The sequence below is a fragment of the Leuciscus leuciscus genome, assembly GCF_965113295.1.
Source record: "Leuciscus leuciscus genome assembly, chromosome: 2".
NCBI lineage: Eukaryota > Metazoa > Chordata > Actinopteri > Cypriniformes > Leuciscidae > Leuciscus > Leuciscus leuciscus.
Window position 1 is genome coordinate 38,876,696 of NC_138726.1, and position 60,948 is coordinate 38,937,643.

Below are 60,948 nucleotides of genomic sequence, written 5' to 3' on the forward strand. Positions count from 1 at the left end.
TATCTCACAGAAAATAGCTTACTTCCGCATAGCAAAATAAGTTGGCTATACTTACCCCAAGATAAGTGTGTGTGTGTGTATGTGTATATATATGTGTGTGTATATGAGTGTGTATATATGTATGTGTATGTGTGTGTGTGTGTATATATATATATACATATACATATACATATACATATACATATACATGTACACACACACACACACACACACACACACACACACACACACACACACACACACACACACACACACACACACACACACACACACACACACACACATATATACACCAATTCAGTACTGTAAAAATAAGAGTATACTGCAACAGATTAACTAAATTAAGCATTCCCCAACCAGTCCCCACAGCTGGGCTCAGCCGCATGTTGCTTTTTACACATCACCTTTATGTTGCTTCCTCCTTTGTTGCTTTTTACTTCACACACACACACACACACACACACACACACACACACACACACACACACACACACACACACACACACACACACACACACACACACACACACACACACACAGAGGAGCCTTCCACACAGTTCTAATGATCCCACTTCCCTTTCTCTGTTTCTCTCTCTCTCTCTCTGCGTCTCACACACACAAACACGTCCTCCACATCACCCTGACACTGTTGTGCTTCTCTTTTTAAACCACAGATGATTTAAATTCTGAAGAGGTGTTTTCACCTCCGAGTGAAAAGCAGTGTGTTATCTGTGTGGGCTATGACACACTTTGAGACAGAGAAAAGCTTGTTATGAACACCATGATCTCTGAGATGAGTGTGAATTGTGCATACACTGCTGAGCAAGACCAACACACTCCAACTAGGCCAGTAGGAAAACTGTGTTCTTTTGAAAACATCTATTTTGTGGTATTTGTGTTTGTCACACACACACATGGACATGTTTTATGGGGACTTTCCATAGACACAATGATTGTTGTACTATACAAACTGTATATTATATCCCCTACTCCTAAACCTACCCTTCACTGAAAACTTTCTGCAAAAAAAAACATAATTCTGAATGATTTATAAGTTATTTTCCTCATGGGGGCCAGAAATGTCCCCATAATGTAGGGATTACCAGGAAAACACACAGACACAGACAGACAGACACAGACACACACAGAGACAGACAGACACACACACACACACACACACACACACACACACACGCATCCTGCAGGGAATTATTAGTTTAACCCATGTTCAGCCTTCCTTTAAATGGTTTCCTAATTATAGTGATGTATAAACGTTTCTCTCTCTCGCTTTCTCTCTCTCTCTCTCTCTCTCTCATATCACTTATTCTCTCACTAAAATAAAGGCAAGGGCAGTTTTTTGTTCAGTCACACTGACTTTTAATTTATGAGTTGGAGGCAGATTCTCCTGCAGCCTTGCTAAAAATAATGGAACAGATTCTAAGCTACTGCAACTTTAAAAAAAGAATATTATTATTGATTATAACAGTCGTGCACTCATTGTGCAGTTCTAAGTATTTTTTATTATAGGCTGTAAATAACAAAGTAGATGGGCTGGAAGTCTTCCATGTATAGCAATCAGAATTTATAAACTGCTCCATTACCTCGATTTCCATTGGTTACTCTACGAACATTAGCAATTATTTTCACACGAGCGGTACTCATAAAAGCTATAATCTGGTGATTTACTGGCTTGCGGCGCAATGCACTTGGCCTCGGTAGCAATTTCCCACTCTCTCTCTGGTCTGTTTATCTCTCTTTGTATTCGCTTATGTTGACACAGTAGCCGTTCTGGCTTCAGCTGATTCAGTGAGAAATGGGTTTAAGAGTGAACACATGTTTTGTGTGTGTTGATTTGGAAAATGTTTGGATGGAAAAGAAATTGTACAGTGCTGTTCATGTAGTTAATTGTCACTGTGGGATGAACAATGGACAATAAATTGGACAATAATTGGTTGAAAAGGCCATTTTATGCCTGGATCCATTTTTAGCCATTCTTTATTTATTAAATGTGTCTCTATTGTGCACAATGTAGAGGACATAGAAGACACGTGTATTTGCTCTTAGCCTGCTCTTTGCTCTTATCAATAAGCTGCTGAGAAGTGCCATCAGTGTCTGGTCAATCCCTGCTCACAGAGATGGATAGATAAGGCTGTTGGAGGTAAAAGCAGTGTGTGACTGAGTGTTTGTGTATGTATTTGTGTGTTGGCAGGTCACAAAGCGCTATCGCATTGCTGCCTACTCAGCCTACGCTTATCAAGCCATTAAAGCCCCTGGGGGAGAATGAAAGTGAGAGAGATGGATGAAAGATGGGGGTGTCCATTTGTAATTCAAAAAAGAAACCAATATAGAAGGAGAGAGAATAAAATGAACTCATCATCATCATCATCATGTTTTTGCAAATCCCACACAATTTGAGCTAGGGGCTAAAATACCCAGGGTTAGAGGTTTGTTAAAATCCCTAACCTAATTATTAGCAATAATAATAGTGATGTTAGCCTTAGCAACTCTTGGGTCACTTCCAGTCTGTCAGACAGACATGTCAGTTCAAGACTAGAGTCTTGCTAGAGTTCACAGAGTTAATGTATCTTGAGGTCACTAGGTAGATGTGAATTAGAATGAGGTTGGGCTCTATATGGTTTCAATATGTGGTTGGGGATTTTAGTTGATGTGCTTGGACAGTCTCTTTCTCCAACTCACTGTGAGTTGCTCTGTGACCGTTCTGAACACAGCTGTAATGGGACCATCCAGATGTATGCTCTTACGCTCACAAATTGCTACAGATTGGTAAAGAGGAAGCAAAGCCCAGGAGGTACTTCAACCTGTCACCAAGGGGTATTCGTTGAGCCATTTTCTTTACTCTTGATAAATACACACACATAAATGTGGCGAAGATTTGTTGGTACTCATAGTTTAGTGTACAGGTCTAAATTCAGCCAGCCAGATGGTAAGATAGCTCAGCTTTCTGTGAGAATTCGATGAGGTAAAAAAAAACGAATATATGGCAAGGCATGCTGACAGACATTTGTGTGCCTTCTTCACCATGGACCATGAAATCACATGACAAGCATCATTATCTGTCATGTATTGACACACAGTATTTCCCATGGAAACCAGGAGTTTGGGTGGAACACGTTGAATGGCTCATTCCTTTTTTGTTTAGCAAAACTTTACTATTAGTTCATGCAGCAGATAACATGACATAATAATGACCAATATTTTACTGCATTTACTAATCTTGGTTAATTTCTAATACATTTTTTAACATTCCAAGTTGTATAAATAAACTATAATTTGATTTATTATGAACAAACATGAATTTACAGTACACAGTAGTATATTTATAAATTTGTATTATCGTAGATTAATAAATGATGTAAAAAATATTGGCGAAATCCAGTCATTTCAATAGGAATCCACACGATTAAGAATTTCATGTGAGGGTGAAAGATTTCCTCATGCAGATTTCGCAACAGGCTCAAGCTGGTCACATGATTTTGCCGTGTTGACCAACAGAAAGCTTCTTGGTTTGAAAGTGACTTAAATGTGAGGGGTGCTTCATACAACACTACACTATTGACAATAGACGATGTACCATTTGCCTACAAAATTTCACTAGTATGACCAAACCTTTAATGTATTAATTAATGTTAAACATTTCTGAATGGTTAGTTGATGAATTTATGTTAGCTGATCTTAGTCATTGATTGACATTCTGTCATGATAATCTATAAATCGCTTGTGTGGGAACTGTTGTAAGATGCCTACAGAGTGACATGCTATTGCATTTGTGTTACGTACTGTATTGCAATAAATGTGAAAAGACGGATGTGACCGCTTGGACAGACTCCCAAATGTGCTCTACTACAACAACTCTTCCTCTTCTCATGGACTCATCCCCTGTTGCGTGTTCGTGGGCGGTGTTTATGTAAATTTAAGGGTTTGTGATGTCACTATCCCGGGAGGAAGCTTGTGTAGTCCCTACCAGCCGTTTGTTGTAGTCCTTAAAAAGAAAATATCTCCCTTTGCTTTGAACTTTAAGTGTTGTAACTTTGCAGATGTTGTTTATGCTCAAACAGCAACATTACACTCTAACTAAAGTTAGAAAAGTTCAATCATAATCCATCACCCCTTTAAGTGTTAACCTATAAAAAATAGTAGCTTTTATTATGTTTGCGTGTAGGCTGAACCTACTAGTTAATCAGTTGCAGGTGGTATCGGGGATGGACATTCTCATAATTTGATTGGACAAAAAAAAAAAAAAAAAATCAGTAATTTTACACCCCCCTTCTAACATTTAACTTCCAACATTTAACTTAAATTTTGTCTTCATGGTGTTTTTTAAAATCCTAGTCAAAAACTCTCTGAACCCAATCCTGATCCTGCGTTCCAAAAATGCAATATGACTAATTAAATGTAACAACTATGTAGCACCACACACAACCACACTGCTTGTACTGTAGTCAAGTAACCACGTCCTCTTTCTCTTTTTCTGTGTCAGTTTTTTGTCACTCCCTGTCTGTCTGTCTGTCTGTCTGTCTCTCTTTCTTTCCCTCTCTGACTAACTCTCTTGAGGTTTGGCAGCTGAGCCCCAGAGTTAAGTGGCTTTTCTAGTTTATCCTGATAGGTCAGTGGGAGAAATGAAACTTCATCTCTGAGCCATGATCGCAACCCCCCAAACACGACAACCGGCTTAAAGTTGGATCACAAATTTGCTTTCTGTCAGAAGCTACATTTTTGTACAAAACCAATTCTTGACGCTGCGTAAACAAACAAAGCAATCCTGTGTGTGTGTGTGTGTGTGTGTGTGTGTGTGTGTGTGTGTGTGTGTGTGCATGCGTATGAAAGCAGGCGCAGCTTAGCAGCATTGTCGGCGGTTTCAGTGGCGGGTGAATTACAGCCTGCTGTAGAGCTGTGGTTTAGTCTGCTCTCTCTCTCACACAGTAAAGCGCTCCACTCGTCTCTCATCAAGGGCTCTCTCGTTTCATAGGCCCCGATGCGCAACAGTGCTGTAGGCCTTGAACCCACACGCAAATGCACATACACAGGCACTTGGGTGGGCCACGAGTGCCAGTCCTGGGAGCTCAGGCTTGCCACAGGTGCTCCTCTGTTCTGCGTGTGTGGCTAATGAAGCTCATAAAGATGGTGGATCATTACTGAAGTGTCTTCATTGCAGCCCTGTAGATTTGCTTATGCAGATTTGCAGGTTTCTGCCAGCTCCTCTGACACATGTCTGAGTGGTAGCGAGTATAAAATTAGCACTATAAAGATGGAGATTGGAATCTGTGGGCACACTTGCACTTACAATCTGTGTAAGTTTGTTTACAGGCACTTTAAAAGTTTCAGACTAAAACAGTAATTTATCTTTTTGAAATGTCATGTCAATGTTTTAGTTCAACTGAAATCCGTGTTACAGACCGTCGGACTAACAGACCTAGATAATGCGATTGTAGCTGGGCTTTATCCTACATGCTAATCGAACTACAATTTGCCTCACTGTTGGTTGCTTGCTCCGAAAGACATGATAATATTTATTTAATCCTTCAAAGATTGGATTACGCGTCATGACATGTACTTGGACAGACAGATGAAGACTTTAGAAGCATTTATCCTATAGATTTCAGCTATGTTGATCTGAGACCTTTGCAGTACACACATTGTGATTGTGTGTGATTTACACTACACTAAGCTTTTTGCTAAAGCCTGCAAAACACTGAGTTAGGGAATATAAAAACATAAAAATTAAATACAGTAGTATAGATAAATAACTTTGAAAGTAAATCTGCACTAATGCTTGTTAACAGACTCTATGGGATGTGTGTGTGTGGGTGTGTAAAAATGTGTTTCCAAGAGTCAATACTCTAACTTATGTCTGGTTCTCAGCTTGCTTAGCGTGCTAACGAGTGTAACAAATTATAGCTTACACTGCTTTTCTATGTGTTTATGTTTCTCTCTTTCTCTTCCTCTTTCTTTATCCAGAATTAGTGTGAGTTTCCATCCGCTGTCATCACGACTCAGACACTTGTTAATGAGGCTTCAGAATCGACCCTAACTGGTAGATTTTATCATGTACCGCTCCCAAACACCCAATTTATGTTGAAAAGACTTAAAGCATTTTACATTTACATTTATTCATTTAGCTGACGCTTTTATCCAAAGCGACTTACAATTGCTATATATGTCAGAGGTCGCACGCCTCTGGAGCAACTAGGGGTTAAGTGTCTTGCTCAGGGACACATTGTTGTCTCACAGTGGATTCGAACCCGGGTCTCTCACACCAAAGGCATGTGTCTTATCCATTGCGCCACCACGAACCCGGGTCTCTCACACCAAAGGCATGTGTCTTATTCATTGCGCCACCCCCACCACCACCCCCACCACCACCACCACCACCACCACCACCACCACCCCTACCCCTATTTTAAACTATCCCTCAATGTCTTTTTAAATTTCTAATGTAATACGTCAGTGTGACCTATGTATATGTACTGTATATACACTACTGTTCAAATGTTTGGGGTCAGGAATATTTCTTTAATGTCTCTTATGCTCACTAAGGCTGCATTTATTTGAACAAATATATTTAAAAATTAAATGTATTCCTGTGATGGCGAAGCCTAATTTTTTCGGCAATTACTCGAGTCTTCAGTGTTGCATGATCCTTCAGAAATCATTCTAATATGATGATTTGGTGCTCAAGAAACAGTTCTTCTGCTTAATAGTTTTTTTTTAAAGTAAAGACACATTTCTTTAGGATACTTTGATTAATATATATTTTTTGTAACAATATTAAAGTCTTTATTGCCAGTGTAATGCATCCTTGCCCAATAAAAGTAGAATTTTTTTTAAAAAGAGAACTTTTGGACTGTAGTGTATATATGTATACGTTTACTCTGATGCTGATTCTTCTCTTTCTTAACAGCATTTTGATCATGTGATAATTGCAGGGTTTCGGAGCGCTGGGTGCAAGGATGTGTGACCTGTTTACATTCCTGTGTGAAGTACAGATGTGCTCAAACAGATAGACGTTCTAGAATGTGGTCAGTCTGCGGTGTTCCAAGACACAGTTCGGTCTGATCTGTGACGCACTTCCTTTGCTCTGCCATCTACTGCCACTGAAAAGCCTTGGCCTCAGCAGCCACATCCTGCCTGAGATGAGTGTCTTCGCTGTGGTTTTGATGGTGAGTGGAACATGTGGCTACTGAAGCATCCTTATATGAGAAAAACAAAAGCAAGAAGAATAGCAGATAGAACTGCTTTAAATATTAGAGCCTATTAACTTAGAAAACACAGTGTAGTTATTGGTCTGCTTTGACGGGATGAAAAAAAAAATTGAGGTAATTGCAACTTTACATCTTACAACTGTGAATTTTGTTTCTTGTATGTCGTAATGCAACTTTAAATTTAGCAATTTTACCTTTATATCTCACACTGTGACACTATATCTAACAATATAACTTTATTTTTTATTTATTCTTAATTACCTTTTTCTTTTTTTACTCTGATGTGTATATAATTGGCTTAATTCCTTCGTGCAGTATGAATAAAAATCTCAGGGCATGTTACAAGAAGCATCTCATTGTAGTTCCTATGTTCGATAAATGCAGTGCATACTTATTCTGCTCATTGCGTGTTCAGGTAGTCTGCTTCATACACGCCTCTTGGGCAAATGAAGCTGTTCTCTGCCAGAGCCCAATTAGTGAGGGTCACTGAGCGACTTTGACGTGGGTATGTGCGGTTACCCCATCAGTGGGCCAGATAGCTCATTAGTGCTAGCGCGCTGTGGACTCAGTGTCCTTTGCTGAGCATGCAATCTGTCTGTAGTAATCCACAGGAAGCTGGCATGGGAAGGAGGTGAAAAAGTCTGTACTAAAAAAGGTTGTCTAAAAAGCAGGCTTGAGGTGTAAGCGGCATGTTGCCAGAGCAATATAGATTTATTGGACTGTCCTAACAACAAGGTGGAGAGGCGGCGAGAGAGAGCAGCAAGGACAAGCATTTCTGCACCCTCACAGTCGATTGTTCAGTAGAGCCGAAAATATGTTTTCAGATCTTGGCTGGACTTGCTGTCCTAGGGGAGACAGAATAAGAGAGGGAAGCACAAGAAAGAAATTCCATGTGTCTGTATGATGGTCGGGATGTGTGTGTGTGTGTTCATATGTCAAAAGCCATGTTCTCAGGATTTGTGAGAATGATCTGAAGACCAAAGACCACTCTTATCTGAGTTTGTGTGTATGTGCTTTTCGGATTGAGCACTCAGACTGACAGGATTCATTTTGGGCTGAACTATTTTATTATAACGATGGAAGTTGCATGTCCAAAACACCATAGAATTGTACAATACAATAAAATAACAATTCAACTTACAGCACCTACATAAATTTAATACAAAACATAAAGCAAAACCACACACAAAGCGTATTATTATACCATCATTTTGTTTCCAGGTATACCTTGTTAAATCATTAAGTCTCTGTGAGTGTTTCTCAATCAAAAGGCTGCATCCTAAAGCTGCATATTTCAGCTGCCATGTCATCAAGCGCCATTAAAGGCCATCTCAATTTGAAGAACCCCTGGAAGTCAGCCTTCATTTTGTGTCATCCTTTCAGCGTATTTTGAAGGATGCATCAAGTGTATCCTTTGCATCCTCTGGTCACCCACAACATTTCAGTCCACACAAAACAATTGGTGGAAAATGAGTAAGCACTGAGCTTGTCCGGATGCATAATGAAATGCAAGACAAAATTTTTTTTTTTAGAAATGTACATTTTTATTGTGTTGGAAATGAATGACATTAAACTAAAGTTCCAATGATGGCGGTTGTCGTTCAATGTAATTGCATTAATAGAAAGTCAGAAAATACAACGATTTTTAATATAGGGTATTTTTCTAAATATATTTAGTATTAGTATTTATATGTTAGTATTTTCACTCCATGGGTGTCAGAAACCTTTATGATGTAGCCAGTTGACTTAGTAGATGATCTCATTCTAGCATTCTGTTTTGAAAAGGAGTCTAACCCAGAAGCCTCGGAAGGACTGGGACTAGGAAGGACAGAGTCTCACTAAAATGCAGCCTTCTGATTGGGAAAAACCATGTGTGTGTGTATAGTGTGTATATATCATGGGGTCAAGTTTTGGCTGTTAGCATAGGCCAGTTTGCCCACTTCGTTTTTTGTAAGTAACGAATCACTTTTCAGTTGTATTATGGGTTTGATGTTTTGCTTAAAAATATCCTTATGACTGTGTTATTATAACTGTGTATTTTATACAAGTATGTGATCATACAGTCTCTGCTTCTGCAATGATTGTTGTTGATGGTTTTCCCATAGTAAATGCTCATATTATATTCAATATGTTTACATTGGCCATTACCCTGTCCTGTATATCTTAACAGTTTACAGGAAGCAGATGGTGTCTCAACTGTCTTTAGTCATTTGTTCAGCCATCATGTGAGCGCAGCACTCTCTCTGTCTCATGTGGCACAGTCGTCAGGGCTCTAGACACCTACCTGTATGTTACCAGGACAACACCAGCTCTGAGACTATTAGGACTCCAGTCTTGGCAACGGTGTGAGTAGCTCTTTGAGGAAAGATTTCATCATGTACAACAGAACATCTACTGATTATTTCCCCCCACTCTTTCAATCTACTTTAAACTGTACACGACCTATAAAATATGTCGTATAGGACTATAAAATAACACGACCCGGACCTTTTAAAAGGAATTCCTGGGATGCAACTTTTTAAAATCCCAAACATGTTATTGGATTGCTTTAGTTTTGTTTCTGTATTAAGATAAATTTCACTCAAAGAAAACTGTTGATATGAATGATCTTGCTAGCTGTAGGTAATGTATTAATATTGGTCATATTAATATGGATTGTTACAGATTTTTTTGTATTTTTATTGATATTTTATTTTTAATATTTTTAGTAGATAAATGACAGGGGGACATCATAATGTTTTGAAACAAAAAAGTTTAATGACCATCTGCAACGAGTTCTTGCTGAGGTGTCACTCTCTGCATACAGGTATGACGAAACAGAGAGCAATAATACATTTTTAATGTGCGGCTCAAAATGCTGACAAAGATACGAGACTCCCTCTGCTGAAAATCTGTCTCTTGAATAAATAATCATCGTAGACAGCTGTATTTTTTTGTCAATTTCCAAAATTCTTTCCCTGTGAAGTGCCTGTTCATTTGGAGTGGTGTTTATTGCGCCAGAGATTTGTCACTTTGCACACAGCTGTTTGGTTCGATATCTATTTGCAGTCTGTTCCTAAGGGGTCACGATTTGGCTGGTTAGCATGGCCCCATTAACCCTTGCTTATGGTAGTTGACTACACCAGCTGGTAGAGCTGGTCACTGGTTCAAAAAAAACAAACAAAAAAACCATTTTGTTCGTTGATTGCATTTAAAAAACAGAGTATTCTTACAGAATATTGTTTTTGCAAAAGACATATGCATCACTTATGTTTCATTATAGCATTGTTTTACCAATGACTTTCTTCTGTAAAAAAAATAAATCCTGTTTGTTGCCTTTCATGCCACAGGTTGTTTGCATTACCTGTGCCATCAACCAAAAAGTGTTGTGTCTATGTCACTATGTAAATGAACACCAGAAAAATACACATTCACCACCATGGTACCAAAAATCCTGTCTGGATACAAAGGTAAATGATCACTCATTAGACAGGGAGAACAGATGGTTCAAGACAGGAGTGAAAGGGGTGGAGTAACACCACATGTTAGTCATTTAGTCCATACAGTTCTTCCTGGGAAGTTTTGCCCCAATTCACTCAGAGGTCCGGATTCACACCATCAGGAAAGAAACTCGCACGGCGACGTGCAAGCCTCATGACAATATGGTATGTGATTCACAGAGCCGCTTTGCAAAAATATCCAAAATAAATAAAAAACGCATCCAACTGTTTCCTGATTCACCATCACCACATGAGAGAAATGTGAACTGAACACAGGTGTAATAGATGCAATCTTTTTAAAGGGTAGCAATTAAACAAGACTGACCTTGAAGACTGCTGTGAAATACATTCTCTGTGATTGTTTTGAGTTTGAAGTGGATAAATATGAAGTAAGTTCACTGGCACCAAATTGTACAGTAATTAAGTCATTAGCACCAGTTAAATATGCTATTTGTTTTTAGCTTGCCATCAGCCATACTCTCAATAATTGCTTGAGAGCCGCAGCCTTGTTGGAGATACATTAACATGGAGCAGTCTGATAATTAGAGAATTAAAAGAAAGTCCATTTTTAATCTTCTTTGGAAAAGAAGACTAATGGATTTCTTACACACACACACACACACACACACACGGTTAGCGCATTAATCTCTGTTGATTTGTCTAATCGCTTTCTCTCTCTTGTGTGTCAGATCATAGAAAGATGATTACAAGGTTTTGGGTTCAGAGACGTTTTCAGTCCGGAAGAAACAGCTGAGTGTTACGATCGATGAATCCTGTATCAGGCCCCGGCAGACTTCATGATCCGTGAGGAGGTTAATCAGTGTTAATCAGAGTAACTGACTGCTCTGAGCTAGCACACACCTCTTGTGTGTATGTGTGTGTGTGTGTGTTGAGCTTTTATGATTGTTAAATCAACATAACACGTTTGTGAGGTGTGTGTTCCTGTTTATTAGGATGCGTTAGAGAGGTTGTGGATGTTAATGTATGCATGATAACAGGGAGCCTGAGGTGCGTTTGATGTGTATCGCAACCCCTGCTCAGTGCCTTTTGATAACTCCATGTTTGAAGCGTTTTTGTGCCTTCACTCTTGCTCTTTCCCTTCATCTCCCTCTTTCTCTCCATCTCACCATCTAGTCTAGTGAGTTCTGACAGGAAATAGAGCTCAACAGCAATCCATTGCTGGTGAAGGGGATATTTTTAGAGAGACTGTGTCATTCAGCGAGCATGGCAGTACTTGTGTGAAGTCAATTTCGCCTGGAGGGAGATTTAAGTTGCAGTGAGTACCAGAGGGAAAGCATTTTTTTCCCCCACTTTTTTCTCTTTTTTTCTGGGAAGGTCATGAAATTAGCATCTAGGAGGAGTGAGTCAGAAGAGGCCTGCTGTGACAGATAGCCTTTGTGTTCAACAGGGAAACACAGTGGTGTGTATTGTCAAGGCAAGCCCGCCTGCTCCCATCTCCTCTCCGCTCCTTCCAGAAAGTGTGTGAATTACATAGAGTGAACAGAACATTGAGACTCTGTGTTTGTATCAAAGGAAACAGGCATGATTTACAAGTCTAAATCCTAGAATCAATCATATTGCTGCATTGAAGATTTCATTTTATTTAGAATAAGAGATTTCTTTTGTTTTGCACACTGCAGTATTCAGCTTTTCTAGCCTCAAGCATTTGGTCCAAGGTCTTGGGAGGTGACAGTGGACACTGAACCCATTTAGCACTGAACTGATAAGTCACATCCGCGCTGCTGACACTCTTGGCCTCTTAACAAGTGCTCTTAACTTCCTTTCTCACCCTTTGCTCTGCTCATTGTCCATAGCAAAGTTACAAAGAAACTTGAGTGTTTGTTTTGCTTTCTCCACATGAAAAACCAGACTTTCAACATTTCTGGTAGAGACATGCGTATGGGAGGATGATAAAGGAAGGAAGGTAGGAAAATAAAACATACTCCAATCATTTTTTGTTTTATTGACAATGACAAAAACATAAATATCTTATTTTTTGTCCTACCGAAGACCAGGCCGAGTTAATGATGACCGAATTTTCATTTTTATCCTTTTAAATGTTTTTGTACACATAAGCAAATGGAGACGAGAAAGCTGTTACTGTATAAAACACCTCAGCTGTTACCGTATGCTGTTGATCACGTTTTGTCAGAAACTCATCTGCTCTGGATGGTTTCTGAAGAGGCCCCTGAGTGGGTCTGTCATTCACATGGAGCCTCTTGAACCTGCCCGCCCTCAGCCTCCCTACATCCCAATTAATGGGAAAAAAAGGCTGAGAGGGGGTGCTTGACTCTGACAGATGCTCTTTAATTGTTATCCTCCATCCCTGCGGATACTCTAGTTTTCACATTTGCAGACACAGGCTGTCTGATTGCTCTGCGCCTCAGCATAAGCTGAACACCCTCTGCCTTGAAGGAACATGTGCTAAGAACACAAGTGCTTGTTCAACTTTAATATTCAAATAGAATTTTATCTTGTCTTATTTTGTGAGGATCCGGGTGGTCTGTCTGTCGTTTGTTCTATCATTCTTTCGCTATATCGTTTGTTCTGTTGTTTTATCTATCTGTCATCATCTTCAAAAGAAATCGCCCAACCCTAGCTTTTTTTCATGTTACAAATGTCTTTAAAAAAAAAGAAAAAAGTTTAAATTTGACCTTGAATTTGACCTTCCTTACATTTTGATTCAAATTATAATTCTTAAAAAAAAGAATGTTTGCCACTTCAATTAAACTGGAATTTAAAAAGCATTCTCAAATCGATTTTAAATGGCACATAACCCTGGTGGGAATATTGCAGTAAATCTGTATTGTAACTGACGTAACTCAAATCTATACAAACATTTCCCTCACACGTCAGTCTGCGTCGATACTTACATCAGCAGTGATGTGTGAATGTAATGGTCTCATTTTATTCCTCTCATTTTGTTCTTTGTTCTTTTGTCCTCAGATATTTGTGGCTAACTTTAGCAAATACCTGTTGTGTGATGACACCGGCTACGCCTATAATGTGATATTAATCATCCTTCTTTGAAAGCAAGTGTGCAGTTCTAATCCATCAACTGCGGTTTACACACAATGCCTGTGATGTTTACCTTTACTTGTTTTGACTGTTTGCTGGATCTGGTTGCCTGAATTCACCTTTGAAACCATTTCCTATTCTCTCTGCTTGTGATGGCACCCAGTCACTCCACCTCATGCTGTTGAGTTATTTGTGTGTGTGTGTGTGTGTGTGTAGTCAGGTTTGTGTATGTGTGTGTTTGAGAGAGAGCAGGAGAGAGAGATTTCACACCCTGTAGGTTGTAGGCTGTCAGTGACGCACAATCCAGACTGTCCGCCCAGGCCTCTGTCACAGTGCCATTAACACTAGTGCATGCTGGGATTTCCACTCTTCTCTGTGAGTGCATTAATGGAGCCTTTAAAAAGGAAGGTTAAAAGCAGCACATCCTGCTCAGATCAATTCTTTATTGTGGTAGTGAACCGTGGCTGCTGTGACTCTTTCCCCTTGTTAACATAATGCTTTAAAAAGCAACCGAAAGGATTTTACTGTATAAATAATGCAAATGGAAGGTAATCACTAAAAGCAACAGGTTATGGCACGCTCATCACTTTTCAGTGCTAGCGGCAAACTGTACACAGACTTAAAAGCTTTCTGCCGTGAGAGAAGGAAAGAAGGAGGAAAATGCAGAACTTTACGTGAGTTGAATAAAGCAGTAGCATTGACATAAAAGTACAGAGACAGCGTTTTGTAGCATATTCCCAGAAACACCATCACCTCACAGAAGGGGACAAACCTCTTAAGACTTGAGCATTAGATACAACACGGCTGCTTTATTCCAGCAGTGTTCATTAGGTCAAGATGGCAGGTTGAGCTTTCTAAAAGCACTCAAGCAGAGTTTATGGTCATTTATGAAGCAGGTAATACAGGGTTGAAAAAAGATAGGCATGTTTTAAGGAACTGAAGATTTTGAAGATACTGCAAGAAATGCAAAAGAACATTGAGATGAATTAGTTTGTCAAGAATCCATTTTGTTTCAATCTCATTACCGTTCTAAACTTAACATAATTGTCTTTCTCACTGGTAAGAGGTCATGTTAATTCTCTGTAGCATAATTAGAATAGGATACGATAGAACTTCATTGATCCCTGAGGAAAATGTCTTGCTATAATAACAGATTCCCAGCACACAGCAGCAGGCCACAATACGTCAGACCAGTCTAACACGATGAAACCGTGTATATCAAAGTGAAATGTAATGTAAAATGAAATGTAAATGCTTTCAATGTTTTGTAAACATTGATGAATGAACATATTGTTTTTGTGTATGTACATTTAGTCATTTTTTGATTAATGGAAGTGCTAGGAACAAATAACAGAATTTTGTATTATTTTGTATTACGTATTAATAATGAGAAAAATATTCATACATTTTTTAATTTTTTTTTGTGAATTAACAAATTTTACTTAATATATAATGATCTGTATAAACATGAAGTGATAATTGAAATAATAATTTGGTAAATGAAAAGAGCATATTTGGGTTTCAGCATGCAAAGAAAGATATTCGATATATTGCTTCCAATGCAACAAAGTTGATTTAATCGGTATTGTACAGTAGGTACATTTAGTCAAATATATTGTACAGTAGGTACAATAACTTAAGGAGGAAGTAAAGACTTGTCACAAGTCCTCCGGCATCCGGAGTCCTCTGGCATCCCTCCACCAATAGTTGTATTATGTATTAAAAATTATATCAGCATTAAAATGATATAGCATTAATTATGGATTAAGAAGCTGAAGGTGAGTTTTGTGCTTAAGTCCTCCATCAAGGACAGAAAGACAAATATATTTTCTTTCATCTCCCTCAAAGATTATATGAAAATATGAACTATATGAAATATTAAAATCGTGTTTTTTTTTTTTGTTAGATATTTAGTAAATCATGATTTACATTATTTATTTTACTCTGAAAAACATATTAGAGGTCTAGCATAGTATAATCCAAGGCCAAAAAGCACCACCACCCCCCTTTGAATGTACAGTTAACAAAATAGTACCATCAACAAGAGTTATCGATCTATTTTTCACATATTCACCCATCCTCTGAGTCATGAGGTTTGAATATCATTATGAAAAATGCCTGCAGAAATATGTGCCTGATGGTGGGTTGTGGGCCGTGACAGTGAGCTCTCTCCTTCTGCATAAGTGTCAAACTCACTCAATAATACTATCAAAGAGTACTTAACCTTATCTGAGTTTCACAGTGTGATTGGCTACACACTGATGGAGTTTGTCCAAGAGTTTGGGAAATGTGTTACTATCTGAGAGGTAGATAAAGAAAGAGAGAACTTTAGTGGCAGAATAGTCAGCAGTCTCTAGTGAGTTAGGTGGACCTTGGGAAGCTCCCTAACCCTTTCTCTAAGTGGACTACAGGGAAACGCTGATAACAAGGTAGCGGCACTCTGTGAAGTCAACAGAACGAGAGAGCAAGGGATTGTAGATGTTGAAAGCATGATAGAGTTCCACAGGAGTTCCAGGTCAAGGATGTGATGATATCTTCTTCCATTTGTGTAGATTTGTGAGGAAGAGAGAGATGTTATACTGTATATGATAAGACTGCACAAGACAGATGTTTGTATGATATATTTGATAGTGTGTGTGTCTGTCTGTCTGTCTGTCTGTCTGTCTGTCTATGTATACACATAGGTCTCTGCTTTTGTGTTTATTCAGTTCTGCACAGTTCTAAACTTACTGTGCAGAACATAATTTGTTCGTATGTGCACCTTTTGCCATGTGAATTGGGGGTTTATCTTTGATCAAAATAATAACATGAGATAATGAGCAATAAGAAGGGAGAAGACAGCTGGATGCTAGAAAATTCTGAAGAAAAGAACAATCTGTGAAAGCTTCACAAATTAAAGCTTCACCTTTTAAGTGAAAAATCTGAAGCCTTTTCATTGGAATGACAGCTGGAAAAAGCAGATAAAGGTCCTTTCAACAAAATAATTATTGCTACAATTATTTTTCGAATAACCTGTGGTCTTAAATGTAAATTCCCATACAGATCTCTGGCCATTGGGCAGAACAACTAAAAAAGTGTTGCTTGTTTTGTAAAAAAAAAAAAAAAAAAGGTAAATTAATGAATATTTGTTCTTAATTGTCACTAAGAGAAAGTTATGTTTAACCAATGTGTAAATAAACAAATAAATAAATAAATATATCATTTTATTTGTCCTTTGCAATTTAAGTGGTACCACGCCTTATCACTGACCCTACAATCGAAAATGTGTCAATCCAGCTATTTAAATATATTTTTAATCAAAATATATAAAACTCATCATTAATGAGAAAAGCAGGTTCCATTTAAGACTTATTTGCAGTAATGTTGTTGTGTGGGGTGGAGGGGGATAGCATGGGCATATTGGGTGTGCTAACTTGATCACAGCTGTGTCATGCTAATGAGACCCTCAGGGCTGGGCTGGGCTGGGCTGGACTACTGCTCTTTGTTGCGTGTCTCCCTTAAGACTTGATCTGAGGTGATAACCTTTGTTTTACACTGGGCCTCCTACAAAACTGCATTTGGACAGGTGTGTGTGTGTCAAAGGATACAGGAATAGTTACATGAAATCTTCCCATAGAGAACAACCCCCCCACCCCCACCACCAGGGAAATTTTGAGTGTTTGTGATTTGTCAAATTGTTCATAAAATGTCTTAAAGGAGCTGTGAACAAAGGATAAATGTTTCCAACAAACAAAAGCCTCACATCTACCATCACCAGCTTATAGATCAAGTTGTTGTCTTTTAACATATATATAGTTTCTCATTATACAGTTACTAGTTTTTAATGAGAGGTGCCATGTGCGAGAGTGTTCAGTAGACCCACTCCACAGCTAGTGAGCATGAACAAGTATATCTGTGGGCTTTTATGTGTGTGTAGGTGTAAAGCCAGCTATATTTCCTCTCATCCTCTGTTCTCTGTCAGATGATAGCTTGGTTGGCACTACAGATACTGGCGGTGTTGAGGAGGTGCTTGACTTTTCGTCCCCCCAAGCTTTCACACTCCGCCTGCAGCACCTGGCCACTTTGTTGACCTGCTTTTAAAGCCCTATCCACTTGTCTCAATCACCAAAAATAACTGCACCCCTCTGAAGAACTCTTTGCTTCTTTCTGTTTCTCTCGCTTTTTCTCTCAAAGTGTGAAAGCACTTATGTAATGCGTTTACTATTTTACTATAAAAATAATAATATAATATATACATATTAATAACTGATCAGAGTCAAGATAATTTAATCTCAGTGTCATCGAGCAGCGATATAATAGTCCGCTGGTCATTTCTTGTCACTGATTCATTCATTCATTCATTCATTCATTCATTCAACTGATTCATTCAAACACATTGATTCATTCAGAAATGAAATGAGACATTGAATCAATCACTCAACTGAATAGTTCAAGAACATTGATTAATTCAATAATGCCACTTCTGCTGTGGCTTCGTTTGGAACATTGGAGGAGCAAAAACAATGTAGCTGGCAATTGTGTCTAAAATGTAAGGGCCTAATTACACCTGGTCACTTCATGCATTTTCTCTGATTGGATAGCTATCTGATCATGAAAAGACCAGGTGTAAATGCCTTCTGAAACGCTTTCGAGACGGATTTAAATCCGATCACTCGAACGACTTCAGGAGGTGGTCTGAGACGCATTCCAGATGAAACTGGAAAAGTCTAAATGCATCTGATTGTTGAAATCACATATGTAAATTTTACTCTATTAATAAACATGTGAGAGCGTGTTATAGGCTATATGACATGTTATAGCCAGATATGACAGCGCCACTGCAACACACATCGCCACAGATGAGTTGCTGAAAGTAAGTTGCAGATGCTCATTTATGATCTTCACACACAGATCTTCATTTGTGTGTGACGGAGGGATACTTGCTGCTGTTTTTATTCCTTTGCACATTATCCGCACATACAGCAGGCACATTTAGCCCAGCACACAGCAATGTTTTGGATGTTCGGTAAGTTCTATCGTAAAGTATTCGTATCAAGCCGACCAATCGGGTTGTGAACATATCCCTAGCTTTTTGTTTATTGACCTGTTGTATAAAAGCAATAGTCCTTCTCCCAATGAAACGTCAGACTCTTATGGATCATAAAATGTTCTCCATTACACCATTTTTATGGAGAGTCTAACATACACAAAGAGGCCCCATAAATGTTTTAAGCCTTAAAAAGTAATCCAGATTCTCTTTAAATGTGTACTTAACCTGTCTCTGAACCTAAGAGTGGACACAGCTATTGATTCCTTAGACAACATAGAGAAAAACTCAGCAAAGTATTGCTGCCAAGTTTTTTCAAGAGAGCTCTCATGCCCCTGTGGCTTACCCCCGGAGCTTTTCAAATAGCTGTGATAGGCAGCTGTGTCCCAAACAGGCTTATGAACATATAACACCCTCTCCTAACACACACACACACACACACACACACACACACTCACACTCAGCTGCGCTCAAAACAGGCTTATACACACTCACACACTGTGACAGCCAGCTGAGTTCTCAACAGGCTTATGTGCCACAGGTTCCTGTGTGGAATCTCTTTCTTCTTTATGGTGAGATTATAGTGAATCCATCAGTACAGATGCAGATTGGATTGGGAGGCGAATCCCTAAAGAGAAGCTTTTCTTTACCCATCATCTCTGGCAGCTCCCAAATCAAAGTGTTGGATTAACGGTCACAGATCCACAAGCACTAAGTCCTTTTATATGGATATATATCATTCATTACCTGCACATTAGCATCTAATATATGCTATTTCTTTGAGCAGTGTGTGAGTCAGCATGGTTATGCCAAGGCTCCTGATTGGAAGATATTACTTTTACTGGAACAGAAGCAGAATTTCTAAGTGCTTATCTCTCTCTCTCTCTCTCTCTCTCTCTCTCTCTCTCTCTCTCTCTCTCTCTCTCTCTCTCTCACTCACTCACTCACTCACTCACTCACACACACACACACACACACACACACACACACACACACACACACACACACACACACACACACACACACACACACACACACACACTCCACATACAACAGGCTAGGGCCAACTGCCAAAACCTCCATCTTTCTTACTCTTGTTTTCATTTGGCGACAGTGCTCATGTCTGCATTTGTCTCTTTTGATAAGGCCTTTCATCCTGTTTGCATTGATTACAGCCTGACAAGTCACTCTGATACACCATGGCCCATTCAGCCGAGCGCTGCACACTGAAGCTATTGTAAGCAGGAATGTCTCTTTTCAGGCCCCAATCCCACGTATGAAAGCACGTCAATAATCCAGAGACAGAGGCGCCCCACAATGCATGCACACCATCAGAGTCGAAACCTAGTTTTCTGCTCCACTACCAGGGAAATCAAGCAAAGAAGAGAGAGGTAGGTAGAGGAGGGTTGTGTGGATGAAAAAACAGGAAGGCAGAGAATGAGAAAGAAGCATTTCTCACATACTGAGGATAATCCTGCCAGCTATCATTTGGAGAAACATTAGCATGAAAATACAAAGCGTGTTTGTCAGAACAAAGGTGCGAATGAACAGACACTTGGGTATGAATCCGTTGTGCGTCTCCATATTGCGGATAAATAAGTTCGATCCTTTAGCAATGGTTATATAGCAACACATAAATACACAGTGAAATTAAACTGTTGCAGGTATACGACAAATACTTGGTTTTATAGCCAAGGCAGTAATTTGAAAAGAGGGGTGGGGTGCAGTCTGTCATCTTCAGCTGTTACTATGGTCATCAAAATAGACTTGACAGGACTTTGTTAGCCCTTGTCTGTGGGTTGAAAACTCATTGACTCTCACTTTTGTTGTATTATATAGACCCTTTTTAGGGGTCACTGAGCAAGCAGGAAATCTCCATTATCTCTGTGCACACCAATGGTACACAAGTGGCTTGAAGATAGCTTACTCTTCATAGAAGGATATCTGCCATTAACCCAGTTTAGCATTTTGAACATTTCTGTAATTCCAGGAGAGAAAAAAATCAATCTTACATTTGTGCACTGACACAAATGTTGATGTACAGTTCTCTTAAGTGTTAAAACAATAATGCATAAATGATGGCTCTTTTTGTGACTCCATGCTCCATCCCTGATTCCACTCCTGACATTTGTTCCAGCCAATAACCCTCCCAAATAGGATGGACAAAAGTTTACAGTTTAATCGAACAATGGTTGGCTTTTTCACAGATCTTTTGTATTGAAATGACCCTGAAGTCTCTGAGTACAAACATCTTAAATGTGTCCAATTAGACAGAAGCTTCAGTTTAACAAAGCATTTCATGATCAGGTATCTCAGATTTGTGTTTTATACAGCAAATGTCTAATTTTTTTTTTTTTTTTTTTTTAATGACTAAAAATAAATAACAATGGAGGACTATTAAACATATCAGATTATATCCCTATTTGGTGAAAACAAATAAAGCCAGAAACAGTTGGCTACGATGAACCAGCCTTTAAGTGGAATAAATGTTTTGTTTTGTGGTAATGCGACTTGCATACATAGGGAAAAAAATCAAACTGATATTTAGCCCCTACTAGCTTTTCCCTCTTTTGTTTTACGCAGGGCTCTTTTTACCACATGGTAGTGACAGATTGTTTGAGCTGGAAGGAAAAGCCATTCGAAGCTAATTAAGCAGCCATTCCAAGCACTATTCGCAGGCGGGAGGCTGAGAGGCACAGGCATTTGTCAGCGCTCTACCCCTCGTGGGCTTGATTGACAACTTAGGTCTCGAACTGACAACCCGTGTCGCTCTAAGCCAATCAGATGCAGGCCAGCGCTCTGATTGGTCGGCGGGCGCAGAACAACGAGCCGCGCCCCCACGTGGGTCTGAGCAACACATGATAGGTTGGGTTTTTTTTTTTTCGGTCGCAGACGTGGGCATCATGGAGGGTGTTGCTGAGCAGACAGCGTGAATCAAGTAATGAGGGCTGATTTCACAGATTATGCTGTTAATTTGAGTTACATTCAGAATCGGTAGCATAACTATACATTGGCAGTGAGGGTGCCCTCTCACATCACTGTTATAGGCGTCCTTGGAAGGGATAAAACTGGACATTTGAAGGATGTTTAGGCTCATACCAGTCGCTCGGTTTTTTTTTGTTGGTTTTTTTTTATCAGTGACGAGTTCGCGGTTTATTGAAAATATGACATTAAAACATTATCCATGAAACGTCAAAGTAATTATAACCAGAATTAATGAAACTTACAACTGCTTTTCGTTGAAACAGCAGTAGCCAGTAGCAGCCATGGTCATAAATCAGTGAATAAAAGCGCAACAGACAATTTCGCTTGTAAAATGTATTTCTTAGGCTACAATCTATCTCTTGAGATTTCAGTTTGTGGCTAGACTTCGAACAATCGTCGCTCATGTAAGTTGTTTGTCTACGGGGAAAGCAACCTATTTTAGAGCCAAAATGGCGAACATGAGGTCAGATTTTGATTGGCCAATCAGCACGCGCAGAACAGGCGTGTCCCACGTGGGACCCCAGGTTTGATTGGTCGGTCATGGTGAAGTCCTTTTCGAGATTTGATTGGTCGCGTTCGGTTGTTCTCGCGGTAGTTGAGCCCGCGTGTCAGTGGGCAGTCTGTGTGTGGTACTGCGAGTGTTGGAGAAACTAGGCAAAGCGATTGAGAGCGGCTGGCTCGTACGAGGCAAACTTTTCACAACCAGACCTTTTTAAACAAACAAACAAGCAAATAGGGATTGGGGGAATTTTCCGACAACCACGATTCTGCGAATTGTGTTCAAGCGAGACGCGAGTCTCAACAGAGGAAACCATTCTCGAAGCGGTTGTAGGCGCTGCTTTTCTAGGGTTGGGATTGATTCCCAACCAGCGCCTAATACTGATCGTATAAGGTCACGAGTGGAGGACTTCGACGTTTCCGCGGAGAAAGGAATTAATGCTGTATTTACATTCGCGGAAAAGGATTTTATGGAGACTAAAGGTAACGCGGAAGATAACTTTCAAAAGAATCCACTTGTAATCTAGACTGTTTATTTAGCAAATGAGCGCTCTTCGTGCTTTATTTTCTCTGTTCCTGTTTTCCAATTTGCAGAGCTGCTATTTCGTATTCACTTCGAGGGTCGATTGTGATAAATGGAATAAATGTATTTTTTTAATCTGTTTATCGAGGAATTGCTAGGTTGCTGTATGTCTTATCTCGCATTTTTGACATTGTTCTGTAATCTTGTCGGGTTACATTCAAGCAAACAGCAGTCAGGTAATCTTGTTATTGCGAGAAGACTTGTAAGCAGCTTGTTAGTCGCAGCTCGCAGCGCAAATGACAAGCAGCAAATGTGTGTTTGACTCACTCTACACAACTATTCTGTGTTTACAGCACACGCGCAGCTGAATGCTTGACTCTTATTGGAGATAATGAGCCAACGCGATGTGTTTTTGTTTTGCTCATCGGCTCTGTGAAGGATAAAGGGGTTAAACCGGGGGAAAGGAGTGCTAGAAGCGCGTGGATCGGGTGGACCGACTGGGCTTTGTGTGTCCGCGAGTGCAGGGAGGGCTGACGGACGGGCTCTCGCTCATCTACTCGGATTACTGAAGAACGACACATCCCCTGGATCTTCGCCTCAGAAAGGATACATTCAAGATGTATCCGCAGGGCCGGCATCCGGTGAGTAACATAAATTATATTGATGCATTGTGTCCAGCGCGTTACCTTTTCGACCGTTGAGCTCGTGATCCTCGCGCACTATTGTGTCGCGTGACGTTTCTCTCGCGCGGCGTGTCCTTTATTTCTGCTAAAACTTAACAATAATGCGCTCTTCTGGGTGTCCGTTAACTTGCTTCTGAGCAGTTGTACGTTTTCATCTCACTTTAAAGTAGAAAAAAAATGAATGGAAAAAAATGGAAGGAGGGGAATCAGTTGCTAGTTTTTCTCTGGGGCTGTTTAGACGCAGTGACCCGTCTGTGTCGCGCCGACCGCTGCTGAGTGTTGGAGGCTGTTCCCACTAGAGTGTCCAAACCACCGACAGGCCGAGCTCGAGGGAGCGCCTGGGCACTTCTGACAAACCGCAATTCAGCTCCGATGAAATATAATTTCCTTGAAAATCGGGAAGCATGAAATGTGTTATTGACACCCGTGGTTATACCCATAACTTGTTCAAAAATACAGTGAAAGTAAAACCTGAGACCTATATGGATGGACTGCTGTAAAATGGAGAAGGTCGATGTTTGTTTTGGTAATAGTGGTAGGAAGTCAAAGCTGCAGTGACACATTAAAAACACAGTTGGTATAATAGCATATTGCATCAGTGACTAGGTTAGATTATATGAATAATGTGAGTTTTATGCTTTACAGCAGTTTACATAAATGAAGGCTATTCTTTTTCAGGCACCTCACCAGCCTGGTCAGCCAGGCTTCAAATTCACTGTAGCAGAATCTTGTGACAGGATCAAAGATGAATTTCAGTTCCTTCAAGCTCAGTACCACAGGTAAATATTGCTGTTAATCACCTATGTGATGATACATTTCACACCTGTTACCTGTAGACTCAGAGATGGTTCTGATTCTGCTTTAAGTCTGAGTAAATCAAATGCAGCCTCAGTGTAACCTTAAGCCTGGCAGTTGTCATAACAGAGTTAAGTAACTATAACCATATTAAACCATGTATTATGTAATTTACCATTATATACAGTAGGCTAACTGTAATAGTGGTTTAATGTTTTATTTGTAATTTCATTTAAACAACTGTAAAAACAACAAGTATTTGTCAATAAATCCCATGTGTATGTTACCACCTAGATTTTGAAGTGACTTTGCCATTCAGGAACGATTGGAACTCATTCCTTTTCTTTCTCTCTTCTTATAGTCTTAAAGTGGAGTATGACAAACTGGCAAATGAGAAGACAGAGATGCAGCGACATTATGTCATGGTAAGAGCAAGTTTGTTTTTAATCTGAGGTCTGCTATCTTTTGTTCCATGAAAACATCAATAGGGCCACCAGCCAGCTATCTGAGCTAATGTTTAGTATCCACTACCTCTATTTATTGTGTAATAGCGTTTGCATTGATTGCACCGAAGGATCAGTGGTGAGATTATAAGAGTGTGGGTGTTTTTATTTGTTGTAAAATGCCTGGAGGGGGTTTTGGACAGGGAGTTACTACTTGTTCCATCTTCCAGATGCTGAGTGTCTCTTGACTCGAGTAAGAAAAAAGACTGGCTTGCTCAGTCTAATCAGGTTTAGATTTTTTTTTTGTTATGAACGACATTTAAGGGTCCACTCTATTGTAAGTAATTTGTCAAGATTAAATAAGAATGTTACAATAATTGCGTTCAGTGAATGTAAAGGACGACGATTGTTGGGCTGTCATTGATCTTCTCAGCTAGCCAATTGAAAATCAAACAATCTATGCATTTATACAATTCAAGTGTGTATAGTTGTTTTTGACTTAAATTACTACCCAGCTGAAACGTTATCAACCTTCAGGATGATTTCAGTCACGGCTCTTGTGTGCAATTCAAGAATCACACTAATATTAGTGTGGCAGAAGAACACCTCTTACTAGAAGTCCATTGAGTGGAAACTGAATTCCATCAGGATGTGATGTAACAGTACACAGGTTGAACAGTGTTAACTGAGCTCTACTCTCTCTTATCTTATTTGAACATGCAGTAGGTATTGACTCAACATGCTGGCACCTTTGTTAAATATTATTTTTCGGAGGAATGCCGTGTGGTAAAAAGGCCACTACCAGATAAACTAACTGAAATACACAGACATGCTCCAAGAATTTTTTTTTGCCTTAGTTGTTTGGATGAACATAGTCTGATCGACTATTTTTAGTGTCGAAAAAGGACTTTTATCTTGAGATGACACAGATGCCTGTGAGGGAAAGTAAATGTTTCTTAGAGATGAAAAGGGTGTAGAAAGAGAGAGTGAAGGATAACAGATGAGATGCTTATTTGTCAATCTTTGCTTAGTTTGTTTTTAAGAGCTGTTTAGTAACTTTTGAGAACTCTGCTTCCATGAATGGTAGTGGTGCTGACTGAGTAAATAGTAAGTGGTCGCTAAATAAGTGTTAGCAGAGAGATTCATAAACATTGCTCTCTACTCCTATAATCAGGCAATGATCTGTGTCTTAGCTTTGTGTACTTAACTTCTTTTTTTGTCTTTTTTGTTTTGTTTGTTAAACTAGGAAATAAATTGAGAGAGAGGTGCTACTGTAGGCAATATCATAATACTATTACTTGTGTGCTGAATGCCTTTCTCATTTTCTCTTGCAGTACTATGAGATGTCCTATGGGCTGAACATTGAAATGCACAAACAGGTATGTGATGTACTGTGACGCTATGTTTTCGTTGTGCATTGTGTTTGCCTCATTTGTGTTTTTTATTTTTATTTATAATTTTTTTGAACGTGTCCTCTGCCCTGACAGTCAACGAGTTTGTCTGGTCAAAGAGACGACGATAACACAGCAGGGTCTTTGCAGACATTATTGGACAGTGTAGGGGTTTTAAATGTTCTGCAGCTTAATAGCTATCTATTTTTGATCTGTCAGAGTCTGCAAAAGGCGCATGCACAAAAACATGCAAGTATATGGTTGAGTAGTGATGCATATGATTACATTGATTACAGTGGTCAGAGGCATAGTGGTTAGTGCCTAGTTTGAATCTGCCTTGTGCAAGTTTGAATTTGTTTCCTGAATCTGTTCCCCTTTCTTGTTTTTGTTTCCTATGCTGCCCCTATAAATAAAAGTAGCCAAAAGAGGTGTCTGCACATAACAGAACTAAAAAAAACGAAAATCAAGACAAAGATGGAGGCACTGACAGAGGCCGGCCCAGTTAAAGGTCATTAGGTCAGCTTCATCTAGCAGGAATTATTTAACCTTTTTTAGTAATTGATGTGAATGGTGGCCATTACAGGCTGCCCTAATTGTTGGCAGCTTGTATGTTTTTTTTTTTTTTTTCTGAAACTGATCGATTGGTTTTGTAACAAATGCATTTTATGCATTTTAAAAGAGAGAGAGAAAGAGAAATAGAGGAAATGGGGGTGTTGGTTGGTCTATGTCATTAGTAGTGGTATGATGTATAGTCATATGAGGAGGGCTCAGTTTGAAGAGGCCCTTTATGGTTCTCACCCTGAGGCCTCACAAGGTTAATGGTATCAGTGTGAGGGTGGTGAATTGGAACAGTATGCACGATCCATCAGCTACTCCGTGTTTGTGTGTGTGTGTGTGTCTGGGCCACATGTCTCTCTCTCACAGACACTGCATTTTCTGAAAGGTTTTGTCAGGCACTTATCTCCAGCTGTGAGAGAGACTGAGAGAAAATGAAAAGGGAGGGAAGGGTAGGTGCAGGGGCTTTGCGCAAACAGGTTAATCGACTGGTTTTTTTTGTTTTTTTGTAGAGCCTCTCTTTTGTTTATCAATAGAGCCCTGACTGAGTGGACTCAAATGCATGAATTATTCATTGGAGCATGTACTCCCTGTTCTTTCTGGAGTTAGTGATGACAGCAGTCTAATAACACAGTCTACCCTTCATGTAGTGCTTTTGGCTGGAAAAGAACGGAAGGAAAATGCACATAGGTGCCAGATTTGCCATGTGCTTTCAGGATCCACCAGATTCAGAATACTATTAAATAACTCTTTTATTAACGCGCTTGTGAGTTTGTATTGTTGCTGATTTTGCAGTACGTTAGAGCCCCGGGCAGGGTGGTGCATGTGCGGCCATGAGGGGAGGGCTGGCCGTGTGGGGGCAAGAACTGGACGGCTGTGCTTGTCAATGTAGCCCTTAAATGACTGAGCCTCAGAGGCCCCTGAACTGTTGTCCCTCTGTGTTTAACACAGTTCCCTCTGTCTTCATTTTCTTCCTCATTTTGTCCTGAAGTACTCACTGCTGAATGCATGCAGAACTAGTGTGTGTGTGTGTGTGTGTGTGTGTGTGTGTGTGTTATCATTGGTGTGGCTGTATTTGGTCAGTTCTTTGTGTGCGCACACACACTAAGCCAGGTTCATTAAGTGAAGCTCAGTCTGTGGCCTTAGAGGGTGAGAGAGAGCGAGGAGGGGGGTTGAGACAGGCAGCGGGGAGGAAACTTGTTCAGATGAATAATTTATTCAGGATTCCAGGAATTGTTTGCCAAGGTGATGATGGTCGATTTGATTCTGAGCCAAAGCAAACTGACTCAGAGCACACTGCAGTCTCTCTTCAGAAGTGTTTGTGTACATGTGAGTGAGATGTCTAGTGGTGACAGAGTGCACCCACATTATTATGGCAGGCCAGTGAGCGTCTAAAATCAAAAAAAGTGCAGACAGGGTTATATTATAATTGGTGGTTGACCGATATAGCTTATATATATGATGTTCTGCTTGTTTTTTTTAAATATTGGAGTTGCCCAATAAGTTTTTCTATTTGGCCAATGTCAAGTCAAGTCAAGTTTATTTGTATAGCGCTTTTCACAATACAGATTGCATCAAAGCAGCTTCACAGTATTAAATTAAAATAATACAACAAAGTTTGTTTCAAGAGGAATTTATTGATTGATAAAATTAAATTAAATATCCCCAAAATATCCCCAACTGAGCAAGCCAAAGGCAACAGTGGCAAGGAACCGAAAAACTCCATCAAGTGACCTAATGGTGTCCTAAAACTCCATCAGGTGCCTTAATGGAGAAAAAAAAAAACCTTGGGAGAACCCAGGCTCAGTCGGGGGCCAGTTCTCCTCTGGCATTTATGAGCTAGAGGCCGGATTGTAGTTTGAACTGTAGGATTATATGAATGCCTGGCTGAAGAGATGCGACTTTAATCTAGTTTTAAACTGGGAGAGCGAGTCTGAGCAACGAACAGTATCAGGAAGACTATTCCAGAGTTTTGGAGCCAAATGTGAAAATGCTCTCCCTCCTTTGGTGGTTCTGGATATCCTAGGTATGACCAAAAGCCTTGAATTTAGTGATCTCAAAGAGCGCGATGGATTATAGGGCGATAGAAGATCCGTTAAATAGACTGGAGCTAAGCCGTTTAGGGCTTTATAAGTCAGTAGCAATACCTTGTAATTAATACGGAACTTTATAGGTAACCAATGCAGTGATGATAAAATCGGTGTTATATGATCATATTTTCTTGATCTCGTAAGAACTCTAGCGGCGGCATTTTGGACTAACTGTAGCTTGTTTATTGAGGATGCAGGACAACCAGCTAATAAAGCATTACAGTAATCCAGTCTCGAGGTCATGAATGCATGAACTAACTTTTCTGCATCAGAAACTGATAGCATATTACGTAGCTTAGCAAAGTTTCTAAGGTGGAAAAAGGCTGTTTTTGTAACATATGAAATATGATTTTCAAAAGACAGGTTGCAATCGAGTATAACACCCAGGTCTTTTACTGTAGAGGATAAAGTAACAGGACATCCTATGATGTTAAAGTTGTATTGTGCGAGGTTTTGTGGGCGGTTTTTTGAACCGATAAGTATTACCTCTGTCTTGTCTGGATTTAATAAAAGAAAATTACGCGTCATCCAATCTTTTATATCTTTAACACACTCTGTCAATTTGGAAAATGTAGCGTTTTCATCCGGCCGTGATGAAATATATATTTGAGTGTCATCAGCATAACAATGGAAACTAATTCCATGTTTCCTTATAATATTTCCAAGTGGCATCATATATATTGAAAATAACAGGGGGCCTAATACAGATCCCTGCGGCACTCCATAGTTTACTGGAGTTATGATCGATTTTTCTCCATTTAAATAGACAAAATGGTAGCGGTCAGATAGGTATGATTTGAACCAGCTTAGTGCTTGTCCTTGAACACCAGTATAATTTTGTAGTCGATCTAAGAGTATTGTGTGATCTATAGTATCGAACGCAGCACTAAGATCAAGTAAAACTAGTATTGAGATACAGCCTTGGTCAGAAGCTAAAAGTAAATCATTTGTGATTTTAACGAGCGCAGTTTCAGTGCTATGATGCGGTCTGAATCCAGACTGAAACTTTTCATAGATATCATTTTGTTGCAAGAAAGAGCCCAGTTGAGCGGACACCACTTTTTCTAATATTTTAGACATAAATGGAAGATTTGAAATGGGTCTATAATTTGCTAGATTATTATGATCTAATTGTGGTTTCTTAATGAGAGGTTTTATAACTGCCAGTTTAAATGTTCTTGGAACATGACCTAAAGATAAAGACGAGTTAATAATATTGAGGAGAGGCTCTTCCACTACAGATAACACTTCTTTCAGTAGTTTAGTTGGTATAGGATCTAATAAACATGTTGTTGTTTTAGATGAAGTGATAAGTTTATATGTGTCGGAAATGAGGAATTTTATTTTGACAGAGCTGAGAACAGTGCCTAAGCACACAGTGCTCTTATTCTCTGTCTTCATTAGTTTATGGTCTCTGTTCAAGTTATTAGATAGAACTGTTAAAAAAAGAAAGTAAACTGTATACGAAAAAGTATTGTGGTGTTTGCTTTTATATTATTAATAATAGAAAGGCAAACATTATAATACTTTATCATTTACCATTAGCGTTCAGCAAATACGCATTTATATAATTTAAACATCTTTGAATATCTAATAAACATTTAATTTCACAAACCTTGCAGACTTGGTCAAATCCATCTGTGAGATCTTCTGAAGAGTGCATTTCTGCAACTTTAAACTCTTAATTTCAACTATATTCAATTGTCCACTGTCATATTTATGTCATTTTCACTGTGTGCTGTATGTAAAATGAGTGTTACCTTGTCTTTGTTTGAAAAACATGATTCCCAGTACCCAAATTATATATATTGTTTTATTTCTAATTAAATAAGTGATATAAATTATAAATAGACAGCCACCCTGTTCTCTGAGATCATGGCATTGGCCATCAAAAAATAATTGGTCAACTGCTAATTATAATTTTTTATTTTTTTGGACCAGTTTGAAACAGACACTTTTTTTTTTTAGCTTATTGGGATGAATCTGTGTGGGTAAAGCCGGTCGTACACAGTATGATTTTTGCAGTCGTACGAGTTTGCGGGTGATTTTTATTTTTATTTTTATTTTCTCGGGAGAAATCGCGTGAAAATCATTGATGCTCGCATTGTTTTAGAGGAATGGCGGGAAGAGCCGAGTAACTTACAAGCACCTCCCGATAATTTTCAAACATGTTAAATTTCACCAAATTATTTGCTCACTAGTATTTTTCTTTTCTTTCTTTTTTCTATCCGAACCTATAGCAGCAGCATTGAAAGTTAGTCTCCAACGTGTTTAGCGTGAAAGCTCATGCGAATGCCATGCAGGACAGTCGTGCCGTGTACCAGCTGCTTTGACGCGATTATCAGGTTAACTGACATGTAATGTGTGTATTGACTCACGACCTCCCGAGTGTCCAAACTCACAGTGTACGCCCACCTTTATAAGTTGGGACACAACTTATATTTGAAAAATAAATGGTATGTTTTAAATGAAAGTAAATTGCGGTCACAACAACATTATCATTTTCAGTGTGGAATTTGCATTTTTTTAAATTAAATTATAATTAATTAGGGTAATTCCTTTAAGGACTAACTTTAAATGAGCACTTTTTTGTATCACTCGCAGTGAACATTTAATTATTTTCTGACATTTTAAATGGAGACCAAAACTGATCAATTTTAAGTCCCTAATATTGAACGTTTAACCTGTTGTTTTATTTATTTACTCTCTCGAAATAGCTACACTGAATATGTTATGTTATTGGACAGTGAAATATGTAATACAAGCAGGAGATTTTTAAGCTGCTCGCCACATCGCATCCTTAGTCTTGAATATAGGATACTGTAGTGTTTGTGTGTAATTTTAGGCCACATCTGTCTCTCAGCTCTGTTCACTGAACCAGGTGGTCGTGTCTGTGTCCTTTGTGTCCGGCTTCAGCAGATGAATGCACAGAGAGACACAAACATCACTAAACAGTTCTAACAGGATTTGTGGTGCATATGCAGCAAGGGCAAGACAGAGACACCCTGTACAGACGACTGCTGCTCAATGCAGCCTTTCAGCCTGAGGGAAACCAAGGGTTAGAGGAGTCTGTGTCAGGCGGGAAGGAATGAACTCAAATCTGTAAATGCCATTGAGTGCTTTAATTTATTTGTTAGCGCCACTTATCTGTGAAGAATGTATATGTGGCTTTTTATGTTTGAGTGAGCATGTAAATGTAAGTTCAACCATCCAACTGACTCTTTACTTTCCCTGCCTGTCTCTTGTCTGTAATTGTTCTTTGAGTCACAGAGAGAGTGCAGCTGTATGTGTGTTCATTTGTCAGTGAGTGGCTCTCCTTCAGTGTGCAGTTGTTTTGCAGCATATTTAATCCTCATCAGTGTCTCCCTGCACTCAGCTCGTACCCACAGCAACAGGTAAATGGGTTCTGGCGTGCCATTGACATTGGGCTGTGTGTGAGAGCTCTTCACATACTGCTTGACAGCGCTGAGCACCTGGGATTGTGAAGCTGAGCAGAAAGCCTCTCTCTGCTGAAGGGCCTTGTTTTCACTCCCTGGCCCTACTATTTATCAGCCTGTGTGGGAGTGTTCTGGTTCTGTTCAGCAGTTCCACACTTCCTGTTCTCTTCCCATGGTGCAGTGGTTTAATCTGAGGTTAATGTTTGTAGTATAGTTTGTGTGAAGTGGTTCAGATTAAAATCTTTTTGGCTTGTTTTATGGACTCTACCAAGGGTGAATCACACAAAAACATGCCCAGGTCACATTTTGCCTCAGGAAAAAATTATAATAATTGTTTTGCATGAAGAAAATATCTAATTTTGCATGAAGTAAAAATGAAAAATCCATTAAGTTTATTTGCATTGTTGCATTTGTTACAATCATGTTTTTCCTCTTAGTTTATCATTACTGTAATATGTTTGGGTCACTTTTCTGTTTACTTTTTTGTTTGTTCTTTGGTAATTCCCTAAATTGTATCATTATTGTCTTTACTATAATAGCAGTGAAGTATTTTTGTATTATCATAATAAGATTAGAGGATAAAAGTTTTTTAAATAAGTTTATTGTGATTGTCAAAACATTTGGTAACTAAACAGAATTGTATTAAGTTTAGTGACAACACAATGTTTACATGGGACAATGACTGGTATGCTACTGTTTTTATTATTGCTTGACAAATTTCACAATTTCAATTAAATTCTTGTGATTTCTGATCTTGATTCAATATCGATTCCTTTGGATAAATATTAGGTACAGTATAGCCTATACGTTAATGTGTTATGTAAATTTTTCGCCCCCCAAAAACCCCCCCACCTAATTCTGTAAACATACAGAGCCCTGTCAGTTGGTATTATTAAAGGTTAAAAATAACATGCATCTCAAATTAAATATGCATTTTTATTTTAAAATAACGTTATAATATTTTAATGATATAGGCTAGGTAAAAACGTAATATAGTTATCATATTTGGCTAAATACTCCTCTCTATAGCAATTCTCCTCTCTATAGTAAGTCATAATAACATGCTATGGTCATTAAATGGTTTTCCTGAGGTAAATGTAACGTTATGTGACATTGTTCTCCAGCTGTCTTATGGACCTCTTTCCGCGGTTGAAAAACTTTGATCTTTCGATTTTATTACATTTCGGTAAGTTGAACTGTATCTTTCAAATGACCTATATTCGTGTTTATTAACTAGTAGTAAAGAGTAACAGATGATCGGTTCACGTGCTGCTTGAACTGAGATCTGTCACGTCACATTTACAAGTGCCAAAACGGTGTTTGTTGTTTGAATTTTGTAATTAAATTGACAGAACCTGAGAGCTGAGAATTAGTTTCATAGCAATAGTAACCTTTTCTGTCGGTGTCCTGTCAGCGTCCTCTTTGCTTCGCGAATATTTATTTTTTTATTTTTTTTATTTTTTTTCTGCATGAGAAAATGGATGTGTGGCGTGAGAGGGTGTAAAAAGTGACAATTGCGTGAGACTCACAGTGAATTCGTGAGAGTTGGCAGCCCTGCGGATTCAGTTTGTAAATGTTTTTGGTGGGTGTACTTGTGCTGCCGCGGTCTTGTTCATTTGCCATGTTGTTTGTGTATATCTATGGCAAACGCTGAGCCCGTTCGGAACTACGGGAGCCCAGAGGGGAGCGTCGGTGGATGTAAAAGAGAAAACAGATTTTCATTCAAACATGTCGACGTAAACTACACATTCGAGTTAATCGATAAAATCGATTTTATCGCCCAGCCCTACAAGATAATCAAGGTAAACCAATTATTGTGTCGCTTGAGCATTCCGTCCAGCATATCTTCCTTTCCTTCACAGCGGTACACTTTTATTCCTCCCTAGAAGCCCAAACGTAACGTCCAAATCAGCCAATAAGCGAGTAGTCTGCTGTTGCTAAACTGCGGGATGTATTTGATATTAAACAGGGTTATTTAAAGTGCATTAAACCACAAAAGAGACACTGTTCCTGTTTGCACACGCGGATAAGCGAGTAGGCTTCATATATCCGCCTAAACAAGTACACACACAAATGAAAAAAATTTGTTTTTGTAGAGTATTCACCTACACAGTGGGTTATGTCTTAAGTAAATGTACAGAGATAATGCGTGTAACCGTATATTGGATTTGTGCATTAGCTCTTAAAGTAAATGCAGCCTAATATTCCTGCTGCATCTGTCATTAATGATAATCACACAACAAATTACAAGTAATTCAGTCAAGATCAGTGAGTGAATTTGCTTTAAGGATTAATTTACATTTAATGTACAGTAAGACTATGCAGTGTAATTTTCACATTTGCTTATTAAATTTGGTTATTGTAACTCATAGGCTATTACTTTGAATAGAGCACTGCTTATTTAATTTGTATTTTTGCTCTGTTGTATTTATTTGTCTGGTTTGATTGTAATTAGTTTCTTTGTTTTCTTTGTATTGCTGACTGTTTACTTGTATTCTGTAATTATTTTTAGGACCTTATCTTACATTAGTAAAGCTAGTATTCGTTTTTGCTAAAGTATTGATAATTGAAATTTTACTGATATTTAAAATGACTCGTATCGTGAAATAAGACTTTCATCAAATCATCGAGCTGTAATTGTGTTAAATAATTGTGATTTCAATATTGACCAAAAATAATCATGAGAGATTTTTGTCATAATCGAGCAGCCCTACATAGACACTATTCCTATTATAAGATAGTATCCCTTGCGTCATGTCTCGCTTAAAGGTGTGTTTTTGGTTTTTTACTGTAGATATTTGTACCACAATCCACATTGCTTGATCCAAACCGGCATCACAACAGAAGCTTGTTAGCTAAAGCAGGTGCTCACTGCTCTCCTGTATTTGAATGCTGTGGTACATGGAGTGTTGTGTACTAACAAGTCTTGTATGCTGTTTATTAATGGAAAAAGTCTCTTCTGATAATTACTGTGGAATATCTTCTCCTTTGGACAGTTACTAGGTTTTTTTGGCTCAGATGTAGGGGTTGTGTTTCTCAATCTTCTTTCTTAACACACACAGACGCACACGCGCACGCACACACACACACACGCTTCACCCCACCCATGAAAGACAAGCCGTTACTCCCCCCTCCCCCTTCTGCTCCCTTTCATCCCACATTAATTTGCTGAGTTGATCTGATCGACAGGCCGAAAATTCAATTTAATGACCTGCCCCTGTGCGCGTAATATGATTTTACTGCCTGTTATGGTCAAGCAGAGCTCCAATTTACATAATGATCTGAGGGAGAGATAGGGGTGGGCCGGTTGCTGTGGCAACCTGAGAGTGGCATACAGGAATGGAAGCCAAGGGGAGGGTGCGAAATGATAGAGTGAGCGAGGAAAAAGAACCTCAGCGTATGGCTTGTGTATGAGGGCAGGCAGCGTTTTATGCTCTAATATTTCTTTTTTAGTTAGATGCCAACAGATTGTTGTTGTATGTGTTTGTTTTGTGAAGGAGTGTGTGTTTGTGTAGCAAAGCTGAGCTGAAAAGGCGTTAATAGCTCAATGACTCTAAAGGGGTGTGGAGAGGGCTTAGATCCTTTGTTCACATCCCTAGAGACAGTTCATCACAGGTCAGAACACATCCACTCTCACCCGCTCTAAAGAGAGACCGAATCCATCAGAGTGCCAGGGTCAGCACCCTCCCACAGGCACAGAGGTCACACTGCCAAAAAATGAACGGAATGTGGTTCTCAGTGAAAGAAAGAGAAATTTATCTCCTCCCTCACCTGCTGGGCCATCTGCTCCAACCTATAATCAATTTGTTCACCGCCCCATACTTCCTCTCCCCCTCCCTCGTGCTCTCCTTACCCTTCTCTCCCTTTCATCCTGAAGCGTTAGCATTGCTCAAGATGAAATATAGCTCTTGGGGACTTCAGGTAACTGTGAGTAATGCAGGAGAACCAGAGCATGTTGGCTGATTACCCTGTCCGTCTCTCCATATCAATAAAAGTCATTTTGAATATTGCTGTAGGGCTCCGGTTCCTCGCCTCCTGCGCTGCTGGAATGGGAGCATGGGGAAAAATGGTAATTGCTCAGTATTGCCATCGTTAATCTCCCAGCACCAAATCAGCATTAGCATATTTCAGCATCTTAATGAAATAATCTGTCTGGGTAATGAGGGGGTGGTGGGGTGGTTGAGGCCAGACAACCCCCCCCTTCCTTTATATCTCCTTCTCTCTCGATCTCTTGGCCAGATGGGCAACCCAGGCCTTCTGCCCATCTTGGCCTGGCAAAGCTGTGGATTTGGCCAGATCTGTTTCAGTAGCAGTGTGCTGGAGCGCCGTTTGGCTTTGTGAGCCACACACACCATATCAGCCCTCAAAGAGCCTCTTGTTCATTATGCGCCGAATCAGACACATGGCAACGTTAGCGAAAACAGACGTTTCTGAAGTTTTTACTTCATTAATCAGGAGTTCTGGAGGTATCCCATCATGCCTCGTTTAGATCTGCGGAGGCTTGATTAGAGCATTCAGCAACGTGAAAGTAATGTAAGGGTGTTTGAGTGCATGCTGTCGGAAATTAAGCACATTTGAGTGATTAGAGAAGAGCTGACAACATTCAATAACGTACTGTTTGTATGTCTCTTTTTTTTTTTCTCTCTCTTTCAGACTGAGATTGCCAAACGGCTAAATGCAATTCTTGCTCAAATAATGCCTTTTTTGTCACAAGAGGTAAATATTCTCCATCTTTCTTCATAAAATTTGCTGTTTGCCATTATTTCTGTTAGCCCAACCATGCTAATTTTCTGTGTATTGATTTGTCTTTTTTCTTTCCTCAGCACCAACAGCAGGTCGCACAGGCTGTTGAACGTGCTAAGCAAGTGACAATGACCGAGTTGAATGCCATCATCGGGGTACGTGGACTTCCCAATCTGCCTCTCACCGTGTGTATACCCCTCTTTCTCCTTCATTTGACCAGGGCCAGGGACAAACCTGCACACAAGCAGCTCAGTGTACTAATGCATTCATGCCTGGCTCCTAAATGACAATTGGATTTATAGTCTGGTAATAAAGATCAAATTTGCTCTCTAAGAAGCAGTTAAATTAGCCTACTCCCACAGGTGGGGTCAAAGGTGATGCATCAGTTGTAATCCTCCAGTGTAAAACCTTCAATCCAACACGCAGCTCCTAAACAGTCCAAGGACAAATCCGTGATTGCTAGAGCCATTTATACTAGTGTTCTGGGAGGAGATCGGGATTGTTGGTGTGTCTTAGTCCCATCAATCTCCTGCTGCAGATTTGCTCCTGCCCTTCATGGTCTTATTTTTTACTTTGTTTTAATTTGTAATGTGATGTTTACACCATTTTGTTTGCCTTTTTATGCCATTGTTTTTGTCTTATCAATACGTGCTGATCTGTGTGTCTGTTTGTCACATTTGAGAGGCATGTGGAGAGAGACATGTTTGGGCTTGTGTAGTTAAGCTCTTGTTTTGATCACACAAAGGGGAGAAGTCTAATTCTGTTAGGGTTGTCTGTGATTAGCCATGTTAAATACTTTAAAGAGCTTGTGTTAAGGAGCATTGAGAAGCTTCCTACTCACTTGGGCAACACAAACATTACTTGAATTACAATCTTTGATTGTAATCCAGAGATAACTCCATGAATTTAAAAAATATATATAAATTATGCATTTCTGTAGGTCAGTAGTAGACTAGAAATCAAGACGCACCCTAGCGGCAGCAAAATGTATTTTGCAGCCAGGGTAGTCTAGCAACTCTCCATAGACTTTCGAGCTGCAAAAACCTAAATTGGGTCAGGGCAATCACGTCGCTTATAGAGTAGGTGGGGCGGGCTTAACATATGACGACAGAGTTGCGACGGTTACCTGGCTGCGACTTGAAAACAAAGAATGACGGCTGCTGGAGAACAGTCTTTCGAATCGGCTTTGTCCGCGACTCTGGAGGACTTGGAGTTAAGTTTTTATTTGAGAAAAGCGCAAAGAACGGCACTTAAGTCATTCTTAAAAAAAGGAAGATGTGTTCGTCGTTTTGCCGGCCAGATATGGCAAAAGTTGAGTCTATCAACTAACGTAAGCTCCGCTGTTGGGAAAACGCTCTGGTTGGTTGAAGCGCTGTCCTATTGCGTGCAGAGGGAATTTGAAAGACAGCCGTTTATCCCGCCCCTCGGTTTGAGCCGTGTCTATGGTGAGTTTCCAGACCTAACATCTTGATGTAGGTCTGGCTTGCCAGGCTAGGTCAGTAGACTATAAACTGAAGAACTCTTACATGCGCAGTCAAGCAAACTACAGCAGGTTTTTGCATAGTCGAGCAGCTACAGTCTTCCTCTTTCTGTCCAAATATACATGACACGGTGTGTAATTGAATATTTGAAGATGCGTGTTGTCTTTGTCGTTCAGAGCAAGCGCAGTTGTATTCTGACCGTGTACACATGCTCTGATTTTTCAAAAACCCAAACTAGTACGATTTCTGCCAGAATAAAGGACCATTCACATCAACAACAAACTATAAAGATAACTATAATGTAATACTAGTGTCCTCACCAACTAATGATAATGCTCTGTTTATTATAAAAGTGCGCACAGTTATGCCGCCATCTGATTTAAACGCTCAAGCTCTTTAAATTCCAGTGGATTCTGTTTGGCTGTCAACGTTTTTGTTTATCAGATGGAAAAAAATTTATATCTAAAAGTGATTCCAACAATATAATTTATTTGTGTCATCATTGTAACTCTGGTAAGGACTTGCCACATTTTGAACCTTATAGTTTAGTTTACATTACCCACCTTATTTATAATTTAAGCTGATGCTTCCATTTTGTTACTTGAATGTGCGAGGCTTCTGGTGTCATTCACATCCTGTTATTTCAGCTGTACAAAAACAATCCGTTATGCTGATTGATATTTCAAACTGGTATTTATCATATTGTTAATGTAGTATTTAATCATAAACACACTGGTTTGTAGCAAATAGTTTACTGTTTACTTCACTTTGTTATTCTTCTAGTATTTTTCTACAGTGGCTAATGAATCAAGTCTCGCACATTCACAGAAAATATCTTACTTCCGCATTGATTAATAAGGTGGATAATTATCATCCTTGTGTGAGCAGGCCTTAAAGCGTTTGCATTTCATTTCATTTCAATAAAACCTTGAATGTGCATGTAAAAGTTCTTGGTTTGTCTCCTGTGGTGAGTGTGGTTACCCAGCTTTGATTAGCCTTGGCTGGGCTAGTGGGTAGGAGGTCCTGAGCTGGGGCAGGACAGCTAAAGCCAGATATTGGAATTCAATTAAGGCAAATGAGCCAAGACTCTGACCCCTGTTTTCAAGGTAATTGCTTCCTCGAATCTGCCTGAATGCAACTGTCGACGGGGCTCCATCATTTAACAGCTAGCCATTCAGCAGAGCAGCTTGGCAAGAGGTGGGGGAGGCATGGGGGCAGGGCTTGTTGCTTCTGCTCACACATACACACACTTAGCAGTCACATGGTCATCATGATAGTAGATAAATAGATGTAGTCAGGCAGACACTTGCCACAATGTTGCAGGAATTAACACACATCCTTATAGTCTTGGGGAAAAAACAAGCTTTTATTTGTTGGCTAGTGAAGATGGCAGGAGATCAATCTGTGAGCCCTGGTGGAGAGGGGGGAGGGGAAGGGGGGTCATTAAAGATTCACCGTTAATCAGGAGCCAGCAGCGTTTGGCACGGAGAGAGAGGATAAGGAAGATTGTGAAAGGAGAGAGAGACATTGTGAGAGAGAGTGATATCCACAGGGAGGGGCAGAGGCAAATAAGTGGGTTAGCAAGAGGATAGAGACGCCCATGAAAGCTTTAGTCTGCGGTACGACTGACCTGTTAAATTGGTAGTGGTGTACATGTATGTGGCTTTGCTAGTAAGTTACTGCCGTTATGTTGATGCTGTAGAAACAGTATGAGTAACGCGCGCACACACATACACTTGCATGTTACATATATTAGGGCTGCACGATTATTCAAAATAGAGTTGGAAACGAGAAATGGCTTGGTGCGATTATCAAAATGTAAGGGCTGCGATATAATTAAATGGGCGCTGTGTTGAGCATGGCACTGTTCTTTTTGTTCAGTGTTTTTAGTGTGGCTTGGTTCAGGACTAATACACTGTAGTAACCTCCTGTTTTGTTTTGTTTTTCATTTCAATTAGTTGTAGTGATAAAAATACATTTCAAAATTATTATTATTTTAGTCATATTGATATATGATACCAAATTGTGCAGTCTTGCAGACAGGCAAAGCAAACCTAGAGCTTTTATGTTGCATTTTAAATTGCAATCACAATTTTTATCAAAGAAATAGCACTTCATTCAGGTGTGATAAAGCCAAACTGGACCTTCATTTCATAAGTCGATGTGAATGTTAATGCTTTTCATGTTAAACATTAGTGGCTCACTCTGAGGTTTGCTGCTGGTTTGCTCTGTTTTGATACAGAACACCAGATTCACTTTGCATACTGTTTCTGTTCATTTGCATTTCAGATTTCACACTAGCAGCATACATGGCCTCAGTCTGTCTCAAAACATGTCTTTTAACAATAAAGCCGAATGTTTAGCCAGTTATTTGCCACTTTTAAAATATTAGCGGATTACTAATGGGGATCAGGGTGTTTTTCTAGGAAGGTTAAGGGTGTTCAGCTATGTGTTGAGGTTAGAAAAACACACATTTAAATAAAAGCACCCTTTACTGCTAAAATAGTATTGGTCAGAATGGTATGCCTGGGTAGATTTGTGAAGTAGTGATGTGTTATTCATGAGTGAGCGTGTAATGACATGCTCGTCTCTTTTCTCTCATCAGCAGCAGCCTCATGCTGTCTACCCTGCTCTGATGGTCAGTGCTAAAGAAGCTGAGACCCCAACCTTCTTTAGATCCTAACACCTTTGTGTTATTTAGTGTGTTTATGTTCTGCATTGTGCTTCTTTTAGTCAAAGCAATGGCTTTTTACTGCGAGAAAAGTAGTGCTTGCTCGCACATTTTATAAATATATATGATATATTTATGAGTGCTGTTTACATTGAGAATGCAGGACTGCTGAGACATCAATAAAATGTATTTGATACATGTTTTGTTTGCTTAAAAGAAGAACTGAATGCATTAACTAAATGCATTACATTTTGCATGAGAAAAATATTTTTGTATTTAGAGCCTCAATTCTGCATAACTGAAATTACTATTAGTTGTCTATTCACATGTCTAAAATGTATGTACACTACTGTTCAAAAGAGTTTTTTTTTTTTTTTTTTTGTGAGCAAAATACTTCCTTTTACAAAGGCTGATCAAAAAACTAGTAAAAATGCTAGTATTTTGAAACATCATTATAATTTAAAAATAACTTTTAAAAAAATATATATTTTAAAATGTGATGGCAAAGCTGTATTTCCAGTAACTATTTCTCCAGTCTTCAGTGTCACGGGATTTCTAATACGATTTCTTATCACATTTGAAAATTAACAGCATTTATTTTTTATATATTTTTTTTTTTGTAAATGCCTTTTCTGTCAATTTTGATCAGTTTAATGCATTATTTCTGAGCAAAAATAATATTTTGATGCTTTTGAATTGTAGTGTATTTCAGCTTTTTATCTGACAATAAATGTCAGTATTTTTGTTAATACTATATGGACTAAATTAGTTTGATTTACAGCTATTAGTTAAGAACTGATTTGAACTGAATTGGGTTTTTTGCAGTTATTACTTATGTGGGTGTGTCTGTCTTTTGTAGATGTGGGAAGCTCATGTGCAATGTATGTATGTGTCACAGAACCGTTAATAAAGCAAATTTATATTGGTTATAAATTATATAATTATAACACTGTACATTTAAGGGAATTAAGATGAATGAAGAATGACAGCAGTGCAATGAGATCTGTAGCTTTATTTGTATTAGAGAAAGACACAATTTTATTTCAGACATTAAGCAAGGAACAACATGTTTGATTCGGATGATATTAAAATCACACAATGAAACACAAATTTACCTGATGTATTCTCTTGCATAATTACATCTTCCTCTCTCAGCTGTAAACAGCCACTGCTTTGACACCACGTGTTACTTACTATTAACTTAACACAAACAGAGAATGGCATATATCATTGGCTGTTAAGGAGGCGTGGAGGACTGGCATAGCCTATGTGATGATAACCATGGGTCTTTGTGTAAACTCTCAGATATATTATGGGTTGTGAGGTGACTGCAGTGTTTACCAACTTTTCACTAAACTCACTTGACTCTGTGTGTGTGTGTGTGTGTGTGTGTGTGTGGATTAATGTACGTGTACATATTGATTCAGTGAACAAATATATGAAAATCATGCACACTCATTTTCATTTTGCCGTGTGTATGATGGGAGTGTGTATAAATCAAACCTGTTTGAATCTCATGTAATAATAGTTTTGTGCATATCCTGGTTTGCTGCAAACAGATGCATGTTAAGTAGTGTGGTTTTTCAAAGGCAGTGTGTACGTTTAAAAATCAGTAGTATGTGTTGGAGTGAGCTGTTCCCGCTGAGCTCAAGGAGGACATGTCCTTGTGAAGAGTGTCCTGCTTTGATCCAGCCACTAATGGAGGTGTTAGGGTGCCAATGTTCCTCTCTGTGCATCCTGTGAGAGAAGGGCTTAACCAGTCACCTTTATTCAGTGCTTGCTGTCCATAAGCCCTTTCCCTCCGACCCACTTGATGTAAATGTGTGTGTTGACAGCAGCAGCAGCTCCAGGCTCAGCACCTTTCTCATGCTGCCCACGGACCCCCGGTCCAGCTGCCCCCTCACCCCTCGGGGCTGCAGCCCCCAGGCATCCCTCCAGTCACAGGCTCAGGATCAGGTCTGCTGGCGCTGGGGGCTCTGGGCAGCCAGGCACACCTGCCAGTCAAAGATGAGAAGAACCACCATGACCTGGAGCACAGAGGTAACTCGCGCATGCACTGAAGAGAAAACCACAACAAATGTCCTGAAGTAGTACGCTCATGATTTGGTAAGAAAACAAATGTGAATGCTGACTTGATGTTTTTCTTTCTCTGCTTCTTTTATCTCCTTCATCGTTCTCCCTTGGATAAAGAGCGGGAGTCTAGCACGGTGAGTTCTGTCAGTTTCTGAATCTCTTGTCTACTTTTTTTTTTTCACGAATAACTTCAATTGTAATTTGTTCCTCACACAAGTGCAGAAGACTTTACAAAATGAATCATTTTACTTTAGTGGTACTTTTGTGTCCATTTTAAATGTGCATTCAGTTGCTTTTTGCTAGCGTTTGCATTGCTGTTCATGTCCGTTAAGCATCGATGCCACAATTGTGTTAGACACTGCACTGCCATCTATCGAAGCGGATCAGCATAATCATCTTTGAATTTGATGTAAATTACGGTAGCTATATTTACTCAATTGGAATAAATTCATTCCGATTGATGAATCCGAACGAAGTGATTATTTGAACGCTAAATAAAGTCTTATGGGTTTATGTCACAAGGTTTTTTTTTTTTTTTTAAACATGTGCACCCTGCACAAATATACAGTTTCCTGCTGTTTCCACATATTATTCTCCTACATTGCTTTCTTTGTTTTAAAGAGCAGACTTGATATGTATCCATTTCGGGTCCTAATTAGGAGACATTGAGCACATGAACCGTTGTGCCATGCTGCTTATATTAATCAAGCAGTAAAAACTCCTGTTCCTGCACCCAAAACAAGGCCTCTTTGGATGAAAGTCTGAAACAAGGACTGATTGGACATTGTCCTGCTCCACTTCACAGATGATGAGTGGAAGGAAAACTTTAGAAAGATATGATAGTCATTTGTCACTTCATTCATTTAACAACAACAGCAGCTCGTTCCTCGTGTCATTACGCCATTTCTACATCATTGCACATGCGCAGTCCTTTCCAGTTTCGGTTTTCAATCCGATCAACTGTTTACATGTCCTTGATTGGATTATAAAAAGTTTAAACCACCCCTTACAATCCAAATGAGATTTTAACCTGATTTGGCTCATTTGTTCCAAAGGACATGGTTACATGTGACTTTATTCTGACTGTGCTAGATGTCCGATTTCCCGCTGTTTCTGCTGGTCAAGCATGATAATACGTGCAAATTTTAACGCTAATGAGACAAGTTTTCACTCTTCGCAACACCAAACAACAACACTATGCTGCTAGCGTATCTACATAGATGGCAGCCAGTGAAACACCCGCACAATACAAAATTGAAATGCTTTTTATAGAAAACTATTATGAGTACAGTCTTCATTTCATGAGTGTATACCATTCAGATGATTCTTTACAAAAACGTGATTTATTACTTAAATATGTAATATTTGTGTAAAAAAAAAAAAGGCTAGTACATTCTTTAACATTACTCCTTTTGTGTTCCACAAAAATAATGTGGTTTGGAATAAGGATGAAGTATGTCATGGCAGAACTTTTATTTTTCATTGAACTATTCTTTTAAGTCCTGGCGTTTGATAAAGAGGGAAGTCAGTGGTGCGTTAACAGCATGTAGAGAGCCAAGCTGGCAGCATTAGGGCACACTAAGCTTTAAAAAAAAAAAAAAAATAGAGAGAGGGGAGCCTGCTGTATAATCCTGCTTTTAATCCAGGTAAAAAATGCGCAAAAGCACAGGCCAGAGATTAGCAGCGCTATAATTTCATCACAATTAAAAAAGACTTTGACTCTCTATCTTAAAGGATTTGTCCTCACCCACTCTTCATGTCTGCAGCTCCTGGCCCAGATAAACCTTAACTCATTCAACCATATATCATAGCCTCCTCCTTTGTTTCTTCTTGTGCCTCTTTTCTACAGTTTTGTTAACTGCTCTTTCATTCGTTCCTTTGGCTCTTTGTCTCCACAGCTCTGGTTCTGTCCCTCTGTGCATACCTCTTGCTGTGTTTATTTGAGGTTTTCATGTAACCACTTAAATTCTCCCTATCTCCCAAATGCTGGATTGCCCCATTTCACCTCTTAAACTGGATATGCAGAAAGGTTTGACTTGGCAATAGTGTATTGTGTGTGTGTGAATGAGTGCAGTCATGCCTGCAGAAATCAGACTCTGCTACTGATTAGCGCTTAGTGCAGCAGTGGCCATCCTGCTCTCTGCCCGCCAGGACTTCCTGTTGTCACGGGTCATCTGATAGCACCGCTCTGACTTTGCTTATTGAGTCACGTTAAGCCTGTCTTAAAAGGTCAGCCTATTAAACCCGCAGCTGAGATGCACACATACACGCTCAGTTGCTCGCTTTCTCCCTGTCAGGCGGAGAGAGCAGTCTAGGTCTATTTATTACTTTTGGATTAGCAGAAGAAGGGGGAGGGGAGAGAAATGGGCTGCTTAATGCTGACAAAAGCAACACTGAGATTGTTGTAGTGTGTTTGTGAGTGGGGTTTAAGCTCCTGGGATTCCTTTGTGTCGTCTCCAGGAGAGCATGGAGTTCCTTCTGCCTTCGAGATCACTTCCTTTGGCCCAGCCACATCCTCCTTTTCATCTATCTCCCCTTCGCTCTCTGCATGAATAGAGGTTTGTCATTCAGACTGAGAGTGTGGGCTTGGCACTGAGATCATGCCCTGGCAGGGCCACACTCTGGCCCAGAGATGGTGCCCGTCTGCCCAGCTGTGCTCACAGAGGGAGCGCCACTCAACCGCTTCCATTCTCAGTGCATTCTGGGCAATGAAACTCCAGCTGCTTTCCCTTTCTCCTTTCCTGTCCTTTCTGCTTTCATTTTCTTCTTCTTTACTGTATCTGCACACACTTTCTCAGTTTAAGTACCCTCTTATTTTTTTGTGGTGAAAACACAGGTTTGCTGTGCTTATTTCGAGAGCTCCACAATTTGGTCAAAAACTGTGATTTTTTTTATATATCAATATGACTATAATAAGAATAATAATTTATTATTAATATTGTGAGTATTATTAGTTTGTTGTTGTTACCATTTAAAAATGTTACAATAAAAAAATGACTATTGTAAAATTTCACTGTAAAATTAGTATTTAAGAAAACAATAATAATAATTCTATTTTACAGAACAATTGTAAAATTACAATTACTTTTACTTAAAATTATGGTGGTCTATTTCTTAATTTTCAAATATTATACAATTAAGTTTTTTAGTGGAAAACTGAAGGGAGCCCTTAATTCTCTTTTGTTGGCCGATTTAGAAGTCCTTTACAAGTTTAAGTAGATGGTTGACGTGTTGTGTTTTGAAGTGCAGAAACTCAAAGCTTATGCAGAGATGGTTTTCGTAAGGGGCAGCATTTACTGCGAACCGAGCTGCTCTGAGAGACTGAAAACCGCGCTGGTGTTTTGCTGAGACACCAGGTCATGTGCCACGCTCCACTCTGAAACACACTGGGCATATTTTTAATTAAATGGCAGCATTTGCGCTTTGCAGTTTGATAATCACACTAAGCCGTATTGCGTTTTCGTGCAACCCTACAATAAAGATAGTGAGTGGTCTTGGCAGAGGGCCATGCATGGACTCGCTCTCTGCTTCGGCCTCATTTAAGGCCCACTAGTTGTGGTGAAAGGGTGGCTGTTTGCTGTGTTTTAGTTGGGATGGGCATGTGCGGGAGGGTAGGAAAACAAGCTGTCGTCTGGCTTGTTAACTCTCAGGGTGAGGGTCCGTTTATTCTGGTTTAGTGTGTGCGTTTCACCATGTTATTCTCTCTCTCTCCCCATTTCCGTGCTGCAGGGATCAGTTTTTGCTTGACCCTGCTGTCCAGTTTGGCACATTCGTGTTGTGTAATGCTTGGTGCAGGTTGCCCAGGGCTGCTGGGTTAGGCCAGAATGTTTGAAGTGTGGTGTGGTCAGGCGGGTTTAGAGGCCTCACTCTTCAGGGATAGTTTGCTCAGCTGTCCCGCCTGCTTTGCTTCATGGGGCCTGGGCTGGCTTGCTTGGCAGGCCCCACGCTCTCTCCCTTCCTCATTGCCAGGGAGTACGGGGTGATCTAACAGGGCCTGGGGCTTAACCCCCTCGCTTTTCCGTGTTTACCTTGTACGAGGGAGGAATTTACACACATGGCTCGCTCAAAGCCACCAGTGGCCCCATGACGCCTCTGATATTTGTATTTGTGCTGCTGAGTGCCTGGGCCATTCTGAGCATAGCTGACTGTCTACAGCTAATGAGCTGAACCTAAAGTGCCTGTTACATTATACTGAGAAAGAAGTTCTTTACTTGGAGTGTTTGTATATACAGTAGTCAACATTTGAAGTGGATAAAAAAAAAAGTTAATCGAAGTTGTCCTAAGACCAGAATGGGTAGTGTTCAAAATTCATGTATAACTTTGAAAGGTTTTGATCAATTTGAGTTTCTCAAGATGACACCTTTAAAGGAACACGCCGACATTTTGGGACTTTAGCTTATTCACCGTATCCCCCAGAGTTAGATAAGGCCATACAAACCCTTTTCATCTCCGTTCGTGCCGTAACTCTGTCTGACGCCCCCACCTCTAGCCTAGCTTAGCACAAAGACTGGAGGTAAACGGCTCCAGCTAGCACACTGCTCCCAATAAGTGACAAATAACGCCAACATTTTCCTATTTACAGGTGCTGCGAGCAAATCACTCCGCAGAAGTAGCACTGCTTCACCTAAGAATATAGTTCCCAATATGTATACGGTTAGAAGATGGCTGTGTCTCATGTGACCTTGTTATTTGTACATGTTGCGACTATACAAATCACATGTAAATAGGAAAATGTTGGCGTTATTTTGTCACTTATTGGGAGCAGTGTGCTAGCTGGAGCCATTTATCTCCAGTCTTTGTGCTAAGCTAGGCTAGCGGTGGGTGCGTCAGACAGAGTTACGGCACGCACGGAGATGAAAAGGGTTTGTATGGACTTATCTAACTCTGGGGGATACGGTGAATAAGCTAAAGTCCCAAAAAGTCGGCGTGTTCCTTTAAGGGAGGATCCGGAAATATTGATTATGCGCTAGTGGGAAATGTACATATTCTTTAAATGTAATGCTATTTCAAGGGAACATTTAAGAGTTTTTGTCAGCAAGTGCACAAGGATAAGCTGTTATTTGTGATTTGTTCAACTTCTGATCAAATTGTTTTTCTTTCTGTCTCAATAGAATAATTCAGTATCACCGTCAGACAGTCTGAGAGCCAGTGAGAAACACAGAGGCTCGTCTGAATACAGTTTGGAATCAAAGAAACGCAGAGTGGAGGAGAAGGACAACATGAGCCGATATGTAAGTGTTTGTCTTTTACAGTCCCAGTTGTACAGTATAAAAAATAAATATTCCTTTTGATACAGATTACATTCAGCAGTGTTAAATTAGTGTTTTAAAGATTCATTTTACCTGATTGCAAATGTAATCTACAATCTGTAATCTACCAATAAATTATGTCTGATGAACAATGATACTAATATATTGTGCACCCCAATTCAGTTTCTTACAAAAACCTATAATACTGTTAAAAAGTTTGTTGTCAGTAAGATTTTTTTCATGAAAGAAATGAACACTTCAGCAAGGATGTATTCAATTGATCAAAAGTGACAGTAAAGACATTTACATTTACATTTTTTTATTCAATTATATGCTGTTCTTTTGAACTTTCTATCAATCAAAAAGTCCAGAAAATATGCATCACAATTTCCACAACAATATTAAGCAGAACAACTGTTTCCAACATTGACAATATTAATACGTTTCTTGAACACCAATTAGATCTTAGATTAGCATATTAGAAAGATTTCTGAACTGAAGATTGGAGTAATGACAGCTGAAAATTCAGCTTTGCTGGAATAAATGACATTTTAAAATGGTTATTTTAATTTATAATAATATTTCAGAATTTGAGTTTTTACTGTATTTTGGTCAAATAAATGAAGACTTGAAGAGCATAAGAAACTTCTTTCAAAAACATATAAAATATTTCACCAACTCCAAACTTTTAAACTGTAGTGTACGTTTTATTTTATAAATTTCTGCTATACATTTATTATTGAACCTCACAAAATTCTTAACTGTCTTAAATGTATCTGCTGTTTATACACTACAGGACAGTGATGGCGACAAAAGTGATGATCTAGTCGTGGATGTGTCTAACGAGGTAAAAGCTAACAGCCTTTCCCTTTTTTGTTTGGAGAACATCATCTCTTTCGTATGTGACTGACTCTTCTCTTTCCCACTGTAGGATCCAGCCACTCCAAGGGTCAGCCCGTCTCACTCTCCTCCTGAGAATGGACTCGATAAGGCCAGAGCACTGAAGAAAGATGCCCCCAACAGCCCGGCTTCTGTGGCCTCCTCTGGGAGCACCCCCTCTTCTAAAGTGAAGGACCACCCACATGTAAGTGTTAGGGACTAGAGGATGGGTGTTTGTGCTGTCAAGTCTCTGCACATTTGCAAACCCTCTTCCTCTCAGCAGTTTTATAGCTGCAGCATAAATGTCAGTTTGAAGCGTAACATGAATACATCAGCTACTGTCAGACAAACAGTGGCTTAGCTGCTAGTCTTGGCTAATATCTCAATGCGCTTAGCTAGCCTCAGAGGGGAAGAGGAGAAAAGAGAGTAGAGAGAGTGATTAAAGATGAGTGAGAGGATGAGGTCTCGGGGAAGGGTTCGGTCTGAAGTTTAGCTTTATCCTCCTCAGCAATAATGAGCTGTCAGTGTTTGACTGGATTAGTGCGTGAGAGCTCTCTGGATTTGAGAATTTGTGGTATGTAGCTTTAGCTTCGATAATTCCATCTCTGTTCCTTCATCTTGCAGAACGACAAGTCCTCCACCCCAGGTTTAAAGTCCAACACCCCAACCCCACGCAATGACGCTCCCACCCCAGGAACCAGCAACACCCCTGGGCTCAGGCCCATACCCGGAAAACCACCTGGTATGGAAGCGCTGGGTAAGTAGTATATGCACACGTTATAAAGCTATCCTTTCATCAAGCATTCCCATTCGTCTAAACCTAAAGATTGTGACCATATTTTTAATCATGGGACAATTTTTTGAGCCAATAGAGCTAATCTATGCTAACCAGCCAAACTTGTAAGTGTAAGAGTGTATTTATGGCTTTTCTACTTTGGCTTTTCTTCTCTCCATATATTCCCATCAGCACCTGCCCTACGTACGCCATTATCAATTGCGGCGCCGTATGGGGCTCCATTTGCCATGATGGGACACCACCCAGAGATGAATGGCTCATTGACCAGTCCAGGTGTTTACCCTGGCCTTCACATCTCGCCTCAGATGAGCGCCGCAGCCGCTGCTGCCTATGGACGCTCACCGATGGTTAGACTCCCATGTCATTATTTTCTGACTACATAAACCTTTTTAAATGGTCGCAGAAGTTTTTAGTCCTTTCTCAGTTATTTTTTTCTCCAACTCCAGTTCTTCTGATCATCTAGGAGTTCTCCAGTCCTTTGGACCCACCTCCCTGTATGTTTTGGATGTCTCCCTAATCAACATACTAGGAAGCTGATATGTTGAATTAGGTGTTTTAATTAGTGAGACATCTAAAACATTCTTGTAGGTGGGTCCCCAGGTTCTAGAGTCTAACTTAGCATGTATACCCTGTTAGGATAGCATTCTGGGTAAATATTGCCTTTTGCGTTTGTAATGATTTGTTCTGCATCTCTGTTTGCGCTGATGGCATGGGAAGTAAAACAGTTGTCTGGGGGTCTCTAATAAAGGCTTGAGGGGAGAGAGAAAGTGCAAACAAGAGCTCAACTAGAATATTAAAATTGTATTACAAAAGAGCTGATGCAGGAGAAATTAGACTGTCAAATCAGTTTCAGTTTGTTTTGTGGCTTATGTATTTTTTACATTTTACTTTTTTTATGCTAAGATGTCTGTGTTGCAGGCGGGCTTTGATCCTCATCCGCACATGCGTCCTCCCGGTCTGCCAGCAAGTCTGACCTCTATACCTGGAGGGAAACCGTAAGTGCTATTATTGAGCCATCTATAACCATGCATAACACACTACTGTTAGGAAGTTTGAGGTCAGTTTTTTTTTAGAAACTAATACATTTATTCAGCAAGGATGCATTAAATTGCTTGTGACATTTCTAATGTTAGAAAATATTTAAATAAAAAAATAAATTCTGTTCTTTTGAACTTTTTTATTCATCAAAGAATCCTGAATAAAGTTAGCCTGGAAATCCAGATCCAAATCCGAAAGATTAAGGGTCTGGCATTGAGGAATGAAAATCGACCCATTTTGAGGGGCGGTACCAAGCATGCATTTGAAAATCTCACTGCACGCAATTGGATAACACTACGACCAATCACTGTCGTGATTTCTCTGTCACTAGCGCTGTGGCGCTGTCGTCATCTGTTTAGCTCGCCTCTTGCCCGCCTATTTCAGATACACCGATGTGATTGGTGCAGCTCGGCTACAAGGGCATAGTTAAGGAGCATCATTACTCAATGCCAGGGTAACTCGCTGAGCAACTTAAATTGTGCTCTCGTGAGAACTCTGGATTTCCAGGGTAGAATAAAGTATCAGTTTCCACAAAAATATTAAGCAGCACAACTGTTTTTAGCATTAATAACAAGACTTGTTTCTTGAACACCAGATCTGCATATTAGAATGATTTCTGAAAGATATATTAAAGTTTTTTTTTTGTTACATTGTTATAATATTTCACAATATTAATCTTTTACAGTATTTTTAATCAAATGAATGCAGCCTGGCAGAGTTTAACAGACTTTTAAAAACATTAAAAATCGTACAATTTTTTTTGCATTAGTGTAAGAGAATTTCTTAATTTTTGATCATTCTTATTATTTTATCTCATTCTTTCATGTCCTGGTAAATAGGGCCTACTCCTTCCACGTTAGTGCGGATGGCCAGATGCAACCAGTACCTTTTCCTCCAGACGCTCTTATTGGACCAGGCATTCCCCGTCACGCCCGCCAGATCAACACACTCAGCCATGGTGAGGTGGTGTGTGCCGTAACTATCAGCAATCCCACGCGGCACGTCTACACTGGCGGCAAGGGCTGCGTGAAGATCTGGGACATCAGTCAGCCTGGCAGCAAGAGTCCCGTCTCGCAACTCGACTGTCTGGTAAAAAAAATTATGTCTAATCAGTCCACACAAATTACCAGGCTTATTTTTGAATGATCCCTTTTGAAGTACAAATCCACTCTTTATTTTATTTTTTTACAATCATTATCCTCCCTTTAATTCCCCTGCCAAATATAGAACCAAATCTATAAGGCTATGTGTAGTTATTTTAAGGCAAAATACCATGATGGTTCTCCGTTATCCCCCTCAGTCAGAGTAACTTGCTTTTTGTGTGTGTGTGCATCTCCCTGCGCTTACTCCATAGTGCAGAAAGCTGTGTATTTGATGAGCTGTTTGGCCATTATAAAGTGATTTAATTTGTCTGAAAGCCTGGAGTTATTGATCTCCCTCAGGAACAGATCTAGAATTCTCCTGCTAATTTGAAAATGTGCTTCATCCTGGTGCTGCAACTAAAAACCCTTAAAAGCTTTTCCCTACCCACTTACCATTCTGGGCCCTCTTATCGGCCGCCACTTCTCCTCTATTAACCTTCATAAACACAGGTTAGACAAGATTTAGTGAGCCAGAGCAAATAACAGGGAGCTGAACGACTGCTTTTTAGCTCTGCCATTTTGATTGATTGACCTCTTCAGCCTGATTATTGAGGGGCTAGAGAGTGATATTTGTACATATTCTTGTGAAATACAAAAAAGAAATAGACATTTTTGAAATGCAAACTCAACATGAGTTGCCCTCTTCTCTTTCTCTCTCTTCAGAACAGGGATAACTACATCCGTTCCTGTAAGCTACTTCCGGATGGCCGTACTCTGATTGTTGGAGGAGAAGCCAGCACTCTTACCATATGGGATTTAGCCTCTCAGACTCCCCGTATCAAAGCCGAGCTCACCTCTTCTGCCCCAGCCTGCTATGCGCTGGCGATCAGCCCCGACGCCAAGGTCTGCTTCTCCTGCTGTAGTGATGGAAATATTGCTGTCTGGGACCTTCATAACCAAACCCTTGTCAGGTAGGAAGCACACCAGGGGATGCCACATTAAATGGTGTCTCTTTGTGGATAGAGATGTGTACACTGTACTGATGCATTTAAAGACAATGCGTATGTCTTTGTATGTAGGCAGTTCCAGGGCCACACAGATGGGGCAAGTTGTATAGACATTTCCCATGATGGCACCAAACTGTGGACAGGTGGACTGGACAACACAGTACGATCCTGGGACCTGAGAGAGGGACGACAGCTCCAACAGCATGACTTCACTTCACAGGTAAAATTCACACACACTCACATGAATACGTTGCCCTGTGATACATGAGCACATGTAATGTCAAATGTTACCCAATTTCTTTTGTGTAATAAATAGAGAAGAATAACTAGGCAAGTATTCAAATGTTGTAGGTTTGAACCCTAGAAGAACTGATTCATGTTGTGTGCTAATTGTATACAATAATATAAAGGTGATATTTCTGTGGCAATGTATTCTCCCCCCCCCCATTATTGACTGACTTGTCTGAATGCTAAATGCTCTGTCTGATGCAGATTTTCTCTTTGGGCTACTGTCCGACGGGCGAGTGGCTGGCTGTGGGAATGGAGAGTAGTAATGTGGAGGTGCTTCATCATACCAAGCCTGACAAGTACCAGCTGCATCTGCACGAGAGCTGTGTCCTCTCCCTCAAATTTGCCTACTGTGGTAAGACACTGTTACTTTACTTTACTTTATATGTATATGTAGTGCAGAAGTCTTGTACCTGCATGTAAATTTGGGGGGTGGGGGGGGGGAGGAGGACAAGGACATTAGACCTACTGTAAAGTATGTCTGAGACCTGACATGGGAAAACAATGTAGTTTAGCATTCAGTGGTGTTTTTTCCATTTTAGTGGGGCCAGGTTGCACTTTGTACCACCCCCCCCCCCACCCCCCCTCTCTCTCTCTCTCTCTCTCTCTCTCTCTCTCTCTCTCTCTTTCTCTTTCTCTTTCTTTCTTTCTTAATGGCCCACCACTCTACTTCCAAATAAGTCGAGCTGTAGTGAATCAAGTCATTTAGATCAACCTTGACTCTGTACCCATTAGTCCATGTGTATTTGTTCCATTTCCTAAAGGTAAATGGTTTGTGAGCACTGGGAAGGACAATCTCTTGAATGCCTGGAGGACTCCCTATGGTGCCAGCATTTTCCAGGTATGTCAGTCAATACCTCATTCCCTCCCCCTTGCTACAGAGGTGATCCAAATGTCCATACTACATTGGAAATGAATGTTTGTTTGTGTGAGTTGTAGTGTGAGTTTGATTGATTCTCTCTTCAGGCTTTCATTGGGACTTTAATCCCTGTCGTAATAGTTATTGAGTGATGGCTTTTATTTTTGCTGTGGAATTGTTGCTGTACAGAAAATGCTTACTCAGAACGACCTTGTCAAATAATGCACATCAAAATCAATCAGTATGTAAAAACTGAAATCAAATCAAATATACATTTTAGGTGGAAAAATGAAAACCAGTATACAGTGCGTACAGATAATTATTTATATTTGAAAGCCAATAACCGCTATATTGTCTGATAAATCTAAATCAAAATTTTGAAATCATTTTTTTAAAAGCCTCATTACAAAATCAAGTCTCACCATTAAAAGTCATGTCCCAAGCACTTTAACATAAATCAAACATATACATACAGTAGCCTATAGTGAACCAGTGTAAGATTCCTTAACTTTTACAATTAATTTTACACTCAGATGGGCAAATTTATGTTTCCCCCCCAAAAAAACCCTTACAAAGAAATAAAATAATGCCTAAAAAATGCAAACAAGTCATTGGACAATGTATACAAATTATTTAACCATATTATGCATTAACATAATATTATTATTATTATTATTATTATTAATTAATTAATATTTGTTTGTAAAAAAAAACAAAACATCTTAAGTTAATATTACTGTTTTAAATAACAGCATTGGTGTTTGAGCTGCGAATGAATACCAGTAAAAAAAAGTGCTTTGTTTGTGGGTTAATTAACTGAACCAAATCTATATGTGATTAATCAGATATTTATGCAAGATAAAAATTTGTTCAAGATCACTTGTGCATTCACGTCATTTTGTGAAGATACAAGTTGTAATCACGTGATAGTCAGAATGTGTGAAGGGGCGGTAACACTGCACTTTTTGTTCCATTGACTTCCATTCAAACGCATCGTCAAACCGGAAATGCAAGCTCATGCAAAAAAGTTTTGCATTTCGCTGCGTTTCAAGTAGAACTGCGAATTTGCATCACGTGAAGACGTATGACCAGTAGAAGATCGATGCGTCCCGAAATGACCTCTTGGCTGAATTAAAAGAACAATATTTTTTGCAGTGAAGTCGAGTAGATTGCATTTTGTATTTTTTACATTTTGAGTGTATTATTATTTGTTATGTTGAATTCATGTTTATAAAAAAGACGCTGCAGTCATATCACGACTGTTGCAGGGTCCAAAGAAATTTCGCGTTCTCAAAGTCTAAGTGTGACCGCGGCATTACTAATGTTGTGGATGCACTCTTCCCATAACGCGCTATATATAACACACACACACACGTCTGGTTTACTATCTTTGTGGGGACTCTCCATAGACTTAATGCTTTTTATACTGTACAAACTGTATATTCTATCTCCTTACACTAACTCTACCCCTAAACCTACCCATCACACACAACTTTCTGCATTTTTACATTTCCCCAAAAAACTCATTCTGTTTGATTTATAAGCTTGTTTACCCATGGGGACCTCATTTTTGGTCCCCACTGTGACACGAGTCCCCATGAGTCTGTGTGCATTGAGGTTGAAGTCCCCACCGGGATAGAAAAACATGATCACACTCACACTCACACACAAAACATAATATTTAATATTACAACTTACAATGCACAAGCTAACTTTGCTAGTCATGAAGGTGTGGATGAGCACTTCCCATAACAGTGTGCTAAAGCCCGGGTGAACAGACTTCAAAACTTTCTTTTACAGTACTTTTATGTAGCCTACTATTGGTTGTTACACTTAACTGTATTTTCCTTTTCAAAGTGATTCCAATAATATTTCAAGCAATTCAAAACCATCATGGCAAACAGTGCGCATCTTAAGTGTCTCAGCTGAAGGAATTAATTCATTATCTATAGGCTTTAATATAGCAGCCGAATTGACATATTGGGTCGATAACATAAAAAATATATTTTACATATATTCAATACCTATATGGTGGCTGATATATCGTACATTCCTAGAAAAATGTATACAATGTAGGCCTTGGCAGCTAACTGAAGTTTATGTTGAAGTACTAAAATGACTTAAACTGAAGTAAAAAATAAATGAATGCCACTGTAAATAGAAATAAAAAACAACTAATAGAAATGGCAAAAGCACATATAAAATGCCAAAAAACTTAGACAAAATATAAAAATTAAAGCTAATTCAAAATATTAATATAATATTAAAGTGTTTTAAGGCTCCCTGCTCCAGGCAAAAATCACGCAACTCCGCACCGCTAACATATGTTGCCACTTGTCTATTAAACTTGAAACTATTAATAACACACCTATTTGCCTCTTAGAGTGGTGTAATTTCTTCAGTTAATATTTAGAAGGGAGTGATGTTGACACTTCTCTGTGGTTTATGATGTCACTGAGTCTCTGTTTGATTATGTCAGGCTAATGGTTTTTCTGCTGTCCTCCCTCCACAGTCCAAGGAGTCTTCCTCTGTCCTGAGCTGTGACATCTCGGCTGATGATAAGTACATCGTGACGGGATCTGGAGACAAGAAGGCCACCGTGTATGAAGTGATCTACTAAATTCACTGGTTCACCACATGTAAAGACCTATGGATGGAGCTTTGGGCCTGAGTTTGAACAGATTCAAGGGATCACTCCTCCACTTTTTCCTCCTTTTATAGTTGGAACCCAGGTTAGGAATTGGTTGGTCCACTGGGATCGGATTCCCAGATGTTTTAATTTTTAACACACCTGGATTGTTACAGAAGTGGAGCGGCCCTTTACAGATCCAAGCAGAAACGTGTTAAACTGTCCCAAGGACTCCCTGACGGCACTAATGTAGTAAATATTGTCTTGCCTTTGCTTTCGGTCTGCTCATGGGATTATGTGTGCCTATTCCTTCCTTAGTATTTTTTTTCCCTCGCCTACCTTCCTTCAAACAAAAAGTGAACAATCTGTGATGTAATATGAAGCAGTGCTTCAAATTTAGCCTCCTGCTCCCTGGACAATTTGTTAAAAAGTGTATATATGGAGTAATAAAGACGTTTTATAAATATATATAATTATATATATTTCCATGTCCTGATATACTTGTGATGGGTTTCTTTGTCCTCATGTCCTTAATGCTTGATGAATGTAGATTAGGACACTTTTTAATTTGTAAGCACACTCTGGGCTGGCCATTTGCTAAAAGGCTCACTTGGAAAATCCCTTCCAGAATAATCTTAGTATTTTTTTTGTTGTTGTTGCTTTTTGAGCCTGTGCGCTGTTCGTGGAAACTGGATCAGACTGGAATCCTGTGGAAGTTGGAATATGACGGAAACAGCCCAGAGGAGAGGGAAGAGTCGTTTGTAAATTGAAAGCGATATTAAACTTGGAGAATGACTAACTTGTACTACTTTTGTGCCCTTTGCATTGTGTGGCATCTTGTTGGAAAGAGGAAATCAGATGATGAAGTGTGATTGTAACATGCTGACTCGGAATGGATTGCACGCTGTGATGAGTAACTTGCCAACTGATCTCATAAGCGGCCCCACTATAGTTCACTGTTGTTGAAACGGGATATGACTCACTCCAGTGATTGACAGCTTACTTCTGCTGTAGAGCCCCACCCTAATGAGCCTGCAGCCCTGTTTTCGCTCAGATTGATGTAAACCTTCTTTGTGAGTGATCAGAGTCATTTGGGGATTTTCTTCTGTACCAGTTGAGCCAGTTTTCTAATGAATAAATTCATTGCCTGCACTTGACTTTGGTGGAAGCTTCAGTGTGAAAGTGCGTGCGCACGAGAGAGAAGAGAGCAGCTCTTTTAAACCTTTTTGTGTAAATGTGGACTGTTTTAACTGTTGGAACTGGAGTCCGCTTCATGGGGCCGCAGCAGAACCGGTCGCTGCGAACTCCGGTTTTTGTACAATTACAAACCCTGAACCCGCCTGCCTTTCACAACCTCTCAACTTCACACCAAAGTATGTAGCAAACTGTGTCAGCACTGATCATGTACAGTTGTGAATAATTCAATAAACTTTTTTTTTGTAAAATGTGTTATTAATGCTGGTTTATTATAAGTGCCATTGTCTGATATGAATCACAGGCTAACTCCATATGTCTAAAGTATGGAGATTAATGACAGAGGCCAGCAGCACTGGATATGCCATCTAGTTGTTCCCACATGGTGTCAAGCTGATGGAAGAGTTGAGACGTGTGTGTGTGTGTGTGTGTAAAAGAGACATAGTTTCTGCTGTCTCAGCTATCTGTTGTAACCACAGGCCCAGCTGACTCAAATATGCCCTGCGGTCCCCAGACCACAGCTGGTGACATACACAACACACCTTTTTGATTACTTCACCTCGTGGATTATCGGCCAGGAAGTGTGTTCGTGTCAATTGATTTATTCTGGTGGTTTGAACTGGTTTTATTAAGGGTGTGATTTCAGCATACAGTATGTCTGTCTCACCTGCTCCTGCACTCTGATACGCTTCCTCTGCCCGTGAGCTTAGCTATTAATGTTTGCCCATGGTAACTCTAGTAAATGTGTCATGTTATTGTTTTGCTTATGCCTATTGCCAACTGGTAGACTAACCAAAATTAGGCTGAATATATATTAAAATAACTTGCAAGTATAAAAGATTGTTGTAATTCTGTGGACATGTGTGGCGCTTTCTATGGTCACAGAATTCACGTGGATCTATGTGGTGATCAGTGCATGTGATTGTGGTGATGCTCATTTGGGTAATGCGAGTTTAACTCCTTTTAATTGCATTCCACCTCTGTTGATCCTCTCTTAATGTCGATAACGATAACTACATTAGCATCCACACCAGCGTACAATAACATTGTTTATAAGTGCATGCTGCAGTTATGTCGTCTGCTGCTTTAAATCTGGATTCTTATTATTTTTTTCTTTTCTTTTATTCTAAAAGTGATTCCAATGATATCATTCCCATGTGTCGTTATCGTTATAACTGTGGTGTGCACAAAATTGTCATATAATTTTAAGATTTTTGAAACGCTATAGTTTTTGTCCTTGATGTGAACCGGCCTTTACTGTCCCACCATCAAAAGAGAAAAATAAACTTTAAAGAGTAGCATAGGTTGGCACAAGTCGTCTATTTGATGCCACTTCTGATTATTCACAGGTGTCAGAGAAGTGTTAAGGCCCCCGTTATGCTTTCCTTACACCTTGTGTTCTCTCACAGGCAGCTTTTGAACTTGTATGGGCTCTCTTGTCTGAATAAACCATGCTGGATGATGAACTTGGTCTTGCTGTTGGCAGAGGAGTGTCAGCAGCAGATTTCGTGATTCAGCTCTGGACTGATGCACCAGCCTGTTAAATGAGCCGCCGGCTTTGTGCGTTATGGCAGTAAATCAAATGAGAGTTATTGATTTGCACTAATCTCTGCAGATTTCTGTTGTCTTCCTCAGACGATGACGGACTGACCTGCTCTATTTCCCTGCTCGGAGAGTCGGGCGTCTGCATTATCCACACGGTCCAAAAGCCCTTTTAGAATTTCCAAAACCCAGAGCTAATTCAGTTCCCGTGAATGCTGTTTAAACTTGACTGACGGAGCGCCTTTTAGCATTTGTGAAGCCAGTTCTTTTCTTCTCTCTCTTGGTTGCTTGTTCGGTTTCCTCCTTGGGTCTCTCTAAACCGTACTTTTCTTAGCTGGCAGCCCTGAGTTTGATGTTCTCATCAGAAAGAGTGCTTCAGAGGATGAAGGAGAGGGAGAGATGCACTCCAAATCCCAACATACTGATTTTCCTGCAGGCTCTCGCTCTCGCTCGCTCTCATCTCTTTCATTTATTTTGCTCTGATGTGAAAAAGCTGTACATAGACAAGGTGTGTTTTTATTTTCTCTTATTCTTTTTGTTTCTTCCTAGGTTCACTCTTAATAAGGGAGCAGCTGAATAGGTGGAGATTGAAGGGTTGTCCTGTTGAGTGGCACTGCTGAAGAGGAAGAGAGAGAGAGAGAGAAAAAAGAGGCTCTGTTGAGAGAGAGAGAGATAGAGAAGGACTTCTCTATGAGAACGATCAGCGATTTGATACAATCCTCCACTCTTTTCTCTCCTCTGAAGAGCTTTCATCAGGCCTGCACACAAGTGCCCTCTCCACTCAGGCCTCAAATTAGTCCAGGCTTACTGAGCCAGATGAAACGGTAACCTCGCTCATCCTCCGCTGCAGTCTCTCTCTCTCTCTCTCTCTCCTGCGTGACGAGCGTGCTCAGGAATCTTTCCTGCGGCTCTTCAGGAGACTCCTACTGAACTGGAGAACTGTGTGTGAGAAGATTAGTTTCATCCGTCTGATTAGACACTGAGAGGGCAGTTTAGTGTGTATGTGACGTTCACGTATGTGAGTTTCTTGCTGACATCTGCAGTTGGAGGCTGAAGTAGTTAAACATGGCAATCTCACCACATCTCTTTTCAGTTCAGTGTTACGTTTGTTCAGTCTGAGACATTATATTAGAAACAGACCACTTCATTAAGATTCATGAAGTCTTTGTTCACCAAGGCTGCATTTATATGGTCAAACACACAGTAAAAACGATCAAAGTGGGAAATAAAATGTGATTACTTTTCACATCACAATTTTGTTTCTACCCATTTCA

At 39.7% G+C, this 60,948-nt stretch overlaps 1 protein-coding gene across 19 annotated transcripts; it reads left to right on the plus strand.

Annotated features, from left to right (window-relative positions):
* The first annotated feature begins 22,322 nt into the window (after positions 1–22,322).
* tle3b (TLE family member 3, transcriptional corepressor b) lies at positions 22,323–58,383 on the plus strand. Of its 19 annotated transcripts, none has more exons than XM_082162244.1 (22): positions 22,323–22,709; positions 23,103–23,390; positions 24,111–24,211; positions 24,589–24,652; positions 26,005–26,049; positions 36,797–36,859; positions 36,967–37,071; positions 40,973–41,005; positions 42,874–43,078; positions 43,229–43,245; positions 48,223–48,342; positions 49,157–49,207; positions 49,292–49,444; positions 49,864–49,996; positions 50,207–50,382; positions 50,939–51,030; positions 51,913–52,162; positions 52,879–53,126; positions 53,235–53,382; positions 53,655–53,805; positions 54,215–54,291; positions 56,822–58,383. In XM_082162244.1, the coding sequence occupies exons 2-22, from the start codon at positions 23,367–23,369 to the stop codon at positions 56,927–56,929; spliced, it is 2,364 nt and encodes a 787-aa protein (XP_082018370.1). In that variant the 5' UTR covers positions 22,323–22,709; positions 23,103–23,366; the 3' UTR covers positions 56,930–58,383. The 19 variants fall into 19 exon arrangements, with proteins under 19 accessions (XP_082018370.1, XP_082018385.1, XP_082018382.1 ...); XM_082162259.1 differs by having other exon boundaries at positions 50,954–51,030; XM_082162256.1 differs by having other exon boundaries at positions 42,877–43,078.
* The last annotated feature ends 2,565 nt before the right edge of the window (positions 58,384–60,948 follow it).

Coding starts and splice junctions, on each gene's coding strand:
- tle3b (XM_082162244.1), top strand. CDS start 23,367: ATGTATCCGCAGGGCCGGCATCCG. Junction 52,163..52,878: donor TCTCGCAACTCGACTGTCTG/GTAAAAAAAATT, acceptor CTCTCTCTTCAG/AACAGGGATAACTACATCCG. Junction 53,383..53,654: donor AGCATGACTTCACTTCACAG/GTAAAATTCACA, acceptor TGTCTGATGCAG/ATTTTCTCTTTGGGCTACTG.